This window comes from Neodiprion virginianus, chromosome 1 (genome assembly GCF_021901495.1).
Source record: "Neodiprion virginianus isolate iyNeoVirg1 chromosome 1, iyNeoVirg1.1, whole genome shotgun sequence".
Classification (NCBI taxonomy): Eukaryota; Metazoa; Arthropoda; class Insecta; order Hymenoptera; family Diprionidae; genus Neodiprion; species Neodiprion virginianus.
This window is the reverse complement of record NC_060877.1, coordinates 19899393-19957973: the sequence shown is the minus strand read 5'-3', so window position 1 is coordinate 19957973 and position 58581 is coordinate 19899393. Positions and strand designations below refer to the sequence as shown.

The 58581-nt window shown below is 37.4% G+C and overlaps 1 protein-coding gene across 3 annotated transcripts; it reads left to right on the top strand.

Annotated features, from left to right (window-relative positions):
- Positions 1–23122: 23122 nt before the first annotated feature.
- On the top strand, positions 23123–56713 carry LOC124296674 (regulation of nuclear pre-mRNA domain-containing protein 1B). Of its 3 annotated transcripts, none has more exons than XM_046746897.1 (5): positions 23123–23385; positions 25484–25791; positions 30206–30340; positions 32196–32471; positions 56088–56713. In XM_046746897.1, the coding sequence occupies exons 1-5, from the start codon at positions 23235–23237 to the stop codon at positions 56235–56237; spliced, it is 1020 nt and encodes a 339-aa protein (XP_046602853.1). In that variant the 5' UTR covers positions 23123–23234; the 3' UTR covers positions 56238–56713. The 3 variants fall into 3 exon arrangements, with proteins under 3 accessions (XP_046602853.1, XP_046602852.1, XP_046602854.1); XM_046746896.1 differs by having other exon boundaries at positions 25484–25806; XM_046746898.1 differs by having other exon boundaries at positions 25484–25806; positions 56049–56230.
- Positions 56714–58581: the final 1868 nt, after the last annotated feature.

The window sequence follows — 58581 nt, the reverse complement described above, 5'->3', positions numbered from 1 at the left end:
TTTCCGGTTGACCTGGAACGTAAAAGCGAAGCCAACCAGTTTACTCTTACCGCTCAGGAGTAACTCTACTCACGGACGTAACATCCGGGAAAAATCTCGCAAGTACTCGGTTTTTCGAATTTTAGTACAAGGCCGCCTGTGTCAATTTTTTTTGATTAAAAAATTCACTTTAGATTGTTTAAAAAGTGGGTTAATCTTAACTTTGTTAAGGTTTTTTAGGTTCAACTAGAAGAGAATTTAATCCCGAGTACAATGCAATTTGTCTCGTTTCGATAGGACGTTTAGTTTTTTCTCTATCTTTCCCGCCAATTAGGAAAAATCGTAAAAATGAAAAACCGAAAAATCGTGCGTCAAAGTTTTCGTATATAAGAAATCGTAATTTTCTTGAACTTATCGCATTAATATGCTAATCAGCGATTCCTGGTCCATAGAGTTGCCCTTCAGACTCTTCAAAAAACTGGTTTAAAACTTCAAAAAACCGCTCGTATACCTGCTCGACGCTTGCTCACTATTTCTTCTCTAACTCCGAAAATATTTCGAATTTGCGTCTGAAATTTTAGGGACACATTCTTGGATAGTTTCGGAAGACATTTATGCAAAAAAAAAATAGATTTTTTGAAACCTCTAAAGCAGGCTCCCCCCTTAAATACTCTGTTCTCTCAGTTTTGTTATGCAGAAACTCAAAAACACTTGATAGATAGCCTGCTTTGCAAGATGTGTTTTTTATCCACTTATGTAAAGTACCTTCATGCGGTCAATGCAATACTGACTGTACATAATTATATGCCTTTGTCGAATAAAAATATAAAGTCAAAGCAAACTCCGTTATTTTATCAGTATATCTGCTGTGGTATTTGCATGCACTGCTGTTATAGATTTTATTTTAAAATAAATCCATATTTAAGCCAGAAAATTATTCTATCAGAATTAATTCCAACTGTTCAGTTAAATTACCTGTATTCCGTAACCGTGTGACCAATGTGGTTATATTCGTAATTTTTGCCTCTCTAGGGTATAATCAACTCCGTCATATTGCAATTTTCTTCCACTGAGCTACTTCCACCTCCGAAGATGGAATTCGCCGAGGTGATACTTGTGTGGCCTAATCTTTCCTTAGCTGTTACGAAAATGTATGAAAATAAAAAAGTGGAAGTATAGTTGTGAGAATAGATAGTGCTTCTAGATGCTATCTGCAAAAATTGTGGGTTCAGCAGTCTATGTTAGATACCGTTTACCACCTCGGTACCTAAACGAGGTGCGTTGAAATGATCATTGCAAATACAAGTATGCTTTGTGATTTGATTATTCATTGGTACAATTTTTGTTTATTTAATTAATTAATCAATAAAATTATTGTAATCGATTTTCATCTTCCAATGAAAAATATATTACAAATTAATTGTCCTTGCCAAGATTGTGTCAGCAGCGAATTGTTAGGTTAGGTTAGATTTTGTCGGAAAATAATTAATGTAAAGTTACAGAAAAAATATTTTGTTACAAGTCGGATGTCACAATTCCTGTATTCACAACGCTGATACTGTACATCCGACCGGAACGTCCGTATGTTTTGTCGATTATTATTTTTGCTAGTGTTTTGCATTACAGCCACGACTCCAACAAAACACGAATTGTGTTCCGAAGCCGATACACGGCATTTGGTGAGAGAAGCTGTTGTGAATCTGAGACTGCTAATTTTTCACACTATATAATTAAGTTGGCAGCATAGCAAACGTACAGCGCTATAGGCGGCCGAGCGCAAAACAAACTCAATCTCAATAAACGTAACATAACCCACGACCGTCGAATCTAACCTGTGGCGCTGTAGGTTTCTCTGCGTTGCCAACATAACTGTCTAGTGTAAAAAATGATCCGTCTCAGATTCATTGTCCCCAAGTGTACAGTATACTCTAAAGCATCGTCGCACGTGTCTCACTTCATAGGTATTCTCGTCGAGTAACCATACCTTATTGTATTGTTACGTAAGAGGGCGAAATAAATAATCAGGAGAAATAAAAAAGACTGGGGCGCTTTATTTAGGACGAAAGTACAAGGAGACGTGTGTCGTTTAAAGTCCGTTCAAGGAATAATCCAGAAAGATCCTCGTTGATTTCAAGAGACGATCGTTGTCCAGGAATATCAGATCTTCATTTTCATTAATAAAATAAATACATGCATATTCGAAGTGAGAAACCGTAACACTACTCCCCTCCGTGAAAAGATTGCCGCCCCGGCAATCAGACTAGGGACTATTTGAGGTATTGCAACGTTCAAATTCTCAATAATGGAAAATGAAATAACAATTATTAAAAGAAAAGAGAAATTTGAAAATTGGAAGATCTCACATAGGGAGGGCCCTAGTTTGTTCTTCAACCAAAACCTCCCAGAAATCACCGTTGAAGAACAATCCCGGAACATTCACACGTGTTTGATTCTATATAAATAAGCAATTTCAGAAGGAACGTGTAAGACAGGGATTTAAAATGTTTCAATAAACAAAAACTGAGTTAAGTGTTAATCTCCATTCATACAAATCAACAATAGAGTTTGTGAGATGTGACTCCAATGAAAGACAAATGTTGATTGGACATTTTCCTCTGGCTAGGGAACAAAATCTGCAACAATAAAACACAAAAATTCCTCGAAATAGAGAAAGGAAACAGAAAACATTCAACAATTCCTACAAGGCAATTGCATTTCCAAAACTTACTATGATTCTGGTTTAAACAAAATCAAGCGTTAACAACAACAAAACAATACTTCAAAGATAACTACTGTGTTTGAAACAAACGTTTATAAACTCAGCTCCCTTTATACCCAAGTACATTTTGTTAAATCCACAGAATGATTCGTTATATCCACGAATACTTTTTAAATGGCTATACTCCGTTAAATCCACGGAACAGTTTGTTAAACCCACGAACAATAATTAATTTTTTTTAGTCAGTTCTGTTAAATCCATAGAACAATTCGTTAAATCCACGAATAAATTTTTTTTTTTTGCTAGCCAGTTCTGTTAAATCCACACAACAATTCGTTAAATCCACGAATAATTATTTTTTTTTGGCTAGATTTCGTTAAATCCACAGAATAGTTCGTTAAATCCACGAACGCAATCAAAAGCAGTTTTGTTAAATCCGCAGAACGATTTGTTAATACGAGTTTGTGATTGGTGGCTAAAAGAAATAAACAATTACGAAAAAGATTTTGTTACGAATCACAGAAAATTAGCTTCTATATCGCAATTTCAAATAAGTTAAAGAATTAAGGTTCAGGGTTTTCCTCCTTAGAGGGTGCGATACGATCAACGTGCACCACTCTAAATTTTCCACGAGGAAGTTTCTGAACTCGATACGTTACATGGTTTAATTTTGATTTTATAACATATCCTTTTAACCATTTACTTTGTACTTTCGGGCATTTTCCTACGACTCTTGTGGGGAAGAGGAGCCAAATCTTTTGTCCAGGTACAAAGTTGATCGTATGGGTCTTTAAGTCGAATCGAGATTTCATTTTATCACTTTTGAGATTTAAAGTTTCCCGAACTTGTTCATGAACACCGATTAACTTTTTTTGCAATGAATCAACATAATTAAGCGGGCAAATGTCATCGAAAACACTGTCAACTGGCGGAGAACCACGACGGATGTCCAAAGGAAGACGTAGTTCTCTACCAAACATAATCATAGCCGGAGTGAATTCTGCAATTTCATGCCTAGACGAACGATAAGCAAGAAGGACAACGGGAAGCCATCTATCCCAATCCTTCTGGTTATCATTAATGAATTTAGCGACATAATTGAGGATAGATCTATTTAACCGCTCTACTAAACCATTGGATTGAGGATGTAAAGATGTAGTTCTCGTTTTATGAATTCTAGGAATTTTCATTAGTTCTTTTAAAATTCGAGATTCAAATTCTCTACCTTGATCAGAATGAATTTCAAGAGGAATTCCAAAACGAGAGATAACATTAATTATCAGAGTTTCAGCAATGGTATGAGCTTGATGATTAGGAAGTGGTATAGCCTCAGGCCATCGCGAAATATAATCAGTAACAACAAGAATGAATCGATTGTTTTTGGAAGATTTGGGTAATGGACCTAAAATGTCGATAGCGATTCTCTCAAAAGGACAACCTCCGTTGTAAATTCTCAATTTTCCTTTCGTTAATTTGCTAGGACCGTCTCTACTAAAACAAATAGAACGTCTCTGGCACCATTTTTCAACATCTACTTTGCAAGAAGCCCAATAAAATTTTTTACGGATGTTGTCCAACATTTTATTGACTTTGAAATGACCGCTAATTGGAGAAGAGTGAGAGATATTGAGAATTTCCATAGTAGTTGAAGTAGGAACTACTATTTGAAATATTGTTTTCGATTGATTAGGAGACTCCCAACGACGATACAAGATTCCGTTTTTCAATTCAAGAGAATTCGAATGTAACAAATGAGTCTTAATATCGCGACCTAAATGACAAATTTCTTGCCACTCAGGGCGTCTATTTTGTTGTTTAAATTGGATCAGGGAATTGAGAGTGAGATCTTTGGATTGAAGATCACGCCAATCAAAACTATCATCAACTATGCAAATGGTTCGATAGACTTGTCTTTCATTTTCTTCATCGAATGAATTAATTTTGTTACATTTCTTGTAAGTACAAGGGCGACGAGACAAGGCGTCTGCGTTGTTGCGAAGATGACCAGGCCTACGAGAAATGTCGAAATCGAATCTAAAAAGAAATTCAAGCCAGCGAGCCACTTGACCCTCGATATTCTTGAAAGATAAAAGCCATTTCAGAGCTCCGTGGTCGGTTCTAATCAAAAATTTCCTACCCAAAAGATAGTGACTGAAAATTCCTACCGATTTGATAACTGCCAAAAGTTCTCTACGCTTTGTACAATAATTTCTTTCAGCTTTATTTAAACATTTAATGAAATAAGCTATTACTTTTTCTTCGCCGTTTTGAATCTGCGAAAGGGTAGCACCGATAGCAGTTAAAGAAGCATCAGTATCGAGAATGAAATTTCCATCGGGAATTGGGACAGTCAGGATAGGTGGAGAAGTGAGAGCAAGTTTCAATTGATCGAAACTAGATTGAGCTTCCTTAGACCATCGGAAAGGAGTTTGATCCTCAGTTAGAGTGTATAAAGGTTTCGAGACGTTGGCAAAACCTAATACATATTTCCTGTAGTATCCATATAGACCAAGAAAACTTCTGATTTGCCGTATAGTTTTGGGAATAGGCCAAGTTAGAATGGAAGAAATTTTTTCTGGATCGCATTTGATTCCTTCTCTGGAAATTATATGTCCCAAAAATCGAACCTCGTGTTTAAAGAAAACACATTTTTTGGTATTAACTTTGAAGTTTGCATTTGTCAAACGAGAGAAAACCAGATCCAAATTACGAGAATGTTCGTCGAAGTTTTTACCAAAGACAATAATGTCATCCAGGAAAACACGACAAATCCTTCCTATTAATCCCTTGAGAACTTCATTCATGATTCGAATGTTGCTGGAGCATTGCGAAGACCGAAAGGGAGAATAGTAAATTTCCATAGCTCATCACCAATTAAAAGGCTGTTTTCTGTTTATCCTCAGGTTCCAATTCTATCTGCCAATATCCACTTTTAAGATCGATGGTCGAAAACCAAACGGAGTTGATACTTGCGTCAAAAATTTCGTCATCGCGAGGAAGAGGCATCGAATCTTTCTTGGTAATGTTATTCAAGGGACGATAATCAACACAAAAGCGAAGACAATCATCCTTTTTCTTAGCCAAAACGATTTGAAAAGTCCAAGGGCTACAACTGGGCTCAATAACCCCTAACGTTTTCATTTTTTCTAATAAAGTGGCAACTTTATCTCGACAATGAAAAGGGATTCTTCGAGGATTTTGTTTAACAGGGTGAGACGTTTCTAGAATAATTCTATGTTCACTTCCTCGATATCTGCCTAAATCGTGTGAATTCTTTGCACAATTATTTTGAAATTTTACAAACAATTGTTTCAGTTTTTGTTGTTGAGATGGATCTAAAAGTTCGCCAGATTTTTTGAAAAGTTCAACCAAAAATTCTGGAATATCGAGAGGAAGTTTGGAGATTTCTTTGGAAGAAATCTGGTTGACGGAGATAATTTTATTTTGGTAATTAATGTAGAATTTTCGGTTAGTTATTGACTTAAAATCTTCCACGAGTCCAGATTTGGTAAGGAAATCTAAGCCCAGGATGCAGTCATCTGTAATGTCGGCGAAAACTGCGATTAAAGTCAAAGAAATATTACCGATTGTAATTGAAATTTTTTTTATTGCTTCGTAAGGAAATTTTTCACCAGAAACGGTAAAAATTGTGAATCGTCTGAAGGTATCTTTCAATCCTTTGAGATCGTTATTAAAAAGTCTAGGATTCACGAGAGTCATATCCGAAGCAGTGTCGATATTCATAAGATAAGAATGTTCATTAATTTTGCCTCGAATTTTCAATTTTAAGTGCAAAGGTTGATCATTTTTACAAACTTGGCAACAATGAATTTGATCGGAATCTGATCGAGTCAACTCATCCCCCAATGAATTGACTCGATCTAGTTTTCCGAATTCTTGTTAGAAGTTTGTTGATTCTTGTTGAAATTTCCATTTTTATTCTTTGAAAACCCGTTGTTGAAAGAATTAGGACGTTGATTTCCATTAAAATTGCGATAGGAATGGAAAGAAGTGCTTGCGTGTTGACCAGAATTCTGCGAGGAATTCATGTGAGGGGCTTGTTGTTTGTTGCTATGAAATTCATTGCATTTATTAGCGTAATGTCCAATCGTTTCGCATTTAAAGCATAGTACATCGCTTTTAGAAAATTTGTTTTGTTTGTTGAAATGGTTGTTTGAAGTGGTGTGACTGTTGTAAGGATTGGAATGGGAGTCATGAGGTTTGGGATGAATGTTGTGTGAATTTTGTCGTCCATTGTTGAGAAAACGGTTATTGAAAGACTGTGAGTTCTAACTACTGACAACGTTTACTATTTAGGAGAGAAGAGATCGATTTTAATTCAGTAGCTCTTCCGATCGCTTTTTGTAAAGATTCGAGACGTTCAGAACGAAGAGTAAACTCGATTTTTGGGTTCTCGATTCCATTAGTAAAAGAAAGGCATGCGATTCGATCTTTATGTTCTCCGGGAAGATCGAGATACGCGAGTCTGACAAGACGTTCAATATCTTCAGCGAATTTAATGAAATCTTCATCTTTCGTTTGTTTTCTCGCTTGTAATTCGTTGAAATACATTCGGGATAAATGTTTATCGTCGAATCTTTCATTTAAAGCGTCGGTGATTTTTTGATAATTTTTTAAATCAATTCCTGAAAGCTTTTCGAAAATTATTTGAGCTTCACCGTGAAGACGAGTTAAAAGTTGAGCTGCTTTTATTTCGTTTGACCAACCGTTGCCTTCCGAAGCAATTTCAAAATGTTTTTTATAGAGCGACCAAGATTGAGAACCGTCAAACGTGTCGGGTTTAACGTAACAATTTTTCGCTTCAACTGTATTGGTAAAAGCAATGTTTGAAGGATTCTGCGAAGCGTCAGCAGAAGCGTTAGTTTCAATAGAATTGAAATTGTTATTAGGTATTAAAGAGGGAGTGGGAAACTCAGGTAAAACTTCCGGGCGAACTGAAGGTCTCAGCAGTGCATGAAGCTCCTCCCTGGCAGTACGATGGTGACCCTCCAAATCCTCACGAAGAGCCACTCTGATGTCGTTTGTAATTTCATTACGAAGATTGACCCTCATCTCGACTAATTCCATCAATATTTCTTGACGGAGTTGATTCGTTCCATTAACTCTTGTTGCAGCTGAATGAGGACGAAAACCGGAGGCGAAAGGTCCAGGTTAAGGATTAGGATTCTTTTTTGAAAAATCTTTGCAACTACGCATCCTTCGTGACATTATTTTTTAAACATGCACGAACGTCACTTTTATTCGTCACAGAACGTCACTTTTTGATAACTTTTAATCCTTAATTTTGAGCACTTATTCTACCTTTTTACTTCTGACACCAATGTTACGTAAGGGGGCGAAATAAATAATCAGGAGAATTCCAAAAGACTGGGGCGATTTATTTAGGACAAAAGTACAAGGAGAAGTGTGGCGTTTAAAGTCCGTTCAAGGAATAATCCAGAAAGATCCTCGTTGATTTCAAGAGACGATCGTTGTTTGGGAACATCAGATCTTCATTTTGATAAATCAAATAAATACATGCATATTCGAAGGGGGAAACCGTAACAGTATATATCCGCAGTCAAAGCTTATTGGGATGCCGTGTATCTGCTTCGGAACACAATCCGTGTTTTGTTGTCATGCGAAACACTAGCATTGTGCTACTTTGGCCGATACACGGCATCTGGTGAGAGACGTGTTTGTTATCTACTCGTGAGATTCGTTAAGACAAACACTATGTGATGTACACAGATAAATCTTTAATTATCTTTGGAACATTTATAGAGCGTCTCAGAACATAAATATAAACTAGTTAACATAACACAATTTTGAATAATTATATTACTCAATATAAACTTATAACAGGCTGTAACATCCGGTTTAAATATCTATTTTTTTTTCTTTTTATATCGGTTGAAAATTTTTATAAAGTAGAGCTCACAAACTTTAGCCTGCACTCTCTATCTGTCTGCAGTAGTGCTTACTGAAGGTTTCTGCGCACCGCCAGTTCCCTCTAGCCAGAATGTCCTTTAGCGAGACGTCGTCTATCCAGTAACGGGATGCAACTGTTGATCGGATGCTACCCGGAATTGCCTCTACGCCGGCATCTTTCAAGGCAGATCGGATCCAACCTGCGATTATTGTCTTATTAGCCGCTTTGACAGGGCCCGTAACCGTAATAAACAGCTGATCTCGATCTCCTTTTTTTCTTCTTTCCTCTGATTTCTTGATCAGAGCTCGTATCCATGTGACAGGGCACATGCGAATGTTCTCGTGCCTCGACAGCCTCCAGCCCGACTGTCTGAATTGAGCTCGTTCTGTTTTAGAGCCGAACGCCGGCCACAAAATGATCTCGTCACCAAGATTGATTAGGAAATTCCGTGAGATCTTTAACAGAGTAAGATTGTGTACTCGACGTCCCGAGGCCTATAAAAGCAAAACTGCCGTTCTTCTCGATACTTCAAAGAACGACAAGTCCTTTGGGCCCGCTATCAGCCAGTCGAAAAGGATCTGTGCGTCCCAAATCTATGGTCTCACTTTCTTCGGTTTCGCGTTAGCCACCGCCTTCAAAACCTGCTTCACCAGGAAATTCGATGTCAACTGGTACTTGGGAACCCCTGCGCAAAAAGTCGATACCGCTGCTCTGTGTAGCAGGACCGTGTTGTAAGCCAGCTTCTGTGTGAGGAATAAAGTAGCTAAAAATCTGGCTACGTCCTGGCCTCGGGGTGATTTTACATCGACTCCGTGTCCGTGACACCAGGTAACCCATCGCCTAATCGGCGCTTGATATGTCAACCGTGTTGAGTCTCGCCAGCTCCCCTTCAAGAAATCTTTTTCCTGGTGAGACCAAACTCTGGTTAGGTCGTTCCACCCCCAATCCGCCACACCTGCAGATTCAGGCACTCTATCTCCGGGAGTGGGATTCCGACCGAGGTTTCGATCAGCCCCTCTTTCAGATTCTTGATCTCGAAAGGAGGGTCTCTTGTTCTGTTGGCCAGGTTTGCTGCCCAAATTGTCCGTTCCTACCTGGGTGCTACTATCAAGAGCGTTCCGCTGCAACGATTCAGGTGCGCGAGTACCCTCTTGATTAAATTGGGAAGAGGGAATCTTCAGGCGAGTCCATAACTCCATAGCTGACTGAAGGCGTCCACAAAATAGGCGTAAGGATGATTGCAATCGCTTGACGCATATTTTCCGAGCACTGTCGACTCTCGCAAAGCGAACAGGTCGATTTCTGAAACGCCCTGAATGTCTCGTCGGTGACACTGGGTAAGAGGTAACATTCTGGCAGGCACTTTCCTCGGAACCGGCTGTCTGCTATGCCGTTGTATCTACCCGGCATGTAAAACGCTGAGAGCGTGAGATTGAGCTCGTTTGCGACCTGGAGTATCTGAAATGCGAGCTTATTCAGATCCAAGGATCTCGTGCCACCCTCGTTTCAAAGGTACGCTAGCAAAGATCGATTGTCGGTCTGTAGCAGAATATGCGTGTTCTGAAGCCGGTGAGCTTGTTTCTGTAGCGCGGCATAGACATCTTATTGACGTAATTGTTATGGATCAGGAATATTTGGTAAGAAATAACATCGGCTTGCGTTTGCAATAAGAAAAAAAGGTTTATTGAAATATCATATATTTAGAGACATGTGCTTGGGAGCGACCGTGTTCTAGAACTAACCATTGGAGCCTCGTGCTCGACAAGGACAGAGCAAGAGTTGCAATCACGCATGCGCATCCACACACATACGACTACGCACAACCGTGTGTTCTGAACACTCTCTTCAATACTTCCACCGTTTAGACATACGGTTTTTCACACACAACCATACCTGCACGCATAACGCTAAAGTGCTCTTTTGTAAGAGCTTTTGTGAATATGTCAGCCTTTTGATTTTCCGAGCTCACATATTGTTTAGAGAGATGGCAAAAGGATATGGATCATCGACGTGGGATCCGCGAATTAGTGATGAGGACGAGTGTAAATGAAACGAAAATGATGTTGAGATGGAGAGAGATAATGATTACCGATAAACGAGACTTTTATTGGTTTCGATGTCGCGATACAGACCTTATCGCAAGAGAACGTTACAGAGAGTGATAATTTTACAGAGCGAGAGAACACATAGATTACACACATACATGATTTCGAGACAGTAGACAATACATGAGATACAGCTGATAGGTTTTGAGTCGCGACACGGGCAAGCGGCGAGATTTGACGCAGAGACGGCAAGTAAACATTGCACGCGAGTGTGCGTACATGTGCGAGGACGATTTTGAGTGTCGCGAGACACACATTTAACTATTCGATACTTTGCCGAAACACATATTCTACTTTGATCTCACCCGCTTCATATTTCTCCCGAATAAAGTGATATCGGATGTTGATGTGTTTAGTGCGCTTATGAAACTCTGCATTCTTGACTAATTTTATGGCATTTTGGTTGTCAACCAAAAGATTTGTTGCACCCGCACATGGACATCCGATGTCACGTAACAATTTTCTGAGCCATATGGCTCCTTTTACAGCTATTGAAGCTGCTACGTATTCAGCTTCGGTTGTACTTAGAGTTACCAATCGTTGCCTCTGTGAGGCTCACGTGACAGGTCCATGCGCTAACTCGAACACATACCCGGACGTCGATCGCCTTGTTCCGATATCGCTCGCATAGTCAGAATCCGAATATCCGATTAAATTGAACTTGCTTCCACCTCCACTGTACGCGATTCCGAAGCTACTGGTTCCCTTAATGTATGCAAATATACGCTTGACTGCATTCCAGTGCTCGACACTGTGTTTGTTCAAATATTTGCTCAACGCATTCACTGCAAACGATATGTCGAGACGCGACACTATCGCCAAGAACATTAGGGAACCAACCGCTTCGCGGTATGGGACATTCTCCACGTTTTTCTCTCCTTCATTCACTGGGTGCAGTATAACATGAGGATCGAATGGCAGACTCACCGCTTTCGACTCACTCATACCAAATCTTTCCAAGATTTTTGATAGATACGCGCTCTGGTGTATAAAAATAGATCTCGCACTCCTTATTCTCTCGATTTGCATACCCACGTACATGCTCAACTCTCCAATAGTTATTTCAAACATACTTTGGAGATGTTCAATCACTGACGCAAGCATTTCTTTTGACTGAGTCGCGATAAGTCCATCATCTACGAATAGTGCGAGATACACTTTACTTCCGTCAATTCTACCCACAAAAATGCACTGATCGCTCTCTGTTTCTTTAAAACTAAATTTTTTCAAGAACGCTACAAATTTGGGGTTGCAGCAACGTGGCGATTTCTTTAACCCGTACAGTGACTTCTTTAGCGCGCACACAACACTTTGTGACGGGTTTTGAGTCCGCACTAATAATGGGGAGGGGAGGAGCAATTAGAGACCGGGCGGATAGAATAGGTAAAACTTTGTGTGTGTATTTGTGAGGGGGGTTGACTTAAAACTAATAAAGGTACAAAGGGGTTGTAGACGTTGGTGGTGACTGATCACGCCTCAGCCCTTAGCGTCACTTAATCCTAACTTACAGATACGCGCGGGGGGGGGGGGGGGGGGAGCGTGTAGGGGGGCAGGGAGTGTGGGGTAGGAAGGGTCGGTATTGCGGGGGGGGGGGGGGTGTAGTGTGACGGGGAGTGTGAGGTAGAAAGGGTTGGTATTGCGAGGGGAGCGGCAGATCGGCTGTAGGTTGCAGGCTAACCTGGTGTCGTCGGTGTGTGTGGGTAACGATGTGTAGCGGTGTGTAGGGTGTGTCTCTCTCGTTCTCTCTCTCTGGCGGTGTGTGTAACTGTGTGTCTCTCTCGTTCTCTCTCTCTGGCGGTGCGTGTAACTGTGTGTCTGTCTCGTTCTCTCTTGGCTTCTCGTGGTTAAACTTGTTACTGCTTCGCAGGCCGTGATCGTACTGCTCGCTGGCGCTCGGCTCCGCCGAGCGTCGGTGGGCTTCGGTTACCTTCGGGTGTTTCCCGACGGGACGGGACTCACCCGTTCGGCTCTTCCCCGCGGGTTTGGGGTTTGTTGTGACTTGCACTCTAGGTGCAACGTCACAACTTTTCCGCGAACTTTTACCGGTTTCTTCAATCTTCACGCCGTCGGGTACTTCCATGTAGATTTCTTTGTCCAGCTCACCGTGTAGGAACGCATTTTGCACGTCGAATTGAGATATCTCTACACGCCCGTTCTGTTCGGGTGTACAGGGAGCTGTAAATTCTCTGATAATTCCACGCGATTCCATATACGACTTCATATTTTTGTTCTTGAATTCCAGCCCGTTATCGGACCGTAGCACTCGCATGCTTTTTCCGAATTTATTCTCGATCATTTTATCAAATGTCCTTGCCCCTCCTAGACTGTCAATTCTCATCGGACCGCATACATCGGTGTGGAAAACTTCTCCTGGCAGTGTTTCCTCGCGTTTCCTTTCCTTTTTGAACGTTTTCCGTTGAAACTTGCCCATTTTGCATGAGTCGCACGAGAAATTAGAGTCTTTCGACAGTTCAATTTCATCCACGAGTCCTTCGTCCACTAGTTTCCGAAGTGCACGAGTATTCACGTGACCGAGACGTTCGTGCAATTTTTGAATTTCGCTTACCGACACATTTGCTTGTTCTTGTGACTCACCGTCGCGCATACGAAAATACATTCGATATATTTCGTTTTTCATTTTGATTCCCATCGCGATATTCTTGCTTCCGATCGATATCACTACTTTTTCTTTTACGAAAAGTACACCTTGTCCTTTTGGCGTGCAGGTGCTAACCGAGAATAAATTTTTCTTTAGTTCGGGCACGTGAAGTATATTTTCTAATCATCCTTTGACCCAGTATTGTTCCTTCGACATGTACTTTACACTCTTTATTATTACCGAGCAGTACTTTACCCGCGTTTTCACAACTTTGATAGTCCGCGAACCACTCACGACGCGGCGTCATGTGTTGAGAGGCTCCGCTATCGGTTACCCAAATCTCTTTTTGATCTGCCGCGAGCAACCAGTTTCTGAGTTTGACAGGTGGTTCTGTCGCACGCTTCGCTCCTACATCACCGACTCAACTAGCTCTTTCCGGCTTCACTTCGACCACGAACGCGACATCGTCCGAATCACGTCATTCCGGCCTCTTTTCGCGCTTCTTCTTTTTACAGTCACGTGCGAAATGTCCTTTTTCTCGACACCTGTAGCACTGCGCGAACTTTCTGTCAAACTTTTTGTTACTTTTCTCCCCACTTTTTTCACTTTTCTTGATTGCCGAGAATGCATTTGTTGTTTCGTCTTCTGATGTTAAACGCATCTCTTCACTTATTAGTCTTTCTGGGAGATTTTCCATAGTTTGACAAGCTGGATCGACACTGTCCCAAGCCGTTTGAAACGCTGAGTATTTCGTTGACAGACTACCTAGCACTTTTGACATGATCATGACGTCCGAGACCTTTTCGCCTATATCTTGGAGCTGTGCCGCCATGTTCTGCACTTTGGAGATGCTGTTTACTATAGAGTCCCCCGGTGACATGCGATGCTCATGAAACCGTTGCCAGAGCACCATCTTGTTTGCCGCCGTTTTCTGCTCGTGCACGCGCGACAGTTTGTCCCACATGTCCTTTGCAGTTTTACACACTAGCACCGGATCTATTTGATCACTTTCGATCGAGAACGCCAAGAGAAATCTTGCTCGCGCATTGTCCTTGATCCATGCTTCCTTTGCCGCTGTTCTCACGATCGAGCTTATACGCCACCTAGCAGTCACGCCTGGCAGCAGACAAAAAAAGATGGCTGCAGGCCTAACGCACGACAAAGGGTCCTCCACATTTATAAAGTATTTACCATAAATAAAGTACATTGAACATCACAAGAGTACATTTATTACAGCTGTCTGCCCATCGCCAACCGGCATTTGTCTCCTACCGGCGACCACGTCTTTTATTCCGTATGACACTAACAACGCGTCTATCTGAAACTTCCATGTCTGGAAATTTTTCCCGTTGAATTTAATCACACTTCGTGCCCATATTTCGTCCGGCATTTTTCCGTGACCAACAACAAAATTTTCTGACTATTCGCGTTCGCAATTTTCGTTATCACAAAATGGCTAACCGCACCGCTCACGTGTATACATGACTTTTGCCACTTTTACTTCTTGCTCAAAAAAATATTCCCCAATTACTTTCGCAGAGTTACGGTACCTGGGCCCATAACCTATTGACGTAATTATTATGGATCAGGAATATTTGGTAAGAAATAACGTCGGCTTGCGTTTGCAATAAGAAAAAAAGGTTTATTGAAATATCGTATATTTAGAGACATGTGCTTGGGAGCGACCGTGTTCTAGAACTAACCATTGGAGCCTCGTGCTCAACAAGGACAGAGCAAGAGCTGCAATCACGCATGCGCAACCACACTCATACGACTACGCACAACCGTGTGCTCTGAACACTCTCTCCAATACATCTTACATTTCTTTCTTGTTCGAGTGCCAAGGTTTCTGTGATTCTGTCCACTTTCCCGACATGAATCCTCCGTCCAGTTGGACTTCCCAACCTGATTCCGCCCCATCCGTTGTTAAAAAGTTTGTTACCTGGCTCTTGTGCAGACAGGACGTTGACGATGCGGCTTCGAGCCACTGGAGCAGGTCCCTCCTGGCTAGAGGGGAATTTCCCTTCTCTCTCTCGCTCTGCTCTGCCTGAAGCTTCTCAGGAAGATTTGTAGACGTCAGCAATATAGCCGACCTCTGTGTACGACGAAGTTTACAAAATTAAGAAGGCCCAGAAGCCGTTGAAGTTGACTCAGTGTGCAGCTTTTTTCTGACGACATCTTTCTTATCGCCTTCTGAAGTTCCAGGGTTTTTTCTCGCGGCAGACTCACTCGGTTTTTCAGGTATTCCACAGCACCCCAAGAAATTCCACTTCCTGGCATGGCTGCAAAATGCTCTTTTCTCGGTTCACCAGCCAACCGAGGGACTCCAGGAACTGAACTGCTTCGAGAACCTGAGTCGATAGCCTGGCTCTGTTTTGAGAGGCCAGCATAAAGTCGTTCAGGTAGACGACTCCCCTCATTCCTCGTAACTGAAGGAGCTGCGCAACCCAATTCGTTAGCGCCGCGAAGGTCTGAGGGGCAGATGAAAGGCCAAGAGGCAAGCATGTCATCTGATAAAGTTCTCCACCGTACAAAAGGCGTAGGAGGCATTTGTGGGCTTTCGCCACTGGAACGTGAAAATATGCCTGCGAAAGGTCGATTCGCACCAGCCAGTCTCCGTTCTGTAAAAAGCCCGAAATCAAGAATGGGAAATCAGGTGAAAAAGTCTTACCCGGATATACCTGTCGAGCTCTCAAAGGTCGAAAACCGGTCTCACTCCTCCGTTTCTTTTTAAGTCTAGAAACATCTTTCACACGAAGCTCGACCCTGGGGTCAACGGTCGTTCTAGCACCGTTTGCTCCCGAAGGGCCCGTATCTCTCTGGACATTAATTCGGAGGATTGTGTCTCGAATAGAGAGTTTCTCCACTCTCTTCGCAATGGTGGAGTCGCGACTAGAGGGATGCGCATTCCCGAGATGATCTTAAGGAGGGTGGGGGGAGCCCCCGCCTCCTACCACTTTTCCTGAAAATCCACCAGTCGACCTCCTACCTACTTGACTGTCATATAGTCATTTTTCAGTCTTCCTCCGAACGGGTTCTTCTAACTTTGTCTTCGAAGGGTCTCCCCTGACCCCCTGGTAACCTCTAAAGCTGCTTCAACGGTTTTCGCGACCGACCTTGAATGAGGATCCCGGCTTACTCGTCTGAAACGTCGCACTATGACCCGGGACCCTCTGGTCTAAGTCCTTTTTCGGAAAAAATCTTGTATTGTATAAGAAGGGGTTTGTGTTAAGGATATTGACATAATGTTGTTTCATGTATTCAGAACTGATTCAAAACTGGCGCCAGCCGCTATCTTGCAATAGATCGATAAGTTAACACTGTAAGTTAGCCAATAAGAAAAATCGATATCTATCACTTGAACGTTGAACCTTTTTTTTTGCGTCCACTCCGATCCGAAACGTAGCATGCTGTACCAAGTTATTTTGTTAATTAATCTGAATAAATCTGTTGCATCAAACCATAAACCACGTGAACAATTCATAATCTTAACAGTTTGTAGCCAAGTCTACGCTTCTACCAATTACTGCACCAAGGATGCAAAGTTCTCTTTCCCGAAGAGATATTCGTTACTCGGAGGGACTTTTCGCAGGGCTACTTGTACATTTCTGTTGTTCACCTCTGTCAGCAGCCGTTTTTTTTCTATTTTCAATACATTCCGCTCTCTTACCGCAAACCACCTGAAGGGTGTACTCTAGATTCTTGAAACTCTGTGAGTCGGAACGAAAAATGGACGAAAGCTTTTCAAAAAGCGGTACCTGGGTTCAATTCGTTTGCGTTTGAAAAAGCCCAATTAATGACGGACTGAAGGTCCTGTTATACCGTTCCGTCTGGGCTAGAGCGGCGTTAGCCAGAGCGGATAAGACTCGCTCTATAGAAATGTAGGGGTCTCTACCTATGTCCAGTTGACATAGCTCTTCGTTTATCTTCTATTCCATGAAACCCGAGAACGCTCTGAAATTCTTCAGCGCATTGGAGAATCTTACCTCCTTTCAATCCGCCGATCCGAAACGTTGTAACTCCTTAAGGGTATCAAGGCGATCCTTTGACGCTGGTGGAATAATGTTCCTTTCATCCACATCAGACTTGAACGGACCCAACTCTATAAGCTTTCGAGCTTCTCTTGACCTTGAAAGAAAGTTGCTCGACGTGCCAGGCGCTTGCACGTCTGCTAAAACTTGCGGAGACTGAAATAATAAACTGGTTAAACGGCTTATCTGTTCGTGTAAATTCTTCAATTCACTGTCACGACGACTCTTCTTTTGAGAAGAGGGAGAAAAATCTGAAGAGGAAGACTGCTCATGGGGTTCTCACTCGGATGAGACCTCCTTCACGAGGCGTTCAGAATTCTCTTTGATCTCCCCTCCGGTGTGGTACTTCGACTGATCTTCATAGTATTCAATCGCCTTGGAACAAAGACCTTGATTTTTGTTCCTTCGGGTTTCAATCAAACACGAACACGAGAATGAATAAGGATTAAGAGAGTATGATTTATTAGACAAAATATAATAGCTGCGTTACACGGATGTTAGACAACGACTGACCACGCTTTCGGCACAAGCCACTCTCGAACGTTCCTTTTCGCGTTCATTGGCTGCCCTACTGGCCACGCCGTTGGTAGCGCTCTCAGGCACTCGACGAATCAAAGGAAAAGAGCGCGAGAGTACGAAAACTTTATTTCTCAACAAATCGCATCACTCATCCTCGCACTCGAATATTCGCTTAGTGGGTTGCACATTATACAAGGATTCCGAGTAAGTGGAACGTCCCGCAAGAAACGTAAATAATTGCAAAAAAAAACTTATTCTCGTAGGAGTGGAATTTTCGACATGTCAATATGGCGAAAATCAGCAACGCTATGAAGTGAGACACATCCGACAATGCCTTCCCGCGAGATTTGAATCGAAAGGTTTGCCAACCCAAGTAGAAAAGTAGCTGAATTGTCGGTAACTTAGGGATTTTGAAGGAAAAATCACAACAGCTTCTGTCACCAGATGCCGTGTATCAAGGTCCATAGATTAGGAAGGTCAAGACACGCGTGTTCCAGTTTTTCTCACTATAACGTGGGCAAAAATGTTCTATGCGCATTCGCCCAAAAAATATCAAACTTACATTACCGCATTAACCAGTTTTGACCAATCTTGCTCAATTTTTTGAGGTTAATCATTAATGAGTTGCGCTCTTAGTGTCCTGACGTTCACAAAATAAATAGAAGCACGTATATGTTTTGAGGTTAATCATTGTGACATGTCAGGAATCAGAACCACACCGGGTGCTTTCCATTTAGAGCACAGTGTGACACATTCTGCAAATTTCTATTGTAAGCGGCCAATCCGGGCAAAGGAATAGACCAGAAATGTTTACACCGTGTCATATTGTGCGTGTCTTGACCTTCCTAATCTAGGGACCTTGCCGTGTATTGATCAAAGGAGCACAAATGTTAGTTGCCAACTAACGAACTCGAAGTACGAGAATCTTGTAACCAGAAGGTATCACAGCAACCGTCTAACTATTTGAAATATCCCTAGATGGAAATATCTGTGAAATTCATCAACCAGAACCTAAAGCTTGTTACAAGATCTTCGGACTACAAAGAGCTATAATATTATTAGACGAACTCTTTTACGAATATTATATTTACACCATAATTAACTAACACCATTATATCCAATCGTTATATAATACTCAACAATGCCATTTGCGCACTAAAAGCTGAGAGCTACACTACAAACAACTTATACTGTACTGTATAGCTTGGAGTTCAGTTATAATCACGGTCTTAGATACAGGTCTGGCAACGAAGGTAGCGGGGGTAGTTCGTTTCACGGCCGGTTATTTATCTCACTTTGTGGCCGCCAGGACGGCGTTGTGATCGAGGGATGGATAATTAACGCGTGCGCAATGCAGCGCCAACGTAATAATAATATTATTATTGGCACATTTTCATCCGTACCATCCCTACCCCACGTACATCCCTAGATAGCAGCGCCGCGATATGGCTATTGCAAACACTAAAAACCACGGACAGCAAGAGAACCACGCCGCTCTATAGAAAGTTGGCTTCGTTGCCAGACCTGTATGTAAAACCTTGGTTATAATAGAGATCAGTGGTGGAATACGGCCAGCTTGTAGAAAGAGATAGCCAGAGATAGATGATTACGTGCCAGCCGGTATCCACGACGGTGCCCTTTCTGTACCCTACTTTACCAATGTGCAGTTACCGTAAGAGAGCCCTACGTACTCTTATCCATAATTCTCAGACTAATACCGACATGCACAATTACCATCATGATTTGCAAAATACCCTTATATCAATAGTTCTCTACGCTACATTAACCGTTAAACTTATACTATACATATATGGTACATATATTTTTTCCTTTCTTCGCTTTTGACTATCAAATCTTTCAACATTGGCTTCCGCACAAAACCCTTAATTTACGATCGCAGCTACAGTGACTCAAACAGATAATCCCTTAGTCTCAGAAGTAAGGATAGCGCCTTATCTTAATGGCAATGAGACTAATTAACGCTCCACCGCTTGTTTCCTAAACCAATCCTTTCGCGCTAACTCCCTGCCAGAATATTATCAACCAACCAGAAACCTTACCCTTCGATATCAACCAAACTCAACCAATCATACACTCCTCCTACCTTTTCCATTAATTTAACCCATATTAAGAACAGAACAGCTATCCAAATTTTAGACATTGAACAGAATAGATACTTTCAAATTCTAGACATCAAAGAGAACAGATCAGAACTTCATGGAATCGAAATTATAGAATACTTAAACTCAGCACTTTCATAACTCAGTAGCAGCTAGTAACTGTGATAAACAGTAACATCAGTTATATAATCATTGTAAATCTCACAATTGAGAACTTGACGGAGATTATGTAAATAAACGTGTGCTGATCAGCAGATTTCTGAGCTTCGTATACATCAACTACGTAAGCAAAGAATATAACACAACTCACGTAGTGAATCAGAACTAACTCGCAACGTTCCTCTCGGAACGTAACAAGGCACTGGTGCAGGTTACCCTCCGTCTCTTTCTATTCAACAGCGTAGCAATATAATAGAGAGAGAAAGTAATTGACCTCCACCTCGTTTCCTCGAGTTTCCTCTGTCTAAATCCAGCGGACACTTTTCGAAGCCCTTCATATTGGTGTGACGTCGGAACTGTACCTGGTGGAAATTTCTAGATGATAGACACCGGAATCATTCACACAGCTAAGTTGGACTCACATCAGTAGTTTGGGTCACCAATTACCGATAAAGTATTGAAATACACCAGACAACGGGCATTCTCTCGCTCTAATCGAACGAACCGAGGAAGGAGTAATTATTGGATAAAAGATTTAATTAATTGGCTTACCTTTTGAGAATACTCTGGATATGATGACTTGCAGCGTAGATTGGTGAGAGGATTTAGCGGAATGACTGATTTTAATATATTTGGATACTTTGATTAACTTGGATTTATTTTATAAGTTCAATATTTCGAATCACAAAAACGGAGTTACTTAGTGTAAGATCTTAAATTAATATGACAAAATGGAGCTGAAAGCTCGCTGGACTTTTGGGCAGAGTAACGTTGTATGAAAAGTTTAAATGCAAAAGGCAAAAGGATTTTACCGCGAGACTGTACCGGAACAAGACGACGAATCTGGTGGTAGAAACCAAAAGGACGATCGGGTGATCGGTCGCCGTTTTTATAGGGGTCGATCGTTGCGCAGAACGATCCCCTTCTTTAGATTTTGTCACCTTTTGCGCACCTTCCCCTTTTTCTAGAAATTCTAATTAGGACACGACATCTTCGCCGCATGCACGCCTGTGATCTCAGTTCATCAGCTATTACTATATTGCAAGTTTTTACATATGGTATAACGCTGCACTGATGCGGTGGTGTAGGTGGGGGGTCGTTGTTCTGTAACTTTCCATTCTGCGTGGGCTTTGTTGTTGGGGCGCAAGCCCACCTTGGCCCCTCGGCTACTGTGCTTCTTCCCCGTCTTGTGCTTTCGGCAGCTGTTTCCTAATATGGCCATCGCAGTGCGTATGCGCTAATGGTGACTCATGTTTTATGTTAGTGCTGTGTGCATTTTCGGGGTCACGATGCGCTTAATTCTAGTTCCTGCTTACTTCTTAATATTTTTACTATCTTGCTCGTTTCAAAGTCTATATGTCATATTGGTTACTCGTCGTTTGTTAGTTTTATAGCGTGTATCTATATAAAATTACATATGTATTATAATTGATTACTGTCGTTATTCACCTGGAGTACAATAGCGATTGTTTATGAGACATAGTTGCTGCTTGCTTAACATTATTAGAATCGCGCTGCTGCGAATATTCTTAGGTGTTTGTGTTATAATTATCTTAACAGATTTAGGGTATTTAATAATTTGATAATCCATAGTTTTAGAGCAGGTTTACATGTGTGCTTTCGTATATAATTCTCTTCTGTAATTATTAATTCTTATATTGATATAAATCGGCTTAGAAGCTTCCAGAACGTTTCTCTTATGTTTGTCGGTTGCCTGTTATTGGGCGTTGCCACGTATGCATCTATGAGTTTATTGCGAGTTGATTTACCTTCAATCGTTTCGTCGGTAAGTTTCCTAATGTGTTCTCTAGATGAAGCTCTGTATGGCTCCACATTGGAGATCTGCATTGCCTTCAAAACGTTGCGCGTGTTGCCTACAATACGGCGTTACGGAGGAAGGTATCGTTCATGCTGGATAATTAGTATTCACGGTTTTGAAGGTTTTGCAGTCTCTGGTTTTATGGGTTATTGCAGCAGTGCTATCTTTACATTATATTGGTTATATATTTATCTATGTTTTTACAGTCTTTTATACTCCAGGCTATATGGTGTAGCGTAAGTTGCTTATAGTATAGCTCTCAGCTCCGAATGCACAAATGGCATTGTCGAGTGCTATATAATGATTGGATATAATCGTGTTAGTTAATTATGGTGTTAATATGATAGTGATATATAATAACATATAATAATATTATAGCTCTCTGTAGTGCGAAGATTTCGTAACATGGTTTTTAAGCTTTGGTTAGTGAATGTCATAGTTATTTCTATCTAGGGATATTCCAAATATTTAGACAGTTGTTTTAATTCCTTATGGTTACAAGATTCTCTTACTTCGAGTTTGGTTAGTTGATAAAAGTAACATGTAGTAATAATAGTCGATAAAACATACGGACGTTCCGGTCGGATGTTATATTGGTTCGGAATCAAGTAACTTTTGTTTGTTCCGTGATCCGTCGTGATGGGTGCAAAAGTAACTAGATTTCGTACACAACGAATACACAACGAGTCTTAAGGGTAATATAATATTAATGATAATATTTCATGAGCAGTAAAAAGCAGCAGTGGTTTAGTAACTTACTAGTTTTCACTAGCATTAGTCTGGTAATTTTACGTAGCACCAGCGCTGCTCATGAAATAGGTCATAGCTTCTTGTGACCTTGTGGCTTGTCGCTCGAAAAACTGAACTGCGAGTAGCAGAAATTTGCGCCGGAAGTGATAGGGGAAAACTGCTAGTGCTGCTGCTTTTTACTGCTCATGAAATAGCACCCTAAGGCTGGATTCACATACGCGCTGTGGTACGGGCGCGGTTGAGAGGTAACAAATCAGAATGTTTGAAATATACTTTTCACTGGATTTTATGCATTTTTATTGGTTCCCGCACAACCGCGACGTAGCACCTATGCAAACCCACCCCAATTTCGACTATGCACGCCGGATACTGAACAGTCAGCCAGCAGCGCCACTTGCTAGCGTTAAAATGTGATGGCAAACTGCTGGTGTGATTATGTTAATGCAAATCTTGATGGTTTTGTGTGCCGATAATTTTTAAAAATTCGTAGAATAATATAAAAATGGCAGGTTTCACTGAAAGTGCGTTGGTGAAAAAATTACTGGATTTAAACCCGTCCCAGCAGAGCATTCAGACCTTGTCGTTATGGTTAATTCATCACAGAAAACATCATCCAACGATCGTCAAAGTTTGGTACAAAGAGATGTGCAAGGGTAACTATTATTTTCTCTGTCACGTACAGCCAAACCATTCATCCATCCTTTTGTTCAATATATCTGAAAACAAGGAACCGCTACCAATGCTGATGAAAATTTACGTTGAAGACAATTAACGCAACATCCTAGGAATGTCTATAACTTTTCAGCAATTTTGAGGTTATCTCCAAGTGATGTAGATATATTCATTCTAACGAAATGAGATAAAAGTATATATAAATTTAATCATGGTGGTTGTATTGAACGATCCTGATAAGCTGTGCTTAAAAAGGAGATGAAACTGGTTTTGGGTTCGTGGATAAAAATTCTGCTACTGTACAGTTTCTGATACCACATGAATTGTGAGGCTATTACCAAGATAGTTTCTACAGAGTTTATGTTTGCAGAAAAAAATCCCACATTACCTGATTGTAAAGAATTAGTTTCTACAGAAAGTAAAGCCTAATTTGTTACAGCTTTAGAGGTGATAAAGTCATCTTCCTCATGTTTATCAAGGGATTGTGTATCGTGATTTTAGATATGCTTATTTCGACCTTTAAAGTGTTGCAAATCATTGAAATGCAGTTTCTGGACGAATAATTCTTGAATGTAGAAAAAGACCTTGTAGAAAAAAAACTCTTGGGAGCGAACACTGCAGAGACAGTCCTTTCCAAATGGATCTGGCAAAAATTCACTTGTGAGCAACGGAGCCAAATGCTATCATCTGCATTCTCATGAATAATATTTTTTTTTTTTTTCAGTTGTATTAGTTTATCACACACATGGAATAGTCATAGACAATATATCCTAAATGTATCTATGCTTGATATCTGTATACATCGAGCAGTGGAAAATGAATGTGCATTAAATATTGCTCATGAATTATTCACATCTTCAATATTGATTTTGAAATTATTTGACACAAATGTTTCATTGCACACAAGATCTATGCTATGTCTATTTGTGCTACAGAGTGAGTCTACACGGGTTACTCTAAATTTTTATTTGCAAATTTTTTATCTGGTAAGAGTGATCAAGTCTGAATCACGAACATATCAATCCAAAATTTTTGTCCCCCAACAACGGAGCTACGTTTCATGTATATTTTATAACTGTGAAGAAAGTAGACACTGATGCATAGTTTCGATTTCATGTTTCTTACGATATTTTCAAATAGCATCAAAATACAATAATTCACGCAAACCCGAGCAATGGTATAACTGAGGCTGATCTTATTGTAACCTTATTGTCATTCAAAAATTAACGACGGACAACCATTCGGAGTGTTTGAAGTAACATGTGTTATTTGATGGTGCGAATAGCTATAGCTTGAAATATATAGATAAAAATACACCAGCTGACCAAACTGCAATAATTTCGAATCAGCTTAGCTAATGTCTGAGATGCATTAGTTAAGCTCACAGTAGTCCAGGGGTCTCTTGCCTTTATTTCTGTACTGTAGTTGTTTATTACTTGTTAACAATACAGAAAGAATGTTTGAAATACTATAATAGTTATTAGTTAAAACTTGATAAAATAAGTTGAAGTTAAGTTATTCTCAACTAGTATTCTCAAGATTTTGCATTTCTCCGATTCCTGTTGAAAAATAATTTTTCTTCATCGCTTAATTTCATATTATTATTAAGATCATTTCTTATGCTGTCCATAGAGTCCGTGTGTAGTAGTTTGAAAATTGAAACAATTTTCTTGAAAAACATGCAGCGAATTCTTGAACACTTCGAAGGAAACCAGCATTACACATATCAAATAGATACCCTGTCTGTTTTTCATGTGTTTGTGCTTATTCAAGTCCTGAATTTGGATTTAATAGTTGACTTCATTATTTATACCAGTTTTATTCTTTGAGCTAATTTCTTGAATGACAATTCTAAAACAGGGTTCAATTTCCATGTAATCTGCAAGTGTATCTGTGCAAAAATTTCATTCTACTTGCTGCTACTGCAACTTTCTGTGATTATGGTCATTCAATTGTGCCCGGGTTAATGACTGGTCTATTCATCTTACTTACATTTTTAAATTACAATTGTATGTAACTAAAAATTATGCACAATCTTTGTACGAATCGGAAAGAATTAAGTAATAACCTTGTTTGCAGCTAAAAACAACCGTAAGCTGACATTCATGTATCTCGCGAATGATGTGATACAAAATAGTAAAAAGAAAGGGCCAGAATTTGGCAAAGAATTTGGAAATATTCTGCCGAAGGCTTTCGAGCACATGAAAAGATTTGACGACAAGACAAGGGAGAGATTAGGTAGGCTACTGCAAATATGGGAGGAAAGAGGTGTCTACGACAAAGTGCAAATAACGGAGTTCAAAGCAGCTTTTGACTTAGCCGTTGAACCTGTTAAAGAACCATCAACGCCGCCACCTAAAAAAAAAATTAAAATTGAGGTTGAGAAGGTGTGTAAAATAAAGGTACAAACAATTTTAATTCACCTTTAATATTAGTCTTGTGCAAGCATGTCCATGATCTTACATGAGAACATTACATCATACTAGCTGAAATTAATTCAATTTCCACCATTTTCGAATATCTATGTTAATGTAACCATGCATTTTTGTGAAGAACTGTTATTTCGCAATTTTAGAATTACCTTTAGAAACTCAGCAAACTGTAATAAAGCTAAAAAAAAATACTCATATTTTGCAAACTGAACTTTTTCAGATTGATTCTATAATTGCAAAGTACTCCCATTTTTTCCTAATATTTCATTACATTAACGTAACTAACTTCAATGTTGTATTTAAATACAAGTATATAAACAGAAAATTAGTACTCGATTGATATGCATTCTAGTTACCGATACATATTAGGATGATAAATGTACAGTGACATATTGATTATGTGAACTGTTGAAGAGACATGAGAATTCGAATTACAGAAATTATATCTTTATTACAGTTAACTGTTGTAAATGTATTGACAAATTCATAATATATCACTTCTACCGAAGACAACATTATGCGTGATGATTATATAAAGTATGTTATGGATGATAAGTAACGTATTACATGCGTAAGTTTACCAGTTTTCAATGAACCATCCGGGGTTAAAATCGCGTCTTATTATCAAAACTATTTTTACATTTTTATTGAGCATCTCCGAATTTTTCTCTAAACTTCTCAAATTTTCAGCGTGGGATGTCGATAGGATCGCGAGAAAGCGACATTTCGGTGAATTGTAAGTTGGACAAAAAATTTTTCTCCTACTATTACAGTAGTTATGCTACGTTTTAATGCGTACTGGTACAATAAATTTTATGAAAAAAGGTATTCGGGTATGAATAACAATAATATTTAGACAATCATAATAATAGTAATTCGAGAATGGGTAAGATGATTAATAGTATCTAAAGAATACAAACATACATTGCCCGGAGTAAGCAATTGCATAATGAGGCAGTTAAATCATCTACATCATATACCGACTGAGCAAGAGGTCTTACAAGTTACGCAAAGAAAATTGCAATTTCAAAATAATATCACGTTGAAGAAATTGAGCTAACAGCGTACATAATTACCAAACTGGAATGTCAATGTTAAGATTTATCCTACACGTGATTGTTCCACACAAAACTATAACGTTCTACCAATATTATGCTGTACAAAATGAGCCTATACAATATTATTCTGTACAAAAATGATCGTGCATAACATTATTATACATAAAGGCGATTATAGACAATTAATATAGAATCAAACCAGTAACATTACCTGGAAACCCTGTGCAAAAACCAAATTTAGTCTTATCGGATATTATTGCTTAGAAATAATTTCGTGTAAAATATTTATGTTTACGATAATTTTGTCCTGCTTGAATTTTGTACAGGAAAATTTGGTGTTGGAACATTTTGTGAAGTGTCGGAGTTCAGTCAGTCTCTCATACTTGAATGTTGATGCTTCTTATTTTACCATATTCATGAAACATGTGTACCCTACCGTTTGTCCGTGAAAGAGTTAGTAACTGCCATTAAAATTTTCTCTCTCTCCCTATCCAGAAAACTCTTACTTAATTCATACATAGCACCATAGTATAGAAATTTTTCAGAAATATGGTAATCAGAAGTACCCATTCTCTTGACTTTCCAGCATTCAATCTTGCTCTAAGTATCTTATTCAAGAGGTTGAAGCACTCAACATTACAATAATGATGAATTTTCAGAAAAATGGTTGCTTTGCTAAATGTAAATTCAGTAAATTGTAATCAAGCAAAACATACTGATAATCTGTAAACTCAGTTTCATCAATGTTTGCTCATAAAGTTTCAAAATTCCCAGTTTGTTCTATGCCTTCTCACGCTAACGTTACCTTCTTCAACTTCGTTATTATTTGAAAATTATTCCTGCAGTACGCAATTGAAAATATTGAAAATGCTTTTCTACATACAAAAGTGCGAGTCCAAATTGAAACTCATCGGAATGTAGCTTTCTCATGGTTCCGTAACTCACTGATCATAATAGCGACATCACAGCGTACGCGATTGTGGTTCTGGAGGAAATCAGTTCATATTCAGAGCGAATCGATGTTTTTTCGGACTTGTAGCTCACAATGAGTGAGATGAATGGAAATAGTAGTTCTGCTCCAAGCATACATTCACGAACTGAAGTTTGGACTTTGTTAATCTACAGGATCGCGCAGTGTCTGTGGATTTCTTGTTTCTTTGACTCTGCATCTCTACAGTTAACATTCACGAGAAAATATGAATGGATATGATTTGATTTAATCAGATCTAATTAGATTCAAATTTTGTCTATCCAATCTGATCTTAAATAATCTGTAGATCTGAGTAGGTCTAATTAGATCTATAAAGTACATATGTTTAGATCTAAAAAAATCTAATCAGGTCTATCATAAATTATGTATATTCAGATCAGATTAGATGGAGAAACTATTTGAATCTAATTCGATCTAATTAGATCTAAGTACATTATATCATGTTTATTGATTTTTTTCCCAGGAGTTGTTATAAAATTACAGCACAGCTGTGCATGGACATTCAGTCACGCAAATGAGTACTTTGCTGCATGCACAACTTTTTCGTAGCTATGCTATGTTGGAAATTTTGGGTTGTTGAAAAACATTTCTAAACATTTTCATGACATGTTGTAACAATTCTAAAAGTTGTGAAAAAAATATATTTCGTGAAGAATCACTGGAAAATTTACTACTCTGAAAAATGTCAGTTTCTTCTTTGTCGTAAGGAAACAAGTTTGATATTGGTAATGCTAATGTAAAAAAACAATTTTTTAGCGCAATACACTGCTCATACAAGTTGTGTAATGTTGCATAAAAAAATTACTTCACCTGGTGCAGCACTTGGAAGTCGAAGTTCACTCTTAACCACATATTTGTATTATGTCCTTTTAAACATGCATAATTTGCAGTAAAACTGATGTAGACAAAATCTGCCAAAAGTATCTTAAACCTAATGCTTCAAGCTTCATAATTCTTTTTCAAATAGTTTATTACGTGCATTTTCAGTGTTTTTACCACTTCAAAATTGCACATTTCTGCAAGTAAAAATAGGTAGTCCATTAATTTTTATGGTCAGTGTAACTATTTGGTTTCTTGAAGTCTGTCAGAAGTGCAATAAATTATAATGTATGATTTAATTAAAATAAAGCATACTTTACAAATGCAACTACCTAAGTAAAAACTAATTTTTAATTTGCGAAAGAACAATTTTCTTCTCTACCAATTCGTCACGTTATCGTTACAAACTTCATCCCTCACAAAGAGATACATTTACATTTTATAGCAAGAAATACGCATTACAAAATTTAACTTTAACCCTAGGATCTTACACTTCTGTATGAAATAAATAATCTACACAGGGGTTACACGCACCTCAGAACTTCAAATCAACGGAGTTCAAATCAATGACGGACTGTTTGTCATAGAATGGTTTTGTTTTTTTCATTCAAAAGCTGAAAGACTGAAGAATGGAATAGTATGCAGTAGAGTGTCAATTATCCGAACATTAGTTATCCGAAACATTAATTATCCGAATGGTGATTTGGTTTATTGGAAAAATTATTTAGTTCTTGGTTTTTCGAATAACAGGCCGAGCTTCTGTTGTAAAATAGAGGAAACTTGTGGATGTTTTTGCAAAGAAGTAAACCGAATATGTATACATACACGTGCCACTTATAAAATATTAATATTAGTATAGACACTTGTTTTTAAATACATATATTTTATACACTATATATTCTATTATGTAAGCGTTAGAAATGTTAACCAAAAGTACTATGCATCGAATAAGAAGATAATTCATCTGTTTGAAATACGTATGTATGCCTGCATTGACCGAATTAGCAGTTTTTTTCACACTGTTCTGTTATCCGAATGTTCGATTATATGAATGGTTTCCGGTCCTAATTAGTTCAGATAATTGACGCTCTACCGTATGTGAGAAAAACCTAATTCGAAATTTCACCATGAAAAATTCGACTGAACGAAGTAAGTAAAATGATTTTAGCACGCCATAAGAATTATGTGGAGTTAGTAGTACCCATGTGTAGGGTCCTAAGGTTAATGTATAGGACTAAATAGACCAGATTCTTGTAGATGAAAAACAATGTAGGTCTGAAATTCAGCTGATTTCTATATCACATTAAAAACCAATGCATACTTCGATCCCCAGATGGTTTACTGAAAATTGGCCCACGTACAGTACTCGAATTATATATTGACATTGAATGATATTGATATGATGTACTATTGCTAGACCGATTGTTCAAATATCCGATATACGTATGATTGATGTCTTATTGTATTCGATATAATAATCAATGTGATTCTCTATTTGAAGAAAGAAAAAAAAGAGAGAAAAAAATCTGAGACTGAAATCGAGGTGGATGGTACCAAAGAGCTGCACGTTACGCTCAGCCCACGCACACCTGCTGGGGATCCACCGGAAACTGAAGAACTGATCAAAGCTTTGATGGTAAGTGCATATTCGTACATGTTTTTTACTATTATTTTTCCATTTTTATGAACAGAGATTAGGTGATTATCCTGGTTCTGCTCTTCGAGGTTCGACTCTAGTTATCACTAACTAACGAAATAAAAATAAATCGATACCTTTAGGCGCCAGATGCTTGTGCATCAAATCAAAAATCCAATACATAGAAGATTAGATCTAGAGTTTTGTAACAGAAACGCTCTACTGGCTCAGAACATACTTTTCATGACAAATAGTAGAAGGGTTGGGTTGATGAGGAATATACACTGAAGATTGGTATTTCCCTTGGTGCATTTGTTGAACCCGTGTATTATTATTCTGACAAACTAAGATCTGTTCATAAGTTTAGGATTAATGTAAGAACTAATTAGACGGGAAATATCAAGGACCACAAGAATTGCCAACTGCAATTTGGCACTAAGATCGAGAACACATTGTGAGTAAAATACGAAATATGAAATATCAAACAAATAAGAGGAACACACCCTGGAGCTGACATGCAGATAAACGTGGATAACGCTACACAAATAAAATAATCATTGCAAATATACTTCGTGGAATCTTGAATGAATTTAGAGACTTGCAAAAAATGGGAAATCCTTACATTGCGATGTAAATTTTCATTACACAGAAGCTATGTTGAATAGTAAAGAACGAATGTGAATTTAAAGTATGAATATGAAGTAAAGATTACGTTCGAGCATTTAGATATTAAATTTGGTATGTTACGGTACTGGAGTGGTAACTCAGCTTTCTCGCTAGAGCGAGAGCAGTATAGTCTTTAATATCGAAGCATTACGGCGATCGAGGTTAGAAGAAGATTGAATATGGTGTGGTGCTCCTTAACATATGGACAGTGACTTCGCATGGTGAATAGATGAGCTGGATTTCAAACTTCTAGCTGATCGGTACACGTGATTTTCAATGTTTTTAAATCTATTCGTTCTTTGTCGCATTCTGGATTCTGCCATTTCAGTACTACTGCTGGACTGTTAACTTTAATGGCACGTAGACTTCCATACATTTAGAGTCCGACTCTCCATGCATCGCTTGCAGGAAGTGCAGCCTAGTCATGGATACACTCAAAGTTTTCCTACTCTTGCTACTTAAAGAATCTTCCGTAAGATTGATGACCGACTACCCAAATCACACCAAGTTCCCTATATGTGTCGTCATAGACTTGTAGTCTAGTCTGCGGTACAAGATTGCAATTTTTCATGTCTCTAAAGGTGGCATCACCACTTGAGCACAATCGATTAAAATCTATATGCAGATTTAGTGCTTTTTTGTTAGTAATTTATTGCGGAAATCACAATTTTTTGCTGCTACATCCCTCTTGGTAGAATTAAAAGCGATGCTAGGTTAAAAACAAATTGATATTGCCACAAGTATGATAATAAACCTCAGGAACCTCCAAGTTAACAATGTCACTATTCTAACTTGACCAATCTTACCGATTTCTCGGTTTTCAGTATAGTTTTTCCACCGACGATGTCTTTTAGTGATTTGTACCACCCTCGTGGTACCATTCCACTCCATTTCTGTAACCTTCTGACTGGTTACAAAATGCAATGTTACAGTGTATATTATGGGGTTGTCAAAATCCTTTTCACCCGTTGAATTTGATTGAAATTCTGTATGGTTTTAATATGCAATTAAACAGAATTTCTCAGCTACTTGTTTCATTTTTGTTTAAGTTATTTCATATTTGACAGACATTTCAAATCTGCCAACAAAAGAAATGTTCATATTTGCAGTAGGAACTAAACCGTCATAGTAGTTAGATTACTGCGAATCATTGTGTTTTGCATATCTGAAAGGCTTGGTACATTTTCAGGACTTGGAGAACACAGCATCGTCAGATGCAGGAGTGAGAGAACGTATTGCATCACTACCACCCGAAGTCTCCGAAGTTTCGCTCCTTGCAAACCTAGCAGATAGAGCAGCTGCCGATCAACTTAGTGTAGCAGTAAATGAAGCTGCTGCACTGTTAGCAGACTACAATGGAAGATTACAAGCAGAAATGGAAGACAGAAGAAAACTGTTAACCATGTTGAGGGATTACACCTTAGCCCAGAAGCAGTTACTTCAACAAGCTCAAACAACATTAGAGGTGAAATTTTAAAAAAATGCTCATCATCCGATGTCCATTTACTTTTTAATAATAAGGCAACGGCTGAGCAAAAATAGAATTTCTTAGATTTTGCGTGAATTTTGTTCAACTTTTCACGACTTTTGTGAAAGTGCCGGTATGGTTATAGACTGAAGTTTGAGTTTACCTGTTATTTTCAAAGTTGTATAATTTTTTTCGTTTTCGATGTTAGTTTCGTTGGTACATATTTTCCGCATTAGGTTTGATTACAGAAGATTTTTTCTATTCTAAATACACGTAACACCGTAGAGTAAAAAATAAGGTATAATTTCTAAAATTCGACACATTTAAGCTATTTGGCTAAGTTTACTAATTTTATTTCAGAATTATGAGGTGTCTATTACTAGCAAACCATATTTACAACGCGTTATTAGCACGGCTATATTTCAATTTCTTTCTTTTACTCTTGGCTAAAATGGTGTAAAGATACATTTACATACCTCTAGAAAAATCATCTAACTCTGAAAGTACTGAAGTAAATGAACGCAAGCTTGAATATATCCGTATACTCGTGCCTGTATAGTTAACGAATCCTCTCCCAACTAAACTGGCAATAGTCAGTGGGTGTTCTACTGGCATAGCTACGGTTTCCCACTGGTGCTGCTTATTAGGCATGGGCGCTGGTAGCCGGCATAGTCCACGATAATAGGTGTATCTGCAGCTCATATTTTGACTACATTGCATTCTATATCCTGGGTTCTACGGTTCATTAGCGTAAACGTACGGAATATTGATATTTATATATTTATTTATTTATAATTTTACGGACACAAGTCCTTTGACAGATATTAACAAAAACAGCATAGATCGACCAGCCCATAAATGTATAATCAATGTGTTGAAGTGACAGAACCCAGTATGTGAATTTCTCGGTCCCGATAGGACTATTGTAGGCCACGAATTTCTGCGAAAGATTTTACGCAAGTGGTGAAAAGTTGAGAAATTCAGATAAAAATGAATAAAACATTCAAATTCACAAAGGTCTTCTGGTAAAAGCTGGCAAAGAAAGATTACGTGGTATAAATCAATGGCCAGAGTGAAACTCAGTCCATAAGGAAGGGCATGAAGAGAGTACTCTATATGAAGCAGAATAGGAACCGCGTATATTTTCTTTCATCTCTTCCGATTTTTAGCCCTTGTACATATTATGACATTAGCAATAGGTTAACACGTTGAGCGCCATGTCAGCCATCGGTGGCTGACACTAGACTTTCCGTTTAGGCCGCGTCAGCCATCGGTGGCTGACACTAGACTTATCGGTGGCTGACAGCGGCGCGCGTGGCCTGAACGGGATTGTCTTAGAAATACGCGTGGCGCTCAACGTGTTAATAAGCACGCGCACACGTGCACACACACACGCACACACCTCATTGTTAATTCTAAATTTCTACCTCGTGTTGGAAATTTTCTTCATCTACTACTCTCTAAATGCAAAAGTGCAATTGCTGTAACACAGGAAGAAACCTATTGTTCTCTGGCCTACGCCACAATTGAAGCACGATACTTGAATAATACAACATTGTACCAGATATAATTGCCCTGGGGGTGCGGTTTTTTGGTGTCATGGATCAAAATGTGCAAACAGTGAAATACCTGAAGGGAGACATAGAATTGAAGTATATTTGGATGAGTCTATGGAAAATGGAATTTTTTTCTCGATTTTAGGTTATTTCAAGCATGAAGTATTTTTTCTTCTATCCAGAACGAAACAAACTGATAGTGGTAGTGTGTCCATTCAAAAGAAATCGTGGAGCATTTAACTCTTTGAAATGGAAAGCATATTTCTTTGGCCTGATCCTCAGTTCTCTGCTATGTCACCAACACAAAGTCCAGATATCCTAATGTGTTTACAAGAATAAAATAATATTTCTAATTATTTTTATTCGCGATATCCATGTTGCATCGATTATAGTCAATGTTTGTGATATTTTTTGCGTTTTATGTTGCTATTTTTGATGTAAAAATCGACAGTAAGTTTTGTTACCACTTTCAATATCTCAGTCTTCTATCTTTAAAGAAATGAAAAGAAACCAGATATCGCTTACTTGGGAAATCAAGTGCTGACATCGCATAATAGTTCTTGAAATGATGTTAGCGAAAATGTAATCTGCAGGCATTGGCACTGACTGTTCAATAGCAGTTGTGACTTCAACAAGGAATGACGTTGTGATACCAGTCAACATTTCAGTCCCATGGTAAGTATTATTTCTCCAATTTTCATACTTTTTTATGTTTATTCGATGCAAAGTAATTACCACTACGATACAAATTCATATTTACAATCATACAATTTAAGGGTAATATGGTTGTGAGTTATTCTCTATTTTCGCAACAATTCTCAGTCCCCTGTCATAAATTGTTGCAGGGTCCTGAGAATATTATCAGGGAACTGCCAATGCTGTTCAACAAATCCACTTCTCAACGTGCTGACACGTATGCCATACAAATCCTATTTCTCAGCACTTTTTACAAACGAACGACAAAAATTACGATTATATATTGTATATACTCATACTCTATACAGATATTCAGAGATAAAACAACATAGAAATGGCTGCGTTGTACTATACAAGATTGGCTCTGATCAAGAAAATAAATGGGTTCCCTAGAGACACTTCACCTCTTACTTCTTGTGACGACATGGAAGAGAATCATGTGCCAATGGTACAAGTGGAGAGTAACCGACAACCAAACTCAGCTGCAGCTAGAAAAATATCGGAACAGCAGCGGTAGAAACGTTGCAAACAAATTAAGAAAAAGGATGCAACTACTGTAAAATTAAAAATATTGGTATGAAAAAGTTCCCCGATTGAAAAAGATGAAGAAGCTGATATCGAGAAGCAAACTAAAAAATGGCTGAAAATCCCGAGACTGAAAAGAAGTCAGAGAGGAGGCATTATTTGTAAATGTGTATTCAAGTGAAAGAAGAAGAAATTAAAGAAAATTATTCTAATGCAAAGGCCTATCAAGAGAAAAAGGTTATCGACAAGACACTTTTAGGAGAGAAAGTAAAGAAACATAAGTTGTGCAAAAGTTGGTCCTCATGGAAGCAAGCAAAAGCTAAAGATGTGCGTAAAGAATCTATACTTTTCATCAAAAAAGCTGCGGTAACATTACTCAATAATGACAACAATAGTAGATCAGTTGCAGGAAAGAAAGAATGTGTGATAAAAATAAGATGCAAAAACATGAACGGTACTTGCAAGACACAATAAAGAATCATTATAAAGAATTATTGCATTCTACAAATATTATTATCAGTTATTCTGTATTTTGCCCTCTACGACCATTTTGGGTTGTTTCGCCAAGAGTCGCGGATGATACATGCTTATACCTAACTCGTATCAACATACAATATTGACTGCTATGTGCATTGCTCAAATATTGCGCTTGGCTACTTACCAAACTCTACCGCAAAAGCTGTGCTGTGACGGATGTAACAAAAAGTATTTGGAAAGAAACTGCAAAACTTGGTGTGAAAAGAGTTTATCCCAAAAAAAATTTGACAACATGACGAAAATTTCTTATAAACAGTCAGTTTCGTTAAAAGAAAGCATAGTTGATCAAAAAACCGAAAGAATTTGATATGTGCCGAAGCACAAACACCAAAGTTTTGAAATATTATCTTGAGATCTAATTTTGAAACTGGAAAATGCTCAAGTCGAGTTCTTTAAATACAAACTGAACATTGTCCATCAATATCAGATAGTTGAAAAACTGAAAGAAAATATTACAGAAAAAGACGCGGTAATAAACATGGACTTTTCAGAAAATTACGCTATGTGATATAATCGGGAAATTCAGGCTTTTTACTTCAGAGGGTCGCGGGCACAAAATGACTGTGTGCACTGTCTTGGTTTATCTACAAGAATCTGTAGCATCTTACTGTACGATTTCTTCCAACTTATCTTATAACCCACCTGCAACTTGGACTCATCTGAAACCGATTTTGAGATCTTTACCTTCATCGATAAAAAATATCCATCTCGTATGTTGTACAGTATTGTCACTAAACTATGTTTTATGCACTGGGGTGTAAGATGTCAGAGTTTTATCCCAATATAATAATCTTTTCATGGAATTATCATGATTCTGAATATGGAAAAAGAGCACTAGATGAGACAAGAGATCTCTGCAAAAGAACAGCAGATCAAGTAGTTGCTCATAGTGGTGATGTGACTAACTTGAAAGGTCTTGTTGACTCGATCCAAGAAAAATGTCCGGGGACAACAGTGTTCACTGTAAGTGATCACGAAGTAGAGATAATAAATGAGATGATGGTGGTAAAGCAAACAAATTTCGCATTTTTTGTGCGTACACTCCTGGTACATCAAGTTATGAGAAGGATTTATTTCCTATGACAGTTGCTTCCATCAATCGGGATGCTGCAAGCATTTAAAATTGGGCTCCATAATGTATCGATCAACCGTATCAACACTAAATGTCAGTCGTGTATTTTGTAACTCAGAATCGAACGGAGGATCTCAAGAGGAATTGTAGGCAAGTTCTTCGGCAAATATTCCTATTGAGGCTGAACCGATATTACTCTACACCAGTGGTGAATACGTTTATGTCAAGTTGGCCTAAAAAAAAAAGGGAATACCGATACTTAACTCTACTGTTATTTTTGAAGAAGATAGTGAAATTGAAGCAATTTTTCTCGGAGTGTATTAAGGAGCGCGAATTATTCAAAGTAGATGAGAAAGATGTAGGTGTCGTAACTTTTGATCAAGTCCATGAAAAAATTTGCATGCTTTCACTACAAGTTGAAGGTGATAGGGCTTTTTTACAAATTTCTACATCCAATTTCTGTTTTGGAAAAATAATTACTAGTACTCCTCAGAAAAATTATTATGAAAAATAAACTAAAGTACAAAAAACTTGTGCTATAAAGAATGATTATACTAAGTTATATGTTAGTTATATATAAGATCAATTACTATGAACAAACTATTATAGTACAAAAAAACTTTAACAACGACTTGAGTAATAAACATTTCATTTATTTTATGAGATATAAGAAAAGTTATTATCATTAAGAAAAGACTATAATTCATAAAATCAATTGAAAAAACTACGCAATTCTTACGGGACGGATGATTATGAGGATGATTATTACCATGACGAGTGGCTATCGATGACTACATCTGCACCCAACCGTGATGTTATTACAGCCTATTTTCGGTTGGTAACCCGTCGAATACACGCACGTACGAAGGATAAAACGAAATGAGACTAACTTGTATTGACAAGTTGAATGTTGGAGTATATAATTGATTCATTGTAGAAGATGCGGAGAATGCAGTGAGAAGATATGGAGGAGGAAAAAGGGTATAGATGTGAAGTTAAATCTTGGCCAAATGAAAGATGACTTGAAAGTGTGATATGTGGGGGGAAGGAGGCTAGTTGCAGTTTAGGAATAAAGAGAGCATTTTGCTGAAGCAGTATGGCAACTGAAGATGCAGGGTATAAGGTAGCTGTAAGAATGTTGGAACAGAATCTAAAGCCTGGAGGACGCAACAGAATAAAGACTTCTTATTATATATAAATAATATATATAAATAATGTTCTTATTCTGTAATGAAGAATTTAAAAATTCCTTGATTTTCTGTTTTGGTATTCCAATAAAGTGTTTCAAATATATTGATTTTGTATTAAATTCTCAGTCCCTCAAAAACATTATTCCGGTAAATGTTAATAAAAGTGTAAGTACTTATTAGTTTACCTGGCCCTTCTTGTGGTAGTGATAACTGATCATGTGTCATGAAAAAAACCAATTGCTGTTGCTAAATTGAAAAAAACGCGGACACATTCTATAAAGAATAGTTCCACTTTCTGTAGAATCATACTTATACAATTATACATTCGAAAGAAATACAACCGAACAGCTGGGAAAGAACTAATGTTATAACAAATTTGTGTAATAATTACATCGAGATACATATCAAACCAAAAAAGGTGGAACGACGGTTGAAAATTGTCACACAAAACTCATGTTTAATATTCGGAGGGCACGGCCGTCATGTGCGTAGATATAGAGCATGGACCGTGTATTTTCTATAATAATATGCCTGTGGTAACGCCATAAGTGATAGAAGGAAACACGCGCGGCCAACGTCTGTCTCTTACTAAGCATTTTTTTGGCCGTTGGCCAATGGAAAGAAACAGGTATTTGCCGCGTACGTTTCTGTCTTTTCACGGACTGAGTGATATTCGGCCCGGATACACAGTCTGTGCTCTATGGCTATAGTCATCTGTAAAGACACAAAGTTATGAATTGTCATTCTCATTGCAATGTTATCATTAACGACGTGAGGTTAAAATTCAACTTAAATAGAGTAACAAGAACATTATTTATCACATATCTGGTTCTTGAGTTGCCATAATAGTGCAAAGAAATTCCAAACTTTGGAGAATAAAAACGGAGTAAACTCTCAAAGCACCACGGGTAGGAATATAGCGGAAAGAGCGATCATGATCGATGTCAACCTTACCTTGAGTTGCCGCTCTTATCGCCATTAACCGATGGTATTACAAATAGAATGACAATTCCATAATCTTGTGTCGTTACAGATGACGAACGTGCCTTTCGAATATTGGACATGAGTTTTGCAGGACAATTTTCAACCGTAATTCTACTTTTATTGATTTGATATGTGATTTGATGTATCGCATAAAATTTTTAGAACATAAGTTCCTTTCCGGTTGTTTGGCTGTATTTCTTTTGAATGTATGAATAATGGTTTATTGTCAATATACTTCAGTCTTGAGGGACCCCTCCCCCAAAGGGTCAAAATGTTGAGTAATTTCACTGTATGTTTAATTTCACCTACGATATCGAAAAACTAATTCAAATGTTGGATATGGTCAATAAATCATATCAATATAACAGCGATACGTTTTCATAATTGGATAAAAATTCTCAAATAACTGCGATACGTTCTGCTTTTGTTTGTTTCGAAATAGAAATCGAGAATATGTGTAGATTTGGACAATCATGACAGTACTCGTGGTTCGAAGAGGTAAATTTTCATGCCAGCAACAGTAGGAACATTCAATAACTATTTGAAATAAATACTCATGAGCCTACTGGTATTAATACCAGAGAAATTTTGAAAAATTGAACACTCAAAAATATGACAATGTCCACCCTTTCAGAAAAAGGTTCAATGATACTTTTTTATGTGGTTTTTCCTATAGAATCCGAAAATCGAGAAATCTTATTGTTGTATCAGGACTTACAATTAGACCATTGCAACATTAATTTTTTAGAAGCACAGTTTTTTTTCCTTATTTTTGTTACCTATCTGATGAGGTCATGATTAAGCATTAGACATTTTTTAATACAGCTTGAAGGGATCTTTCATTTGGAAAAATGAATTTTCGAATGTCTTCAACGGTTCTCGAGAAAAATGCTTTTGAAAATTGAATACTCTTTTACATAACTACAAAACTGCAAATTTTTTATAGTCCAGGTTTTGTAGGATCACTGTAATAATATTCCTATAGATTTTTCTAATGAAGTCTGTAATTTCTTTCTGCCTAGAACCCCTCTTTTTATTTTCCATTACGCGCTGAAGAAAATGACACCCTTGTAAGAAACCAATTTCATGTATTTCGTTCATACATACTAACGATGTAACGAATATTCGCATTCGCATATTTCTTGACATTCGGATTTGCATCCGCATTTGCAAAAGTCGTGCGAATATTTTGCGAATTTGACTGTCACAAATACTTTATATTTATATTATGAAAATTATGAAAATATTATTAAATAAGACAAAAAACATTAGTTTGATGATGAACTTTTACTATAAAAGTTTAACTTCACGTTTGAGTCACACTCTAACCTCAAAATTAGTTTGTTTCGGTTATCAATTTCTCGTTAAATAATCATACAAACAATCGGTTAAGTCGGATCAACTCGGCAATTTCCGAAATAATATGCAAACGGCGCTAATGTGGATGTGCGACTTATATGGTTTACCCGTCACTCAATTAACTGTCAACTTTCTAAAAATATCGATATACGCGAATATCGATAACAAATATTCGCATCTGCATTCGCATTCACGAATACTTGAAAATTTACATTCGTTACAGCACTAATTTATATCATACTGGCAATAAGTTCATGATCACTTTCGAATTTCGGATCTGGACAAAAAGTAAGATGTCTCGGCCAAAAAAAGGTGTAAATGAATGTTCCAGGTTGCATTTAGAAGTAGAAAGAACCAGCTTCACTATCTGTTTTCAAAATTTCCCACGACTTGTGTAGCACCTACTGGGTGACGTTGAAAATATATACAATATATATTTTTTTTTTTGCGATTTTTATACTTTCATAAAGTCGCCTGTAATTTTTTGGGAAATAGCAATAGAAATTTTTCCTCACAAGAACTTTAAAAGGCGCGACATTGAGCTTTTAGTTCGGTTATGAAAGATTTTAGGCTATTTTTCCTGCAAAGTTATTGAACTTTTTGTACAGTAGTTCAATTTTTCGAAAATGTGTCGTAATTCGAAAACGATGGACTTTAAAATTAAATGTCAGAAGCAAAAGGTTAAAATAAAATCATATTTCCCGCAAACATATCCAGCAGTAGGTATATCGACCTCCTTACCAACAACCATTGTCATATCAGCATCGTCATCGTCAGGAAAGCGCTAATTGAGGTGAATCCTGAACGGAGAGCCATACCTAGTCGGGGTGCGCTAAGAGGGCTTGGGTTTTTTTCTGATTAATTAAAGAGACGTTCAATGGAAAATTACTTCAACTGTCATTGTGCCGATAATACAGTACAAAAGTTTCACTTTTGGCGAAGAACTAGTTGCAACTTATTTACTTATATTTTTTTATTTTTATTTTTTTAATTTTAAATAACATTACTTCATGTACGACAGTAATACAAAGTAAATTTTACAAAATTTGTTTAAATTGAAGTTACATCAAAATCCTGTATTATAAAATCATCCTAGCAGCATGTCACGTCATGCAATTCAGGTCTTTAACTAATTATATTGTTAACTGAATCAATGACAATAGATTTTTATTGCACAATTATATTCTAGCCATCGAAACTAGCGATATGATTATTTTTCATGGCATTCCTTATCTATTATTCCTAAATCTGAGGCATTCCTTAAAAATTATGAGTAAAAGACTGAAGTTACAACGGCATTGTGCTATAAGGCCTGTGTTAAAAACTCGATATTCATTAACTAATTTCTGTGCATTTTGATTGATAACTCAATTTTTCGCTCATGTGATAGTTTAAATAACGATCTATTGTTATACATATTTTTATTCACATCTCTCATTGGACCGGAGACATCGGATTTATCTTAACACAATTAGATATCTTTGACTCATTGTTATGTAGTGCGCTGTTACAAACATATTGTATGTTTGATTCTGTTACTCGGAGTTCCACTGCCTTGACATCACAGACAGAGGGTGTTCTAAGGACGGGATAGTTCTATATTTTTCATACGATTCCATAGAAGACTGTCTGTTCTCAGACAGGGATGAATTGCAATAGTCAGAGCTGCTATACTCAAACGTATAGGGATAATATTCTTATCCTCGTAGATCGACTAAGCTCGATACTATAGAGAGGGCGCAGTAGAAAACTGATATCGGTTTACGAAGTTCTCTGTGAATCGTTTAAGTGGCTGTTCAGAGCCCTGTATTCAATCAGTATGCAACTGAAGGGTTTTAAAGTAGCTAAGTACTTGGGTGTGGTCGTGGATGAACTGATTTGGCACCCACACTTGAAAATTCAGTGTAGGACATTCTGCGCTACCTTCTGACGCGACGGACCGTGACAGTTGTTTATGCAACACGAGGGTGTGAACTTTAAGTTGGCACAAGGCTCTAAGTCAAATACGTCAAGTGGACCATGTTTTTCGACATCAATTCTCTAAAATTGTATACATTTTTTCAAAAGAATCTACGAGCAAATCAATATGTTAAATCCTGTATTTCCCCATTCACGTCGATACTTTCGAAGATCAGTGTGATCGAATTTCACAGGGTCTCTACTGTTCTTTCAATACCCTTTAATTCTGAAATTATCCTAACAAATAAAAATTATTTCGTAAGTCCTCAAAAAGTCTTGGGAGTATTTTCATCCTCCCAAAAAACACCTCTGGTGAAAAAATCTTTCGCCATATACATTAAATGTGGTCATTACCCACAAAAATTCCTTCTTTGATAAAAAATGTACGCATTTAATCACTTTATGTAAAAAAACTCGTGCCACAAGAACACTACACAAATAAATATTCTCATCTTTTATCGAAAAAGATTCAAATCACATACTATTGTCAAGGAAATGTCTGTTAATTTACAATAAAGCCATGATTGAAACGTAATGTCACTTTCACACAAGCGAGATATAAGTAGTATATGTATACTGTCTGTGCTTTTAACACCCAACTATAAATGTGCTATCGGAACTTGCTGCTAGTGCGAGATTGCAAGCGAAAGATTGGCAACTACGACCTAATGAAATTGAAAATCCAGAAAAAAAATTAAATTAGTAAGCGGTACTTGGCGGACCTTTTTAGAAAGTCAGGGTTTAATGTGTAAAACATATGTGAAACTAGTAGAAACTTACTAGCAGCACCAGTCTTCTATGGTTTATTGATGAATCTCACAATCAGACAAATGGTAAGAGTCATTCCTACTGGATAGCAGATGTAAAGGCTACGATAATGCGCCTTAGCTGTCGGGTGACCATATCATCAAGGAAAAAGGATATTGGATCTTCAGCTCTTTGTAAAAGGAAGATAGCACGGTCTAGCAAAGCTGCTGTTGGATTGATACTTACAAGTCATCACCCGTGACGAGGGACTCAAGGGGACCCTTGATCGATTTGTCTCTAAACCAATAGGTCAAGGGGGGAATTTTTTGAGTGGGAAGAATCAATAGGAATTTAATCTAACTTGGAAATTATTTTATTGATATTTTGAATTACACTTGTAAATTTTTTCAAATCATTTGCGAAAATGTCGAAGTTATAGGCTGTTGTCCACCGAAGATCGTCGTCCGAGTTAGTTGTTTGCGGGAAATGTGGAGGTCGCAATTTTTATCTGAAAGCCAATAGCTGTTTTTTTATATTATTAGTATATTTTCCAAGAATATAAATTTTTTCCCCCGCAACTTTCTAATGCAATGGTTATTATTGATATTTAGCAAGAAGAGAAAAGGAAAACCAAATTTAAAAAAATTATTTGGAAAAAAAAAAATTTTACATCAATCCGTAGTGCATAAATTCCCGTTAGGCTGGTAAATACCTCTACAACATACCTGAATTGCATCAAAATCTATTTGTAACAAGTTTGAGTACTATCTTCGGGTGATACAATAATTTTCCGCATTTGTACCAGAGGGTTAGACAGAACAATACTTGAATGTAAATTTTTCTGAATAAAGGAATGTGTCACACGAACAAGCGTTGGGACAAAGAAACGGTAGATGAAGTGGGATACAAATAAGTGTCGTACGGTAAAATATCCGCCATCCAGCGCGTTGATACCGGACTTTGCATAAGACTTGCACAATCTTTACTTTATTTAATTTATACGTTTATGATTGACCTATGATGTAACAAGCGTTACTCTTCTAACAATTTCTGGCTTTACCTGTGCAGTGCGTGTCCTTGTCTCGAAAATACAACACGATAATTCCCTGAGAGACATTTTCCATCAGGGATTATTGATAAAATTTCGGGTGATTGTTAAATAAATAAGCGTTGTTGAAGTTAAATAAATTTCAATAATATGGCGGGTACATCGCACGCAGATCAGAAACTTTTGGACTTACTAATCGCCGTTGGCAAACTGAGGGCTAAGGTGTTACTCGGGGGTTTTTGGGGATGCAAAATTCAACTCAATTCAACGCTGCAACCCCCCCCCCCCCCCCGGGCGCGACCGAATGATTCTGATACCAGAATTGAATTTGGCATCCCCAAAAACCCCCGAGTAACGATTTTCGTTTGTTTTCATGGACGCTGCAATTTCCCCCTAATCACTCCCCGGGCCCCTCCGCAGGGCCACCCCTGAACGCCCCCGGATAATTCTATCGCCAGAATTGAATTCAGCATCCCCAAAAACCCCCGAGTAACGATTTCCGAACGATTTTTTCGAGTTTCCAGTCGTTCTCATAATATTACAAGTAATTATGCAATTGCAAAATGCACTTATTGGCCCAGAATGCATTTTTCAAAAAATGGCCCCACCAGACGATATAGACTTTTTTCCTGGGACCTTCCTGAACACAATGCAGAAAACCGCATCTCGATATCTGCTGTCTCCAAAAATTTCATATTTATTTCCTATCTTCCCTGGACTAATTCCCGCGATGCGAGGATCTTCGTTGGCTCCCCCTCCGCAGCCTCGACATCCTTCCTTCTCAATCGTCGTTAGTTCGCCACTCCGCAATTTCCTCGAATTTGGTGCCGATTTCCTGCCTGATGCCGTTGTAGCTCAAAAATAAAAAAAAAAAACAAAAAACCTAAAAAATCTTACGCTATTCACTAAAGTGTCCCCTCTCGTAGTTTCGGATGCGTGACGCTAGTTCTGGCGCTCTTTTACAAAGACTGCGACCCAATCTTGGAAACCCCCAAATTTTGGTTCCGCCCAGGGTTCAAGGAGCTCCTTGTCACGGGCATCAAGAATGCCACGTTACAATCCTTAAGGGTTTCCTGTTCTCTATCACTCTAAAGCGTTTATGCTATCTGTCTTTGACTGGCTACTCGGCTTTAACCGCTATAATGCTTAAGTTGGATTCATTGTTAGAAATGTTCAATTTATTGTTAGATCATATTATTAGATTTGAAAACTATCTTATGATACAGATGTTTCCCTAATCTGTACAGAATCAATGTCGGTATTGTCAATTATGAATAATATCACAGTCAGCTTTATTTGCATTGTGAGTAGCAAAATTTTGTGATATCCTATTCGACTCTCTCCTTTTCTTTGTAGCTTTGTTCTAACTCTTAAAAAATTTCACGGGGTTTCCGTTTCGACTCAAAAAAAAAAAGAAAAAAATGTGGAATAACCAGAAACAAGACCTCCACCTATCTGACTTTGCTTAAAGTGTATTTAGAAATACCGAAAGTCAAGTACCCAGCAGGGCGTGATGGCAGCTATATAGTCATTCCACGTCAAGCGGGACACCTTTCTGACCGCATGTGCTGGAAAATTGATGTAATTTTTTTTACAGAAGCTCTAAGCAAAATGAATACATCAAACAATGTTTTTTTTTATTTTAACTCGAATGGTTCAAAAGTTACAACAAAAAAATGGCAAAACTCGGAATCATGTTCTCCTTTAAATGTCGATATCTACAGTTCCCTTTGTCGTATGCAGCAAAAACTCATTTCAAAGCTCTTGAATCTTACTTTTATCTTATCTATTTCAAATTCATGGAATCAATAATTTTCCATTTGGTATAAACAATTATATTATTTAAACGTGATTTTCAAGATGATAACGTTCTTGGAAAATTTTGAAAAAAATACGCGCGTTTTTCTTAATTTATTCTCTAAAAAACATGTAAGTTTGTAAGTGGAACTCTGATGCAAACTACATTTGAATAGCGATTGATTCATGCGGGACGTCATGCCTGGCCGCGTACGCGGGCGCACCGAAACCGACGCTTATCCGCTTTATATACAAGGAATGAAGGTCGGCATAATACACACGTTCAACTTCATTGAATTTATCATATTACGAAATTATTTATTTCATTATATACTGAATATCGGCTTGAAACAACAGAAATTTTCAATGTAAAGACGCACTTAACTTAAATTTTAGAACATAATATTACAAATTTGAAACCAAAGCTCTTAGCTGTGCGACAGCTACTGTACATCAAGAATAAATAGTGAATATAATGTCCTTTTTGCTTTCTAAAATGAAATAGGTCACAGTGTTATTCAATTAATTACGTACTGAATAACGAACTCAAAACTGCTCAGCATAAACTTCAGAACGATATGTACATTTGAATAAAATCTTAGTAAACCGCAAATTTACATTTCTATTAATATTCGATTTACTTGTAAACCAATGATTCTACTGACTTCTATGCATTGGAATATCCTTTAGCAACAACTTTTTTCTTTGTAATAGGCTTTATGTAATGACATGTCAATGTACCACGTACTAACTTCGCGTTTTCAAATCGAGCTTGTAATACGGCTTTTTCCTTATTAGCCTCATTACTGAAAAAATCTATGTTGATATTTTTAATATTCTTATTATTTTTAGCCCAAGAACAAAATTTGCGGGGACTATTTATCGGTTCTTGTGATAGTTCTAGGCTGCTTTTCGCGGCTAATTTTTTGAGGTCGCCCCCAATACCATCACAAAGCTCTTTTCCATGTGATGTAGCAAAGAAGTTCCATGCTGCACTAACTCCAAAGTCTTTTTTGTAAAAACATTCGTTCAAAATTTTTGTTTTGTTTTTATACTACGCGCCGGCTCCATCCGAGAAGTGAATAATGTTATGAACATCACGTATTTCACGCTTTAGAAACTTCACAAATTTTCGACATCATGTTTGAGGCACTCTGAAATTGCTATATAATTCTTGTGCTTAATGGTTCCGTCTTCTTCATAGTAGGCAACGAAAGGTTGTATCGTCAATTGGTGTTTGTTCCAGTATACACCCTGAATCGCGTTCTGGAGAACAAACGCATAGATTTCTGCAAAATAGCAAACCACAAAATATTTTCCTGGTTCCAATTATTCGGAAATAAGCGGACTGCTGCTGAGCAATAAATGCATGTGTCATCAGCGATTCCAGTTGTGCTCAAAATTTATCCAAGAAATATTGCACAGGTGTTTGCATAGTTTCGAAATTTGTTCTATCCACTGATACCCATTGTCTGTACCTCACGGTATCAATCAATGCCTCCTCGAATGATTCTTCCAACTGCTTCACTACATTTTTGGTGCCTGAACAACTTCTACACTGATTTAGATAACATTTGGCTGCTGGTGGGTTGCACATCATTCGTTTCAAACAATCTTTCTAATCATTCAATAATTGCGGCGTATTTTCTGTCAATTGTACTATTCTTGCACCATCTAACAATAGTTTCACATTTTCATAGATTGTACTTATACAAACTGAATGAGTCCCACTAGCTCCAGGGAGTACGCAGTGTTTTGGCCTAGCTCACAAAATTTAAAAAAGTCGATCTTCAACTAGGGGTACTTTTCCTTGAAGGTGCGATATGTCTTTTAAATTGGAAAGAATCAGTCGTTCCTACTTATGTATTTTCTGATCGTTTTCTGTAGCCGCAATTTAAATTTTTTTCTACCCGCCATCATACGACTAATGAGATCAGATGTATAAAAATCCACAACACAGGTCAGTGTATCTTGGCCCAACTCTTTACCAGTCTTCATGTTGGGGGTGGGTTCTTCTGCAGTTTTTTGGCTACGGTAATCATCCGGTTCGAAACATCGAAGTTCGTATGAATTTTGAGAAATTATCAATTTTTAAATATTGTTACAATTTGAAGCTTTTTCTTCTGGTCATTTGTACAATGAAAATCTTCTTTTAATTTTGAATAATTTCACTATTTGTTGTTTTCTCTTCCGATTCCGTTTCAATTTCAACTTCGATATGAAATATCTTTGCAGCTAGTGTTTTGCGCAATTTTTTGAATTTGTCTTGAGGATATTTCTTCTGCAGTAACTTTATTTTACTAATGGGTGATGTTCCCAGATCAATTAAACTCTCATTTAATTTCAAAATATCCACATATCTTTTCCTTGGCGTAGAATTCTCTTCGGCGCTTGACGATTGAATTACCGCACTGGTACTAGTATAAGATTATTTGAAAATTAAAAATGAGGCTAAATCAATATTAAAAATCTTTTACAAAGTATGAGGAGTAGAGTGAAAATTTTAATTTATTTATAAATATAACCACACGTGAGCCGTCATGTTTAAAATTCATTCATTCATCCATTCATTCATTCCAAGTGTATATAGTTAAAACAGTGTAAATTGTTAAAATGGGTGGATATCGTTGAAATTATAAAGTATTGTCAATAACGGTTTTTCGTCGAGGCACTATATTTGCTTATTGCACTTTTAATGTTCTTCGTTTTTTCGTCTCTTTTTAAATTTGGCTTGGGTTTGGAGTGTTTAATTTTTGATTTTAATAGGTACGTCCTCGTCGTTTAGATTTACTTTTTATTCTCAGTTAGTCGACTATTTCAGAGAGGAACACCTCCGCACCTCCTTCCTCCTGGAGAGACGTAGACCAAGCCAATTTCAAATTTGTGACCAGGTTCCCCACTCCCTGGGTCTAACCTAATCCACTCGTGCCGTGTTCACCGCGCGGTTATATTTGAACGATTACATTTGCCTCCCTTTTGTGATGGTTAGGTTTATCATAATTATCACAAACACCAGTTATTGTCATTGTTCATTATCCATACTCAAATTTATTATATAATTATCGAAAACTGCTTCATGTCCACCGTTCTCTGCACATACTTCAAATTTCATCACCTTTTTGCATTATTAGGACTGGAAAGTTTGTCACACGCATTCTTCCACACACATTCATCCACTTGTATAAACTAATTAACAATCTTCTGGTTTTCCGTTATTCCGATTATTACAATCTCGTCCACTTAATAAAAAATTAAATCTAACTCACAGAATTTGCTTGTCATTATTCTATGTCGAGTCCAAAGTAGAGGATGAAATCAATTTCATTGAGATTCATACGAGTGAACTACATTATTATATATATATTTTTTTTTTTTTTTTTGAATATCAATAAACTTAAATGTATATAAATTGCTTTCAAAATTGATTCAGGAAACTAGGAAGTTTGATACTTGCGTAAATTTAATCTATTATATGTACCTTTGACATCATTTAAATTTTCTGGATTATATAACACGAACGCATTCTTTCCAATCATTTTTGTAATCTTATATGGTCCATGATATATGTGAAAAAACTTATAAGTTACTCTATCAGCTGCATTAGAGGGTAGTGGTACTTTTAATAAAACTAGATCATTCTAGATCACTTTTTGTTGCTTGCGTCGATAACGAAAGTTCTTTAACAGTCTTTCCATAGCTATCATATCCTTAGTTTCTTTGTCTACTAACTCTCGCAAAGCTAAAGGAATTGGATAAATTTTTCGTACAATTGGATTTGGTTTAGTTACTTTGATTTCATGTTGAGATACTTGAGTACATCCGGGTTTATTGGAAAACAAGACATGATACTTTTTACGAAGTGCACAGACAGTTTCAATCTGTACATTACTGAGTGTCGTTAGACTATGCACGAAGTTTGAAGACTCTTTAAAAAAATTATGATCCTCTCCATGTATTAAAAATCTTTCATCTTTCTTTAAATTTTGAGATCTTTCTTCCTCATTTGGTTCTTCTAGTTGTTTATGACTACTATTTATTTCAATGGCTTTAACTAACTTAACAAAATCATTTTCACGAGGTAAATTATTTTTATACATTTCACAATTGAGATACTGTGTATCAACATCATTATCATTAACAATATTATTTTCATCAACTATCAATTCAATTTCATTTTCTAAATGGCAGTGTGGTTGTTCATTATGAATCAACACATCAACTCCACAATTTTCTTCACCAATAACAAGTTTATCATTTTCATCACTTAAATCTAAATTAACATTTTGCATATTTATTATTTGAATTAAAGTTACTTCGTTATTTGTAGAGGATACCAATTTATCTAAAGGTTCCAAATCAAACAACACCGTTGGTATACCGATATGAACACCGTTGACTTCCAGCATACGATCTTTGTAATTTATTATCACTTCGTTTTTCAATAACCAATCATTACCAAGTATTATACGATTAGATAAATGTGGAATAACAAGACATGAATATTCTATAACTTGATTTGCCAAATGCAATTGTAAGAAAACTTGTTTTTTAACAGTTATAGTTTTTCGTCCAATAGCTGGGATTACCATTACTTTACTAACCGGGAGAATATCTAAATTTATTACTGTCATTAATCGATTGAAAAATTCTTCGGATATACATGTCACTTGACTACCAGTATCAAGAAGTGCATGTATTCTAATCCCCAAAACAGTAACTAAGACATGTGGACATCTTGGTACAGTTAATCTTGAATTTTTTTGGACATTTTTTTCAGTACCAGTTACATCATAAGATAGGTCCGTAATATAATCAAAAGGGTCACGACACGTTATTGGACCTTGATTCAACGCGCCAATAGGCAGTTTAAATTTCGTTGTTGGTTATTACTATTGTTATTATTATGATTGCCTGTTGGTAAATGATATCCATTCGACCTTTGATTTTGTCCAAAGTAAGTAGGTGGCGGATAACTTGTGTTGGGTAAACAAACACTAACAGCTGTTGGTACAGTATTTTGAAAATTTGGATTCGTAGATACCCCGTTATGTTGACTTATCTGTTGATATTTCGGTTGTGCGTTAATGTGACCTGGTTTATTGATTTCGCTGGTATTATACGAATTGTTGTTATAAGACTGTGAATTTCGAGGTTTTTCACGTTCTCTTTCTTCATAAGTTAAATCTAGCTGAGCTAACGCGGCTTCAACTCTATTATTATCGGAAAAATCAATTGCACCTAACGATTCCCTCACTTTAATCGGCATTTGTTGAATAATACTATAATTTATTTCGTAATCCGACAACTTGGGTTCAAAATACTGAGCTTCTTTAGTTTGTTTTAAAAAATACGTTTGCAAATTATTTTCACTCCCTTTGAATTTGCGCATCGACCAACGATTTTTTTCTCTGATTCTTATAGCTACGGAATAAAATTCTTTCAAAAATGCAGTTTTAAAACATTCGTAATCGTCAAACCTACTTTTTTTTCCATCAAACCAAATTTTAGCTCTACCATTTAATGCACCATGAATAACTAGTATTTTTTGTTCAGCCGGTACGTGTTTCACATCGAAATACCTTTCTAAATCGTTTAAAAATTCTCTAGGATTCGTGTTATCCTCCCCAGAAAATTTAGGTACGTTTATCTCTATTTGAAATGATTGCAATTGGTTTATCAAACCTCCTACTAACCTTCTTTCAATATTTTGACTTTGTTGAATTGGTTCTACTGCCGACAATCTTTCTACCAATTGACGTTGTCTATCATTTTCCTCCGTCAAACGTCGAATTTCTGCCATCATCGCGTCCTGCTGTTGCTTATCACGCAAAGACTTGTCCAATTCTTTTTGTTGGTTAGCCAATTGTTGTCGTTCTAGTCTCAATTTGTTCAAATCATCACCTCCTTCAACTCCAGTCATTGTCTTCACGGTCAGAATTTGAATTTGTCGAACCAGGTGCCATGTTTTTATACTGAATATTTCGGCCGCTACGTGTAGTTTTTGGTCTAGAAACTGGAGTTCGTTTTACTCTACCCATGCAATTAATTGAAAATTCTAAATTCTATCTTAACCTCTTAATCATTCACACTTTTTTCCTAGTTTTCGAGCCTTCGCGTTGGGCGCCAATTTATAAGATTATTTGAAAATTAAAAATGAGACTAAATCAATATTAAAAATCTTTTACAAAGTATGAGGAGTAGAGTGAAAATTTTAATTTATTTATAAATATAACCACACGTGAGCCGTCATTATGTTTAAAATTCATTCATTCATCCATTCATTCATTCCAAGTGTATATAGTTAAAACAGTGTATATTGTTAAAATGGGTGGATATCGTTGAAATTATAAAGTATTGTCAATAACGGTTTTTCGTCGAGGCACTATATTTGTTTATTGCACTTTTAATGTTCTTCGTTTTATCGTCTCTTTTTAAATTTGGCTTGGGTTTGGAGTGTTTAATTTTTGATTTTAATAGGTACGTCCTCGTCGTTTAGATTTACTTTTTATTCTCAGTTAGTCGACTATTTCAGAGAGGAACACCTCCGCACCTCCTTCCTCCTGGAGAGACGTAGACCAAGCCCCCCAATTTCAAATTTGTGACCAGGTTCCCCACTCCCTGGGTCTAACCTAATCCACTCGTGCCCTGTTCATCGCGCTGTTATATTTGAATCATTACACTAGGTTGAGGATCCTTACTTGTTACTGAAGAACTATCACGGATTTTATCGATTTCAGGAATTTTTGCAAATTTTAATCGACAATAATCACAGATTTTTATATTTGCATAAGTACACGTCTCAAATTTTTCGCTGATCTTCATGAGTGCTTTTCTAAATTAAACGGATTGAAGCAACAGTCATAACTTATCTATTTTGGTATCATAATGATTATTGATGATTTAATTTTAAAGCACTTCGAAAACTATAAAATACTTGTGAGTATTTGAAGCTACGTGATCAGAAAATAGATGTGAGTCCAGCAAGACAATAGTAATACTAAACTAGTCAATTAATAGAATGCATTTTGCCAGTCAAGAGATGTCATGAATACCTGAAAGGATAAATAAAAGGAGATTTCCAAGAGGCTGATAAGAACTCAGTTCTGGTCCTAAATCTATATCTGAGGGTTTGCGCAAACGGGTGTTCAAACAATCGGTATTGTTATTGTATTACTCGGAATATCCTGGAAATTTGTCGATTACTGGATATCTAGAACCTTTTCAGAAATTAAGTATAAACTGTAATAAACATTTCTGGACCTGTATTTAAAGTTGCGAAATTGCAAACCAATCTAATAAAAGGCAAAATTAACACACAGTTTGTTACCTGACTTGAATTTCAAGTACGTGCAACTGCGCGCAAACTGCATTTGCTGCGTCCCTGACTGTGTCCACTCCAGCGCCCGACGTCCCGCAAAAATAAATCACTTTAAATATCGTTCCCGTCGGAGTTCTACCTTCAAACTTGAAGGTTTTTTAGAGAATGAATCAAGGAACATACTCGTATTTTTTTTTAACTTTCAAATGGGCTTATCTTGAAAATCACGTTTAAATAATATAATTGTTTATTATAAATGGAAAAATAGTGATTCCATAAATTTGAAATAAATAAGGTGAAATTAAGATTCAAGAGCTTTGAAATGAGTTCTTGCTGGAATCTGCACGACAAAGGGAACTGGAGATATCGACGTTTAATGGAGAGCATGATTTCGATTTTTTGAAAATTCAACCCCTTGTAATTTGTAAACCACTCGAGTTGAAAAAAAAAATATCAGATTTATTCATTTTGCTCAGAGAATCTGTAAAAAAATCACGAGAGAATCAGAAATATCTAGGTATATTTTTGGCCAAATTCGTCCGACTTGACGTGGAATGACTTACATACAGATTAGTTATGGTAATACTATAACAGATGGTACATATCATGTAAAACATCAATCCAAAATCGAAAATTGATTGAAATAAAATAAATCATATTTCACTCTGAAGTTTATGTGAGAGCCTTCAAATACAAAATCGAATATTTCCATTCTTAGGTTTTGAAAAAGGTTTTGAAATTTGCAGACCAATATTAATTAATTAAAGAAAATTTAACTTTCATCCGGATTCAAAAGACTATACTATCAAAGAAAACAATTTTGCAATGAAAAAAAATATCGGCCATTTCTTTACTGAGTTGACATGGAATCCCCGATTATAGGTTTAGACACCATCATTTTTCATTTTATTTAGAGTGTAGTTTTTCAATTCGTTTTAGTTGCACCTTATGTTACAGAAAGTGTTACATCATGACAAAAATGCATCTAAAAATATTGGATTTTCTCCTAATTACTTATCTAGAATTTTAAATTACCCAAGAACCTTCACAAAGAGTGTGAAAAAAGGGAACAGATAAACTTGGACTATTAATATTTTCTCATCCGCTTCTTTATTGAATTTTTTATTTTATTTGTTATTATTGTTATAGTTTTTCCTCTTCCCCACTATTTATTAAGTTGACACTTCGGTCTATGATTACATGTTCTGGGCGGTGTAAACAAGGAGCAAACAAAAGTATGATTGTTCTGGGCGACGTTGCGACGTGTGACTTTAAGTGTCAGTGGCGACCTGATATTTCGTGCTCTGGTTTTCAGCTTGCTCGCTTCGATTGCCGGTGGCGCCCCTCTGCGCGCAAAGCAAATTTTTCGCACGTTTACCACATTTGATGGTGTATGTACGCGAGTTTATTCTTCCGGCACATCCATAAAGGTAACTCCGAGCTTTGAATGCGAGAACTTGAGTGACACGGGCTTCTTTGCGATCTGTCTTTCAGAACCGCCGGTTGCACTTTGCGTTCACTCCTTGCGCCGTGTTTTTGGGGTTCTTTGTTTCATCCAAACAAGTATGTAGTCAATCCCGAGGGGCGCGGCCTCAGCTGTCTCAGGAGTACGATTCTCGTTTAAATTAAAACAAAATATAAAACACAAAAAAATATCATTTGAAAGTAGATCCCTTCTTCGACGAGAGTCTAGCTGCAAATATGTAAAATACCTAAATACGATTCAATTTCCGGGTTACCACAATCGATAATTGTCTCGTTTTCGTGACCGCTCTGGTACAATGGTGTTAACAATAGTAGCAATATCGATCGAACTATTTGTGGCAACACCAAATCGAAAGTCGTAAGATTCAAAAATGAATACAGTAGGCGCTAGATAAAGTTTCAGTACAAGGCCATGCGAGCGAGTGCCCCTCCATACGCACGGTTACGCACGCAAATGCGACATCCCTCACCTTAGCGCGCCCATCTCCCACTGTGCTGCATTTTTACCCCCCACCGCGCACGGCTCTCGCTTTCGACGCCAGCAGTGGGAGCTATTAGCAACTAGCCATTTTTAAGAATTTTCCCTCTCCTCGCGGTAGGGCCATACATCTAGCGTCCACTGTAATCTTGTCTCACGGACTGAGTCATCATTGGTAAGCCCCTGACACTGCTGGCATACTGTAGTCCCTATTAATGTCCCCCGCCACTACATGGTACCAGTAGTCACCTGCTCATAAACCTCGGTTCCTATTGGTTATATGAAGGTTAAAAACAACGAAGAGAGCAGATTTGCAGGGGCAGAGGGCGTAGGGGTGAAACATATGAATACTAGTCCCACGTTTTGTGGGGACAATAGCGGGACCTCCTGCTGTCAGAGAATCTAGTCCAGTGCCAGGAGCCTAGTCACCACACAGTTGACAATAGTTATATGAATTTGTTCTTCGAAATTTTCCCGCTAGTAATGAATTCACTGCGAGCAACAAATTTTTCGCCTAACTTAGCTGCCTCGACTTTGCTGTCGAGAAAAGTTTGAGCGTCCTGACCACAGACTTATTGTCTCGTAGTCGAGACTTGTATAAACATGCACCTGTGATTTGATTGAGATTAGCAATTAATATTAACGGAAATATTCTTGAAGTATCGATATCATTCTACTTGGAATATAAAATTGTCATCTAATATTATAAAGTATCAGTTCCAACATTTTTTTAAAATGTAAAAACTGCAGGGATGAGCTTCTCCATAACTATTCTTCAATAACCCTGATTTTGGAAGCAGTGTACTTTTTGAAACGTTTTTAGGTTGGAAGCTACTTAACTAAATTTCAATAAACTACGCAGGACTACAAAGAGAAGTTGAAAAAGGTGTGCGCAGTACGGACAGAAGTGAAATCACACATCTCCAATCTTCCCGATTTGACGCAACTACCTGATGTCACTGGTGGACTGGCGCCTCTCCCTTCAGCTGGTGATTTGTTCTCGTTAAATTAATTTAATTCTTGAAGAAATACATTATTGTTCTATTAAACATTTGACGAGTCATCATTTCAGTGTAATGGTGTATTATAATTAATTCACAAGTGAACCTGTAGGCAGTACATTAAGGATACCAAATTCGCACATTTTGATACGGTTTTCCTAAATTTGTAAGCACACGACAGATCTGGATCTGCCAGATGAGTTGGAATTATTTTATAATGTAGCAGAAAAACAAGTCGCCCACAGCCACACAACTAGGTATCTACGGGGTGACTTTTAAGATTTTTTTGTACTCTTCTGGTGGGTTTTCTTGCATTTTGTCGAATAACAACAATTTTAGAATAACGAAGTAATAATAAATGATATGCTCTGTATATGGAAATGTAAAATTAATTAGAACTGTAGAAATGTACAACTTATGTATTGTTATTGCAAAGTTATAGTAACTGATAGTTTGTGATCAAATTACAACTTTATGTTGAGGTTAATTTGTCTTCTTGCAGGAAATAAAGAAACAAAACGAAAATCTGAACGTATCCTGCCGAGATTCGTAACGGTAATCTAACACTTTTATTTAATACTACCGAGGAGCGTCACCTCGAATTTCGTTCTAATTTTGATACGTTTCATACCAATTTTGAAATTCTCGGAACGTAAAATTCTCCGATAGGGGCTCCAAGTTCAGGCGAGTGACGCACTTTTAGAGAGTGAGCTAAGGAAACAGGAATGCAAGAAGAAATAAGAATGCCTGTCTGTTCAAGGTTTCTCATAATTGGGTGTAGAAAGTTCAAAATTTCACACCGCCTAACGTCGAAAAAAATTTTAAACTTTGTCACGAGAAGAACATTAGAGAAAGAAGAAGAAAATTCATACACCGTAGCTGACGCGTTCGTTAACCAGATCCTGTTATATACATACAGATTGAACGGTATGGTTCACGCAATACATGTAACTGACTTTGGTGTTGTTTTCAGTTACCGATACATTCTGAATACACATTCGCCGTTCAGGACACAAAACAAATAAAATGTCAGATACACTTTGTTTCTGTGAATATGTACAGTTATACAGCACAGCCAACTATATCTGCAGATGAGAAAACCGTGTCACCTCTCTTTCTAGAGCTAAAAGAATCAACTGAACAGTTGGGATACATAATTGAACAAAGTTATTTCAAACCGACAAATATCTTACTATCAAAATCGAAAAAAACCGGTTCCACGTATTATAATACTTTGAATATTACGATATATGAAAAGACTGTGAAGCTATAAGTAAACAGCATTCCATTTGCATTAGTGGAACACTTCCAGTTTTGATGAGAAAGGGTTTTCTGTTTTGATGTATTATAAAAATATCGCCGCTGCCGCCGCCGTCGCCGTGTCATGCATTCAGGGTATATGCCCTCAGACCTTGATAGATTTAACCTCGAACCCACATATATACCCTTATACCTTGACAGATTCCCTTCACCCTCTCCCCCTCCCTTCCCTACCCCAGCCATTTCATCCGCCGCCCACCCTCCACCTGTTTAACCCTTCACCCTTTTATCTTCGAGCTTCAACTTTCGACCTTCGATTTTCGATCTTTGACCTTTGACCTTCGATTTTCGACCTTCGATTTTCGATCTTCGACCTTTGATCGACCTTGGACCTTTATAACGTTTATGCCCTTATGGCTATGCCGTTTTAATCCTTCACCCTACGTATATACCATTATACATGTGAAGATTTAACGCTTTACCTTACGTATGTACTCGCATACCTATGCAGATTCAACCCTTCACCCGACTTGTATACCATGACACCTTTTCTGATTTAACCCTTCACCCTACACATATACCGCAACTATGAAGACTTGAACCTTCACCTTCTGTATATGAGGTATTCCATGCCAACTGAGAGGTCATTTTCCCAGACCCCCGGCAATTTGCTTCATTATTTTTTATATGATTCTACAACCTAAAAAAAGCACTCACCATTTTTTTCAGATTTTTCCTCCCAACCATTCTTTTTTAAAAAATGTTACAAACCCTTTTATGGTTCTAAAAAAAAGCCATTTTTTTTTTTTTTTTTGCAAAAATTCACATAATTTCTGGGTCCCAAAACAAACATTTTGAGCCATAGTTTAGAGTGGGGAATTGATTTCTTGTATTTTTTAAATATTTTTTTAGAGGAATAATTTTTCTTATTTTGTATGTACTAGGGTATGTATAGTTATTATTTTCCCCATAATAGACGAAATTCATAGCTTTGCTATAAATAGAATTTCTATGGCTTCAGACAAATTAAAAACTCGTTATGATATTCGAGCCGGGGATGTAAAATTTAATCCCGGAGATTCTGTCTTGCTCTTT

Excerpts from the sequence above, each read along its gene's own strand:
- LOC124296674 (XM_046746896.1), top strand. The coding sequence starts at position 23,235 with ATGGCAGGTTTCACTGAAAGTGCGTTGGTGAAAAAATTACTGGATTTA. Across the intron at positions 23,386-25,483 it reads GTACAAAGAGATGTGCAAGG|CTAAAAACAACCGTAAGCTG; the intron begins GTAACTATTATT and ends CCTTGTTTGCAG. Across the intron at positions 30,341-32,195 it reads AACTGATCAAAGCTTTGATG|GACTTGGAGAACACAGCATC; the intron begins GTAAGTGCATAT and ends GTACATTTTCAG.